This window comes from Anolis carolinensis, unplaced genomic scaffold, assembly GCF_035594765.1.
Source record: "Anolis carolinensis isolate JA03-04 unplaced genomic scaffold, rAnoCar3.1.pri scaffold_9, whole genome shotgun sequence".
Taxonomy (NCBI): domain Eukaryota; kingdom Metazoa; phylum Chordata; class Lepidosauria; order Squamata; family Dactyloidae; genus Anolis; species Anolis carolinensis.
In genome coordinates, this window is record NW_026943820.1 from 27,423,109 (window position 1) to 27,495,197 (window position 72,089).

The window sequence follows — 72,089 nt, forward strand, 5'->3', positions numbered from 1 at the left end:
TTATTTTTTATTGGGTTGCTAGGAGACCAAGTTGGAGGAGCTTAGCCTTCTAACTGGCAGCAATTGGATAAAAGCAATTATTCCTCTCTCTCAAATTAGGACTTTTATTTTTCTTTTCTTTTTGTTGTATCAACCTAGAGGCGTGGATGATGGGTTGTGTCGTCAAATTTCGAGGTTGGGGGGCCTGTAGTTTTGTTGTTTTGTGGGTCGCCGTGATGCCATCACTCTTTTATATATATAGATTATTATTAGTATTATATTGTATAACATTATAATATTATTATCAATATTATATGTATATACAATATATTATATTATTTGAAATAATATAAAAATATTATATTATAAAACTGATGGCCAGGTAAATGACCTTGGAGGGGGCCAGGTAAATGACCCCCGGGCCTTAGTTTGGGGACCCCTGCCTTACAGTGTTGTTAAGGAACAGAAGACAGAAATGCCACCCTCCGGTCATTTCCTTTTATTGGTTTGAATGTGGCGTCCCTTTTGTGCCCCTGTCTCCTTCCTTGGCGCTCACCAGGGCAAGGTTTTCCCTTCCCAAGTGACCAGGATCCCGTGATGCTTCTCGGAGAGGCTGCTTAACACTTCCAGGATGCCGGCCACGCTCTCCTCCACCGTCAGGTCCGCCTGAAACACAGACAGAGAAGAAAGCCATTGGGTCAGCAGAGACAGGGCTCCATCCAATTGACAGAATCACAGACTAATAGAGTTGGAAGAGACTCCATAAGCTATGTAGTCCAACCCCCATCTTTTATGCAGGAAAAGCACAAAGTACCCGTGACAGGTGGCCATCCAAGAAACGAGCTTCCTCCATACTTTGAGGCAGAGAGTTCCACTGTTAAACAGCTCTTCTTACAGTCAGGACGTTCTTATTTATTTATTTACAGCATTTATATTCCGCCCTTCTTTCTCACCCCGAAGGGGACTCAGGGCAGATCACATTACACATATAGGCAAACATTCAATGCCATATAACATAGAACAAAGACAAACAAACATAGGCTCCGAGCGGCCTCGAACTCATGACCTCCTGGTCAGAGTGATTCATTGCAGTGATTCATTGCAGCTGCTCTCCAGCCTGCGCCACAGCCCGAGCCCTACCGAACTCTACCGGGGCCCTGCTTCCTGGCTCCTCCGGAGAAGGCGCTGGCCAATGGGAGCAGGCCGCCTCGAAGCCCTCGGCCCCGCCTTCGCGTTCTCGGGCCTCGAGCTCCATCCAGGTCTTTTTCCTGTCAGAAGCCGCTCCTCCGGGTGTTTTGGACTTCAACTCCCACCCTTCCTGACAGCCTCAGATTGCATTGGACATTATTAGGAAGAACTTTCTGTGAGAACTGTTCAGCAGTGGAACTCCCTGCTTCAGAATCTTATTCTGCCCTTCTCACCCCGAAGGGGACTCAGGGCGGATCACATTACACATATAGGCAAACATTCAATGCCTTTTAACATAGAACAAAGACAAGACAAACATAGGCTCCGAGCGGGCCTCGAACTCATGACCTCCTGGTCAGAGTGATTCATTGCAGCTGGATTCAGCTGGCTTGCTCTCCAGCCTGCGCCACAGCCCGGGCCTTATTTATTATGTATTTATTTACAGTATTTATCTTCCGCTCTTTCTTCTCATCCCAAAGGGGACTCAGGGCGGATCACAATGTACATATACAGTAGAGTCTCACTTATCCAATATTCACTTATCCAATGTTCTGGATTATCCAACGCATTTTTGTAGTCAGTGTTTTCAATACATCGCAATATCTTGGGGCTAAATTCGTAAATACAGTAATTGCTACATAGCATTACTATGTATTGAACTACTTTTTCTGTTAAATTTGTTGTATAACATGATGTTTTGGTGCTTAATTTGTAAAATCATAACTTAATTTGATGTTTAATAGACTTTTCCTTAATCCCTCCTTATTATCCAACATATTCGCTCATCCAACGTTCTGCTGGCCCGTTTATGTTGGATAAGTGAGACTCTACTGTACATGGCAAACATTCAATGCCATTATTTATTTCTTTATTTCTTTATTCATTTATTTACTACATTTATATCTCACCCTTCTCACCACGGAGGGGACTCAGAGTGGCTTACAAATCAAATGTACATACAATGTATTATTACCCTAGCACAATATAAGCATTAAATTACTATATTGTACTATATCATTATATGGTAATATTGTTAGTAATATTACATTTAATATATAAAATATATAATTAATATTATTTTATTATTAGTAGTATAATATTTTATTACATTATAATATTATTATCAATATTATATGTATATACAATATATTATATATTTATAAATTATTATATATTATACAGTAGAGTCTCACTCATCCAAGCTAAACAGGCCGGCAGAAGCTTGGATAAGTGAATATCTTGGATAATAAGGAGAGATTAAGGAAAAGCCTATTAAACATTAAATTAGGTTATGATTTTACAAATTAAGCACCAAAACATCATGTTACACAACAAATTTGACAGAAAAAGTAGTTCAATACACAGTAATGCTATGTAGTAATTACTGTATTTACGAATTTAGCACCAAAATATCAGGATATGTTGAAAACATTGACTACAAAAATGGCTTGGATTATCCAGAAGCTTGGATAAGCGAAGCTTGGATTAGTGAGACTCTACTGTATATATATATGTATGTATGTATGTAAAATTTGAATAGCATTTTGCTATGGCACAGACAAGATGGAACTATTTTCCATTTTTAGACATACAGACACAGACACAGAGGCAATTTAACATTTTCCAGCTTTCAGCTTCATGAGGGCATGCTCGATTCTGGCCACAGGGGGAGCTGCTACTTCATCATCCACTGTGACACCGAGTCATTGATGGAGTACTTCCTCATTCTTCCACACGCTGCTAGATGTTTTTTTTTATGGTGTTGTAAATTAGTTAAATTAGCCTTCCCACATAAAGCGGTACCTAAATTTCCTACTCGACATGCAGCTGTCTTTCGGGTTGCTTAGGTCAACAACGAGCTAGGCTATTTAACTGTCAGGTGCTCAATCCGTTCCAGGCCGGCTTTGAACTCATGGATTTGTATGTAAGGCAGAACAGGGACATTCTTTAAGTGTCACTCCAGCCATATATATATATATTGCTTAGCTTTGGATGACATAGGGAAGGGCAAACACCCCTGTAGTGTTTCTTTTGTTGTATGCGGTCCTGTTCAGAAGACTTCACTTCACTTTCCGTCATAATTGAGTTTTGAAAAATGTGTCTTGTTGTGGTGATTGGAGCTTCATTGGAGACCCTTTTCCGCATGATAATAACAGCTCTTCCAGGAGCGGATTTCCCTTCCTTCCTTCCTTCCTTCCCTCCAAGGGGAAGATTCCTCTCACTTTCTGTTGTCTCAGCCCTGTTCTTAATCATGAGTTGTTTACAAGTCGGATGTTTGTAACCTGGGGACTGCATATATATATATGAGACATTGTATCATAGATTTGTAAGGGACCCCCAAAGGTCATCCACTCCAGCCCTGGTCTAAACAAGAAGTTGCTTGTAAGTCGAACATTTGCAATTCGGGGAATGCATATACATCTATATATATAAAAGAGTGATGGAATCCTGGCGACTGACAAAACAACAAAACTAAACACCCCACAACCTCGAAAATTGACAGCACAACCCCTCATCCACGCCTCTAGGTTGATACAACAAAAAGAAAAGAAAAATAAAGTCCTAATTAGAGGGAGAGGAATAATTGTTTTTATCCAATTGCCGCCAGTTAGAAGGCTAAGCTCTGCCCACTTGGTCTCCTAGCAACCCACTCAGCCCAGAGGACAGGCAAAGTTAGGCCTCACTTAGGCCTCTTCCACACTGCCTATAAAATACAGACACCACCAGACAATGCCACAGCAACGCATGGCCGGGCACAGCTAGTATATTTATATGTATAAGAATCATATAGATTTGGAAGGGACCCCCAAAGGCCATCCACTCCAGCCCTATTCTTAACTAGGAGTCATTTCTATATCAGATGTTTGTAACCATATCCTGACCCACCTGCTCCGTCCCCAAGTCGGTCTTGACCCACCCGGGGTGGATTGCCGTGCAGAGGATGCCCTCCTCCTTGTAGCCCATGGACTGCAGCTTGGTCAGCATGTTCAGCGCTGCCTGGAGAAGGAAAAATGTGAGCATGAAAGGAAGGAAGAAAGCAGGAGCTGTTAGGGATTCCTCTTCGGAAGAGGAAGGGGAGCAGGAAAGTGTTCATGAATCTGAGGGGGAGCTGGAATCTGAGGAGGAGACTTTGCAAGTACCCACATTTCAGGAAAGGCAAAAGGAAACAGAGCAGAGACGTCGTTCAGCTAGAATATCTGCCAGAAATGCAGCTCAGTAATTGGGAACTGCCCTAGCAGCTATGAAGGGACTCAGGGATATAAATCAGAAGCAAGTGCGTCAGCTATTGCTGGTAACAAACTGACTCTAATTCCTAAGCCTTTGCTCCCCTTGTTCCTGCTTCGAGTCTGCATCTGGGAAACTGCTCCTAAGGATTTATTGCTTTTTTTGTCTGAAGTAAGACTGCTCCTTGATTTGGGAATTGATCAGAGTCTTAAGAACTGTGTTTGCCCTAAGACTTCCTTGCTTTCTTTTGCAATACACCACTGAGTGTGCTGTTCTTTATGTTTTGCTGAAGTAAAGCAGTTTTCATTTACTTACCACATTGTTTTGTGGCTGTTCTTGAAAAACAAAACAGGACAGGAGCTTAGAAGACAGGACTTAGGAAAGTTGGCTGCTCTGTGTATCTGAGTCACAACCTGGTCACATATTTGCCCCATAGCTTCCCATGGCCGGGAAAATTTGGCTTCTTTACTGAAAAAGAATGCACCTTGGCATGTGACATTCTTCTTTGTGGCCTCTCTGAGCAACATAAATGGTCCCGACTGAGCACTAGAATCAGCGGCAGTGGGAGACAAGGGCCCCACGTAGATGAATGTTCAGCGGCACCATACTCCCTGGCCTCCCAATGACGAGCCAATGAAGCTGTAGGCTTCAACCTCTAGCCCAACTTATTATTATTATTATTATTATTATTAATTTTATTTTTATACCCCACCCCATCTCCCCGGGGACTCAGGGCGGCTTACATGGAGCTAAGACTGGTCAAAACAGACAATATAAAACTCAACAATAAAACAAGTCATAAAACAAATGAAGTCACATACAATAAACATACTTTGATAAAATCCTGGGTTGGCTCCTAAAAAGAACTGGGCCAGAGAAAGTGCAAGTAATGTCAGATACAATCGGGGAGAGGTAGATACCAGAACTATTGTACTATTAAAGTGCTAGGGAAGGCATACACAAAGAAACTATGGCCGTCTAAAGGAGTAAAATGCAATAAAGATAATTAGGCAACATTGATTGATAGAGATATATGTCCGGGAAAAATCATGCCCAAGACATGTGGAAATTAAAATCACTCAGTGCCTAGAGAGACAGGACCAGAACAAAACCTCCAGTCAAGTGAGACAAATGTCATATCCAAGGTGTCAACACAGAAATAAGCATGCACAGCAATGTGATAAAAGGCCTGACCATGCATTTGATCTCTCTCCTCTGCTGTGACCATCTGAGGGCGAGTAACTGGAAATAATTTGCAGGCTTTTATCATTTAAATTCATTTTAGCTGTTTAAATGTTTATTATGGTTACAATATTTATTTAATAACTTTTTTCATTTTTTGGTTTTGTTATTATGAGTTGTTTTATGTACTGTTTGGTTTGCCTTGTTCACATTATTTTTATGGCACTGAATATTTGCCATTCTTGTTTGGAAACCGCCCTGAGTCCCTTACGGGAGATAGGGCAGGTTATAAATAAAGTTATTAATGTAAACAGTGAACTCCCAAGGGCTCTTGACAGAGATTCAGAGTTCCAGTGCACTTGATTGAAGAAGCACAGAGGCAGGGGAAGAGCAGAAAGGTGCTGCTGCTTCGTAAGTGCATGTCTCAGATCCAACTGTTCAGGATCTAGAGCAGGGGTCCCCAAACTTTTTAAACAGGGAGCCAGTTCATGATCCTTCGGACTATTGGAGGGCCGGACTATAGTTGACCACCGAGCAATAATAATAAATAGTAGTAATAATAATAATAATAATAATAATAATAATAATAATAATAATAATATCAACAACAATAATAATAATAATAATAAAGAGGGTTGGAAGAGACCCTTTGGGCCATTGAGTCCAATCCCTTTCTGCCTTTGTGCACCAAAAGCACAAGCAAAGCACCCCTGACAGATGACCACTCAGCCTCAATGTTAATAATAATAATAATAATAATAATAATAATAATAATAATAATAATAATAATAAGGATTAGAAGAAACCCTTTGGGCCATTGAGTCCAATCCCCTTCTGCCTTTGTGCACTGAAACTACAAGCAAAGCACCCCTGACAGATGACCACCCAGCCTCAATGTTAATACTAATAATAATAATAATAATAATAATAATAATAAAGAGGGTTGGAAGAAACCCTTGGGCCATTTAGTACAATCCCCTTCTGCCTTTGTGCACTGAAAGTACAAGCAAAGCACCCCTGACAGATGACCACCCAGCCTCAATGTTAATAACAACAACAACAACAACAATAAAGAGGGTTGCAAGAGATCCCTTGGGCCATTTAGTCCGACCCCCTTCTGCCTTTGTGCACCAAAAGCCATTAGTATTGCCCCTGACAGATGTCCACCCAGCTTCAATGTTAATAATAATAATAATAAGGGTTGTAAGAGGCCCCTGGGGTCATTTAGCCCAAACCCCTTCTGCCCTTGTGGGGGCCGGATAAATGGCTTTGATGGGCCGCATCCGGCCCCCGGGCCTTAGTTTGGGGACCCCTGATCTAGAGACTGCTGATTCCAGGGGTTGGGTTGAACCCAAGCTGCCTTTTTGGGGACCCCCGACCCAACTGACCTTGCTGCAGCGGTAGGAGATGACTGGGAAGCTGTGGTACATCTCCGGGGTTTTCTCAATGGAAGACAGTATGGTGGACATGTTGATGATGGCCGCCTTGCCACAGCTGAGGGCCTTGTGAGGAGAGGCCTGGGCCGCCCGCTTCAGCAGAGGAAGGAAGGCCTATGAAAGGGGAGAAACGGGCACAGGTTGGGTCATCTTAACAGTTGGGTCGTCTCAACTGTCGGCACGATTTGCAAGGCACTCCCTCTATCAGATTGCAGCCTGACCTTGGTGACCAGCATGGGCCCCACTAGGTTGATATTGTAGACGTCCAGCATGTCTTTGGCGGTGGCCGACTCCAAGGTGCAGGCAGGCATCACCCCGGCATTGTTGATCAGCAGGTTCAGGCCCTGATCCCCCAAGCGGGACTTCGCTTCCTTGGCTGCAGACTGGATGCTGGCTGGGTTGGTGGCTTCTATGGGGAGAGGGAAGGAGGAGGTGCTGTGGTGACACTATTTATTTATTTATTTATTTTACAGTATTTATATTCCGCCCTTCTTTCTCACCCCGAAGGGGACTCAGGGCGGATTACAGTGAACACATAAATGGCAAACATTCAATGCCAACAGACAAACACATTCAGTTTTTTTTAGACAGACACAGAGGCATTTTTTAACATTTTTCCAGCTTCACGATTCCGGCCACAGGGGGAGCTGTTGCTTCACCGTCCATTGGTGGCTGTTCTTCCTCTTCTTTTCCTCGTGAGCAGTTTTTTTTATGGTGTTGTAGATTAGTTAAATTAGCCTCCCGCATAAAGCGTACCTAAATTTTCCCTACTTGACAGATGCAACTGTCTTTCAGGGCTGCTAGGTCAACAGCAAGCCGGGGCTATTTTTTTTTTAATGGTCGGAGGCTTAACCCGACCCGGGCTTCGAACTCATGACCTCTCGGTCAGTAGTGATTTATAGCAGCTGGTTACTAGCCAGCTGCGCCACAGCCCGGCCCCACAGCGCCACAGCCTGAACTAATGCACTCCAGTGAGGGTCCACCTTGCTCTCTCCACACGCTACTGAGACAGACTTGATATAAACAGTTTATTAATAAAAGGGTAGCAAAAAGTAAGGCAAAAAGCAATAAGGAAATCCAATAATCCAAATAGAATTCAATGTCCCAAATACAGAACAATATAATCTCTAAAATCAGGACAGTAAATAAAGAACAACACTCTGAAAACTGGGAAATTCCAGACAGGAAACAATCAGGGCCAGCTAACACCTCCCAACAAAGGATTCCCCTAGGAATCCTTAGAACGACGCCACAGCAACGTGTGGCCGGGCACAGCTAGTAATGAATAAAAAAACCATAAAGTTAAAAACTTGGCATTATGCTAAATTTCCTGTGACCAGAAACTGGCCGCTCGGAGTGCCTCTGATCCTGATGATGATGATAATAATAATGGCAACGATAACACTATGTAACACGATATTTGTTCCTGGGTTATAAATGTCATTTCCTAATTGGGTTGTTACATAGCGTTAGCCTTTTCTTGGCTATCTCCCATTGGGCAGATCCTCTGCATTGAGAGTTTTTCCTTGGCTTCCCCCCCCCCCCCCCCATGCGTCTGCACTGACAAAAATACCAGAAATGGAGGTTGCAAATGCCTCCCAGCAAAGGATGGGTTCAGTCCTTTCCTTGGAGTGAAACACAGAGACAGAAGTATTTTTTCGCCAACCGTCCTGACCTCTGCGTAAGGCATGCGCCCGCATGCGTTTCTCTCAGGGATTAGCCATTCACATCAACAGCCGAGCCATTGCCAACCAACTTGTTGAGCCAGTATTTACTCAAATCTTTTTTTTAAAATGGGTCAAACAAGTAGAGTATAAAGTGGTTATGTTATACTCTAATCCAGGGGTCCCCAAACTAAGGCCCGGGGGCCGGATGCGGCCCTCCGAGGTCATTTACCTGGCCCCCGCCCTCAGTTTTATAAAATAATATATTGTATCTCTATATATTATTGATAATAATATTATAATGTAATACAATATAACACTAATAATAATACCATATAATAATATTAATTATATATTCTATATTACATATAATATTACTAATAATATTACAGTACAGTGGTATAGTTCAATATAGTAATATATAATGCTATTATTGTGCTATGCTAATAATATAATATATTATATGTACATATAATTTGTAAGCCACTCTGAGTCCCCTTTGGGGTGAGAAGGGTGTGATACAAATGTAGTAAATAAATGCAGTAAATAAATAATAAATAAATTTTAGACTTAGGCTCACCCAAAGTCTGAAATGACTTGAAGGCACACAACAACAACAACAACAACAACAACCCTAATTAACTTGACTATCTCATTGGCCAGAAGCAGGACCACACTTCCCATTGAAATCCTGATAAATGTATGTTGGATAACATTGTTTTTATTTTTAAATATTGTATTGTTCTTTCATTGTTCTTGTTGTTCTTGTTGTTGTTTTTGCACTACAAATAAGACATATGCAGTGTGCATCGGAATTTGTTTGTATTTTTTTCAAATGATAATCCGGCCCCTCAACAGTCTGAAGGATTTTAAGCCCTCGGCTTAAAAAGTTTGAGGACCCCTGCTCTAATCTAATCTAATACTCACCTTTTTGGGGGTGTGCGTTAGTTTTACATAATACAGTCATCTCAGCCTTTAGCCAAAGCAAAAGGGGATGCTGCAGAAACAAAGTTTGTGCAGTTTAATAAACTTTCTCCATGTTTTTATGATTGAACCAATTGGGAAATACCATTGATAACCCAAGGACAAAAATCTTGTCATGTAGTTTTATTATTATTATTCTCTTTCTCCGCAAAGCTCTCTTCTTCCCGCAAGGCACTGGCTTCCTTGTCATGCTTTGGAGCAGGGGTCCTCAAACTTTTAAAGCAAAGGGCCAGTCTACAATCCTTCAGACTATGGAGGGGCCGAATTATCATTTGAAAAAAAATACGAACAAATTCCTATGCATACTGCACATGTCTTATTTGTAGTGCAAAACAACAACAACAATGAAAGAATACAATATTTAAAAATAACCAACATAAACCTATCAGGATTTCAATGGAAAGGGTGAGCCTGCTACTGGCCAATGAGATAGTCAAGTTAATTAGGATTGTTGTTGTTGTTGTTGTTGTTGTTGTTGTTGTTGTTGTTGTTGTGTGCCTTCAAGTCATTTCAGAATTTGGGTGAGCCTAAGTCTAAAATTAATTAATTATTTATTTACTTACTACATTTATTTACTACATTTATATCCCACTCTTCTTACCCCGAAGGGGACTCAGAGCAGCTGTATGTATATACAATATATTATATTATTAGCCTAGCAAAATATTAGCATTATACATTACTATATTGAACTATACCACTATACCGTAATACTATATGTAATATATAACATATAATTAATATGATTATATGGTATTATTATTAGTATTATATTGTATAACATTATAATATTTTTATCAATATTATATGTATATACAATATATTATATTATTAAAACTGATATAAAAATATATTATAAAACTGAGGGCGGGGGCCAGGTAAATGACCTTGGAGGGCCGCATCCGGCCCCTGGGCCTTAGTTTGGGGACCCCTGCTTTGGAGCATTGTTTCAAAGCTTGTGTTACGTACCGAGCTTCAGAATCACCAGGTTGGGATGTTTGGATGCCAAGGCCCTCAGCTCCTGCAAGGAAAGCAAAGGTGTGCAGAGAAGTCTGTTATAGGGCCTGAAAATCTCCTAAATGAACCCAAGAGCAATCTTGAGACACACATTTCTTTTAATAACGGTTCACTGCGTATGGTTTTTAACTGTGCTCAACCATGCATGCAAAGCTCAGGGCATTTCATAGAATCCTAGAGTTGGAAGGGACCCCAAAGGTCATCCAGTCCAACCCCCTTCTTTCTGCCCTGCAGGAAAAGCACAATCAAAGTCCTCCCAACAGATGGCCATCCAGTCTCTTAATAATAATAATAATAATAATAATCGAATATTAGATTTGGAAGGGACCCCAAACCTGCCATGCTGAAAAATCACAATAAAAGCAGCAATAACAACAACAACATCACTTTTTCCTGCTCCTTGAGTCCCTATGGGGAAAAGGGTGGGGTAGAAATAATAATAATAATAATAATAATAATAATAATAATTATTATTATTATTATTATTATTATTATTATTATTTTTATTTTTCTTACTCCTTGAGTTCCTATGGGGAAAAGGTGGGGTAGGAATAATAATAATAATAATAATAATTATTATTATTATTATTATTATTATTTTCTTCTTGAGTACCTATGGGGAAAAAGGTGGGGTAGAAATAACAACAACAACAATAATTTTTCTTACTCCTTATGTCTCTATGGGGAAAAGGGTGGGGTAGAAATAATAATAATAATAATAATAATAATAATAATAATATTTTTTACTCCTTGAGACCTATGGGGGTACAAGATGAGGAAGAAATTAAGTTAGTAAGGTAAAAGTAAAGGTAAAGATTTTCCCCTGATGTTAAGTCTAGTCGTGTCCGACTCTGGGGGTTGGTGCTCATATCATTTTCTAGACCAAAGAGCCGGCGTTGTCCATAGACACCTCCAAGATCATGTGGCTGGCATGACTGTATGGAGCGCCGTTAGCTTCCCACCGGAGCGGTACCTATTGATCTACTCACATTTGCATGTTTCGAACTGCTAGGTTGGCAGAAGCTGGGGCTGAGAGTGGGAGTTCACCCTGCTCCCCAGATTCGAACTTTCGACCTTTCAGTCAGCAAGTTCAGCAGCTCAGCGGTTTAACCCGCTGCGCCACCAGAGGCTCCAAAAAATGTGTAGTAGTACTACTACTAATAATAATAGCTTTTCCTTTTGGGCCTTGAGCCCAAACCATTTTGGGAGACTGTTTTGCACAAATGACTATTATTATTGGCAAGGCCATGAATGCTAATCAAGGTGATTAACTACAGTAATTACTGTATTTACAGATTTAGCACCAAAATATCACGATATATTGAAAACAACGACTACAAAAATGGCTTGGATAATCCAGAAACTTGGATAAGCGAGGCTTGGATAAATGAGACTCTACTGTAATTACTGTATTTACGGATTTAGCACCAAAATATCAGAATGTATTGAAAACATTGACTACAAAAATGGCTTGGATAATCCCGAAACTTGGATAAGCAAGGCTTGGATAAGTGAGACTCTACTGTAATTACTGTATTTACGGATTTAGCACCAAAATATCAGAATGTATTGAAAACATTGACTACAAAAATGGCTTGGATAATCCAGAAACTTGGATAAGCGAGGCTTGGATAAATGAGACTCTACTGTAATTACTGTATTTACGGATTTAGCACCAAAATATCACGATATATTGAAAACAACGACTACAGAAATGGCTTGGATAATCCAGAAACTTGGATAAGCGAGGCTTGGATAAGTGAGACTCTAATGTACAACATTCACACCGCCCTCCAACAGACTTCTTACTCCCACCTTGGACATCATTCCACAGGTATATAAATCTCACTTGCCTAGTTTTCAACAGACCTCACACCCTCTGAGGATGCCTGACATAGATGTGAGAGAAACATCAGGAGAGAATGCTGCTAGAACATGGCCTCACAGCCTGGAAAACTCACAGCAACCCACTGACTATTGTTATTATTTTAAGAAGAAAAATATCCTGAGAGAGTGGCCAGAGATGCCAGACTCTCCCGTCCTCTGTTACATAAGAAAACACAGAGAGAAGCCAAGGAAAGAAAGAAGGAAAGAAGGGAGAGGAGGGTCTTCAGTCTGACCTGGGCCCCTGGTCCCTGGGGGTCCCTGCAGGTGGCAAAGAGGGTCTTGGGGGGTCTCTCCTTGCCCAGCAGCTGCTTCACCAGCTCCAGCCCGATGCCCCGGTTGGCCCCCGTCACCAGCACCGACTCCGGCATCCTCCCCTTCTTCTCTTCCTTCACTCAGGCCCCTCTTCTCTTCTTCTTCTTCTTCTTCCTCCTCCTCTGGGCTCCTCCTCTTTGGCTGCTTTTCTTCATTTTTCCCCCTCCCTCCTGACACCGCCTTCAAAGGCAAACAACCCCAGCCAAGGAATGGTAGAAGTCAGAAAGGAGACCCAAAAGGCCACCCAGTCCAAAGTAAGGCACAATCAAAGCCCTCCTGACAGAGGACCATCCAACCTCATAGACATGGAGAAGTAGGACCGCAGAATCAAAGACTCCTAGAGTTCGAAGGGACACCCAAAGGCCATCCAGTCCAACCCCTTTTAGGCCACGTAAGGCACAATCAAAGCCCTCCTGACAGAGGACCATCCAACCTCATAGACATGGAGAAGTAGGACCGCAGAATCAAAGACTCCTAGAGTTCGAAGGGACACCCAAAGGCCATCCAGTCCAACCCCTTTTAGGCAACGTAAGGCACAATCAAAGCCCTCCTGACAGAGGACCATCCAACCTCATAGACATGGAGAAGTAGGACCGCAGAATCAAAGACTCCCAGAGTTCGAAGGGACATCCAAATGCCATCCAATCCAGCCCCATTGTGTCATTCAGGGAGACACAATCAAAGCCCTCCTGACAGAGGACCATCCAACCTCATAGACATGGAGAAGTAGGACCGCAGAATCAAAGACTCCTAGAGTTCAAAGGGACACCCAAAGGTCATCCAGTCCAGCCCCATTGTGTCATTCAGGGAGACACAATCAAAGCCCTCCTGACAGAGGACCATCCAACTTCATAGACGTGGAGAAGTGGGATCGCAGAATCAAAGACTCCCAGAATTCAAAGGGACACCCCAAGGCCATCCAGTCCAACCCCTTTTAGGCAACGTAAGGCACAATCAAAGCCCTCCTGATAGAGGACCATCCAACCTCATAGACATTGAGAAGTCAGACTGCAGAATCAAAGACTCCTAGAGTTCGAAGGGACACCCAAAGGCCATCCAGTCCAGCCCCTTTTATGCAAGGTAAGGCACAATCAAAGCTCTCCTGACAGAGGACCATCCAACCTCCTATGGGCCCACGAGAACCTTAAGATCATCCGGGGAGGCCCTGCTCTCGATCCCACCGGCCTCACAAGCACGGCTGGTGGGGACGAGAGACAGGGCCTTCTCGGTGGCGGCCCCTCGGCTGTGGAACTCCCTCCCCAGTGACATCCGGCAGGCTCCATCCCTTTTGGGGTTCAGGAAGAAGCTGAAGACCTGGCTATGCGCGCAAGCGTTTAATGAATGAACTCAGTTAGCATTGACATGGATCGGATTAAGGCTTTTGCACAAGGTCTGATGGATGATTGGTATATATATTTGGTGTTGCATTGTTTTAAATTTTTATATATTGTATTTTATTATGTTATTTAATTATTTTAACTGTTTTATTCTTATTTTATTGTATTATGATGTACTGGTAGTGATCCTACCAGTTGTGTAAGCCGCCCTGAGTCCCCTCGGGGAGAAGGGCGGGGTAGAAATATTGGAAATAAATAAATAAATAATAACCTCATAGACATGGAGAAGTCGGACTACAGAATCAAAGACTCCTAGAGTTCGAAGGGACACCCAAAGGCCATCCAGTCCAGCCCCATTGTGCCATTCAGGGAGACACAATCAAAGCACTCCTGACAGATGGCCATCAAGCCTCTGCTTCATAATAATAACAATAGTAAAAGGTAAAGGTTTCCCCTGATGTTAAGTCCAGTCGTGTCTGGGGGTTGGTGCTCATCTCCATTTCTAAGACAAATAGTTGTCCGTAGACACCTCCAAGGTCATATGGCTGGCATGACTGCATGGAGCGCCGTTACCTTCCCACCAGTACCTATTGATCTACTCACATTTGCATGTTTTCAAACGGCTAGGTTGGCAGAAGCTGGGGCTAACAGTGGGCGCTCACTCCGCTCCCTGGATTTGAACCTGCGACCTTTCAGTCTGCAAGTTCAGCAGCTCAGTGCTTTCACACACTGAGCCACCAGAGGCTCCAATAATAACAATAACAATAATGCAAATGTGGGTAGATCAATAGGTACTGCCTTTGCGGGAAAGTAACAGCGCTCCATGCAGTCATGCTGGCCACATGACCTTGGAGGTGTCTATGGACAACGCTCTTTGGCTTAGAAATGGAGATGAGCACCAACCCCCAGAGTCGGACACGACTGGATTTAATGTCAAGGGAAGCCTTTACCTTTACCTAGTAGTAATAGTGGAGCCCCCAGAGGCACAAAGTGTTAAAGCTCTGAGCTGCTGAACTTGCAGACCAAAAGGTCGCAGGTTCGAATCCAGGGAGCAGAATGAGCGCCTGCTGTTAGCCCCAGCTTCTGCCAACCTAGCAGTTTGAAAACATGCAAATGTGAGTAGATCAATAGGTACTGCTCCAGCGGGAAGGTAATGGCACTCCATGCAGTCCTGCCAGTGGCCACATGACCTTGGAGGTGTCTATGGGCAACGCTGGCTCTTCAGCCTAGAAATGGAGATGAGCATCAACCCCCAGAGTCAGACATGACTGGACTTAACGTCAGGAGAAAACCTTTACCTTTACCTTTACCTATTATTAGTATTATAGAATCCTAGACTTGGAAGAAGCCGCATGGGCAATCCAATCCAGCTCCTTTTGAACAAGCGGGAAGACACCATCTGATCCCTCCCGACAGGTGGCCATCCAGCACCATCCAAGGGAGCCAAAGAAGACCTTAAGATCATGACTGGGGGGGGGGGGGGCTAGTAGGGTGTATCTAGATGCTGTTTTATGTTTTAATATCTTAATGTTAATGGTTTTAAATTGAATTTATATGTTGATTGGTTTTATTGATTTTATGCTATGTTTTATTTGCTTTGTATAATGAGGCATTGAATTTTTGCTTAAATGTATGTTGTAAGCCGCTCTGAGTCCCCTGGGGGGTGAGAAGAGCGGGATAGAAATGAAGTTAATAATAATAATAATAATAATAATAATAATAATAATAATAATAATAATAATAATTCTGTTTGAAAGCCTCCAAAGAGGAGCTTCCACCAGACTCCAAAGCAGAAAGTTCAACTGGAGTCTCCTTTCCTGTAATTTGAACCCATGGCTCCATTGAGTCCTAGTCTCCAGGGCAGCAGAAAGGCAGCCTCTCCCTCTTCCTTAGGGCATCCTTTCAAATACTTAAACTTGGCAAGTCTTTCTTTAGTATAGCTTGAAGTGCTGCAAGAAGGGGGTTGGACTGGATGAACTTTGGGGTCTTTTCCAACGGTCTGATTCTACTAAAGCTGCCAGAACGAGTCTTGCTGCCGTGCAAAGTCATTCTATCAACATGACCAACCCTTAATACCTGGATTTGCCGGCTTTGAGCTTTGTTCATCAACAAAGGCCTTTGGGAGTGTTCCATTGCATGGCTCACATCCTCAGGCCTTGGCTTTTCATGCTCAGGGGCGTTCCCTGCCTGTGGTGCCATGGCTTTGTCTCCGGGGATTTGGCCTTAATTTGCTGGCATCTGTTGATCCGATGGCACGCCTAGACAGAGACCTCGAACACAGGTGTGTCACGGCTGTGAAGGTGAATATGCCCTGCACACTCTCTCCGCATTATCCCTTTAGGCTGAGCTGAAAGAGTTGGAGAGCTGGGCAGGAACAAAGGCACCACAGAGGTGCCATAATAATAATAATAATAATAATAATAATAATAATAATAATAATAATAATAATAATAATAATAGAATAATAATGATTGAAGTAAAAAATCAGAAACTCATCAAAGCACAGCAAACAAAAAACCAGTACAAGAAAACCGCACTACAAACTAGAGCTGACAGCTGGCACAACAAAACATTGCATGGAAAGTTCCTTGACAAAATTGAAGGAAAAGCTGATAAGGAGAAGACCTGGCTCTGGCTCACGAATGGGACCCTGAAGAAGGAGACACAAGGCCTGATCCTTGCAGCCCAGGAGCAAGACATCAGGACAAAGGCAATTCAGGCCAAGATCAAAAAATCAGCTGATGACCCAAAATGCAGACTGTGCAAGGAAGCTGACGAAACCATGGATCATATCCTCAGCTGCTGTAAGAAAATTGCACAGACAGACTACAAACAGAGGCACAACTATGTGGCCCAAATGATTCATTGGAACTTATGCCTCAAGTACCACCTCCCAGCAGAAAAGAACTGGTGGGATCACAAACCTGCAAAAGTATTGGAAAATGAGCACGCAAAGATACTGTGGGACTTCCAAATCCAGACTGACAAAGTTCTGGAACACAACACACCAGACATCACAGTTGTGGAAAAGAAAAAGGTTTGGATCATTGATGTCGCCATCCCAGGTGACAGTCGCATTGATGAAAAACAACAGGAAAAACTCAGCCGCTCTCAGGACCTCAAGATTGAACTTCAAAGACTCTGGCAGAAACCAGTGCAGGTGGTCCCGGTGGTGATGGGCACACTGGGTGCCGTGCCAAAAGATCTCAGCCGGCATTTGGAAACAATAGACATTGACAAAATTACGATCTGCCAACTGCAAAAGGCCACCCGACTGGGATCTGCGCGCATCATCCGAAAATACATCACACAGTCCTAGACACTTGGGAAGGGTTTGACTTGTGATTTTGTGATATGAAATCCAGTATATCTATCTTGTTTGCTGTGTCATAATAAAATAATAAAAATAATAACAACAACAACAACAATAATAGAGTCTCCCTTATCCAACCTTCGTTTATCCAATGTTCTCTTTTATCCAATGCATTCTGCCTTTTAATAGTCAGTGTTTTTGTAGTCAATGTTTTCAATACATTGCAATGTTTTGGTGCTAAATTCATAAATAAAGTAATTATTACATAATGTTACCATGTACTGAACTGCTTTTTTGTCGATTTATTGTAAAACATGATGTTTTGGTGCTTAATTTGTAATGTCATTTGACATTTAATAGGTTTTTCCTTAATCCCGCCTTATTATCCAACATTTTTGCTCATCCAATGTTCTGCCAGCCCATTTATTTTGGATAAACGAGACTTTACTGTAGTAATAATAATAATGGTAATAATATGATAATAATACAGTCCTCGACCGCATTGGTATTACGTGTCAATCTCATGAGTTGTTCAAAGGGTAAATTGGTCTTTAATTTATGGCAGTGGTAGCTGGAATAATGCATTATGGAATTTTTATCTGTAGGTTTTCCGTAGCTCTTAACTTTCAACCTATTGTCCTTTTTATATACTGTAACATCCAAAAAGTTAATATAGTATGGCTATGGGTTCTGGTGAATTTAATATCATCATGTATTGTGTTAAATCGTGTACTAAGTTGGACTGCTGATTCCAGCTTCCGCCGACCTTTCGGTCAACAAGTTCAACAGAAGTTTAACCAGCTCTGAAGAGCCTTATAACCATGTGAAAGAAGAAAATGTTGGGAATGTGGCAATCACGCATGCTTAGAAATTCTCAAATGTTCCTTTTAAAGTGTTTCAAAAGATAACACGACCTAGTCCTTGGTTCCGTTTTTACTTTTCAGTGTTTTTCCAGAGTTTGTGGATTTGTGGCATATGGCATGCATCACCTTGACAGCATCATCTTTCAAGATTTTACACAGTTCAGCTGGGATCTCCTCGTCTCCTGCTGCCTTGTTATTAGCAATGCTTCTTAAGGCCCATTCAACCTCACTCCTCAGGATCTCTGGTTCTAATTCACTCACTACACCATCAAAGCTATCCCCAATATTATTATATTTCCTATATAGATCTTCTGTATATTCTCACCACCTTCTCTTGATCTCTTCAGCTAGATCTCTTCAGCTGGGATCCCGTCATCTCCTGCTGCCTTGTTATTAGCAATGCTTAAGGCCCATTCAACCTCACTCCTTGGGATGTCTGGTTCTAATTCACTCACCACTCTGTCAAAGCTATCCTCGATATTATTATCTTTCCTATACAGATCTTCTGTATATTCTCGCCACCTTCTCTTGATCTCTTCAGCTAGATCTCTTCAGCTGGGATCCCGTCGTCTCCTGCTGCCCTGTTATTAGCAATGCTTAAGGCCCATTCAACCTCACTCCTTGGGATGTCTGGTTCTAATTCACTCACCACTCTGTCAAAGCTATCCTCGATATTATTATCTTTCCTATACAGATCTTCTGTATATTCTCGCCACCTTCTCTTGATCTCTTCAGCTTGATCTCTTCAGCTGGGATCCCGTCGTCTCCTGCTGCCCTGTTATTAGCAATGCTTCTTAAGGCCCATTCAACCTCACTCCTCAGGATCTCTGGTTCTAAGTCTCTCACCACACCGTCAAAGCTATCCTCGATATTATTATCTTGCCTATACAGGCCAGCACATCTTTGTCTATCTGTGGCCTGATGCATGTGATGATCATAATAATTCATAATAATAATAATGCTATTTCTTCCCCACTGGCTGTCCTGACCCCACCAACCCCCTTCACACCAGAGAAGCCAACAGAAGGGAAAAGAGACCGTTCTTTGCTTTTATTTTGTACAATCAAACACAAAATAAATCCAGTTGCCAGTGAAGTTAAAAAGTACAAAAGGGAGGAGGGAGGGAGCCGCAAAAGGGGAGATAATGCTGACCATAAGGGACGCGGGATGCTTGGCTGCAAGGAGGGAAAAGTCCTATGGAGCAAAAGGAGGGAAGAAGAGGAAGGAAGGTTGGAGGAGGAATAGGAAGGAGAGGAGAAGAAGGAGAAGAAGAGGAAGAAGGATGAGGGGAAGAGGAGGAGGAAAACCAAAGACCCTGACCTTCTTGCCCCGGGAGCCTAGGAAGCATCAGGAAGGCTTGGCAAGTGCCTCTTGGATGAGGCTTGTTGGCCAGGGCTTGCCCTTCCATAGCTGGGTGTTAGAGAAGGTCTGAGTGTGGTGCGGCCTCAGGGTTTTCTTGCCAGCGCAGCATCTCTCCGGCCCAAGCGCAGCCACGGCAAGAGAAGCCCACCCTGCTGCGGATGGTGCTTTCCCAGGAAGGAAGCTCCATGGGCGACAGGGCCAAGGGCTATGGGGCGGCATCGTCATACAACGGGTTACATTGGCAAGGCAAAGCCATCAGGTGACCGACAGAGATGCAACTCAGCTCTTTTTGAGCATGTGCAGAGTTCGGTCTTTTGTTCCCTCGTATCAGTTCCTGTGCCCGGTTGCATTCCTTTTTCCGTAGCGTGCAGTACCCCCTCTCTCATCCTCCCGAAAACCCCACATTTTTCTAACTCTTGACTCCTCTCTGTCTCTGGCTTGGCTGCTTCACAGCACATGCATGCGGGATTTCCCCTCTTGATGGCAATGGGAAAACGGAAGGGAAACCAAGGAAGAGATAGAGACGGGGAGGTTGCAGTGGGGAAGAGAGGGAGAAGCACCAGGCCAAGATCCACATTCGTTGCAGCGAGGTGGAGAGCAGAGTCCAAGGCAGCCCTTTGCACATTCAAAGCCATTCTGAAGATCCCGGCTCAGTTCGGAAATCTGGCTGAGCATGCAAGGTTAAGAGACAGACCTTTCTCCTTCCTTCCTTCCTTCCATCCATCCATTTGGAGAGAAGGTTTGGAAAAAAGGGTCCCACTCAACCTCATGCATGAGACAGATGTAGAGTCCCGCTTATCCAACTTCTGCTAATCCGACACACCGTATTATCCGACGCTTAGAGTTGCCCTCTCTTGCTTGCTCGCTCACTCACTAGGCCAGGTCCTGGTGCTGCCAGATACGGCGTGGTGAGTGAGTGAGTGAGGGAAACTGGGAGTGCGAGTGAAGGAGGGCGACAAAAGCCCTCCCTCCCTTACTCACTCACTCACTTGTTCACTCACCCGGCTGTGTCTTAGTGCTTGTCGTCAGCGCTACTGGGACCCGGCCTGGTGAGTGAGTGAGCGAGCGAGGGAGGGCGGGTGAGTGGAGGAGGGAGGCAAAGGCTTTCCCTTACTCACTCACTCACTCACCAGGCTGGGTCCTGGGGCTGCTATCGTCGCTGCCGGGAGCCGGCCTGGTGAGTGAGTGAGTGAGCAAAGGAGGGAGGACAGGTGAGCGAAGGAGGGTGGCAAAGGCTGTCCCTCCCTCCTTCCCTCCCTCGCTCACTCACTCACTCACCAGGCCGGGTCCTAGTGCTGCTGTTGTCGCTGCTGGGACCCGGCCTGGTGAGTGAGTGAGTGAGCAAAGGAGGGAGGGCGAGCAAAGGAGGGTGGCAAAGGCCCTCCGTTGCTTACTCGCTCACTCACTCACTCACCAGGCCAGGTCCTGGTGCTGCTGTCATTGCTGCTGGGACCCGGCCTGGTGAGTGAGTGAGTGAGTGAGTGAGTGAATGAGGGTGAGCAAGCACACACTCTGTTATCCAACGGTTTTGCTTATCCAACATTCTGCCTGCCAGTTTATATCGGATAAGCGAGACTCTACTGTAGTTGATTTGCTCGACTTTCTTCTCTTACGTTTCAGAGACAATAATGGGAGAGACATGTGAGAGGAAGGAAGGAAGGAGGGAAAGAAGGAAGGAAGGAAGGAAAGAAGGAAGGAAGGAAGGAAGGAAGGAAGGAAGGAAGGAAGGAAGGAAGGAAGGAAGGAAGGAAGGAAGGAAGGAAGGAAGGAAAGAAGGAAGGAAGGAAGGAAGGAAAGAAGGAAGGAAGGAAGGAAGGAAGGAAGGAAGGAAGGAAGGAAGGAAGGAAGGAAGGAAGGAAAGAGACAGCACACCAAGTCCCTGCTGCAAGGAGGTCCTTCAAGTCATCCCCAGGACCCCCACCACCCCGTCCCCAACCCACTCAATTTAGGTTAATTATTCCATAATTAAAAAGGAAGGGACTTTTATCCAATACTGTTTGGCATGATTGCACTTTTGGAGGAGAAAAAAAAGAGCCCTTTGCCCAATCCAATCTTTCAAGAAACAAAAAGGAGTCCACTGGGGCTTCTCCTTCTCCCTCCGGCGAGTGCTATGAATACAAAACAAAGAAGAAAAGATCCCAAAGGAACGTGGTATCCATCTGTCCCGGCGATGGCTCCGTTCGAACCGGCTTCTTTCGGCATCCCACATCATCAGAAAGGGAACGGAGACATCGAACATAAAATCCAGGAGGAAAATCGCAGGAAAGTGGCCGATTCCGCCCTGCCAAACCGCTTCCCGTCACTCTACTTTCAAGGGACAAAGCCAAACAAAACAAGCAAGCAATAAATCTTCTCTGGAGTCCAGCAGCTCTTTTCCTTTCTGGGGGAGAAACAATTTCCACCGTTCATGAGACCCCTGGCCTTGTTTCGGAGCAGATGTGGGGCTCCTTCCACCTTCAACAATGGGAATAATGTGCAAGGAGGGAAAAAGGTGGGTCATCATCCGGATGCCCCCAGTCCCAGGAACGAGAGAAGGAAGGAAGGAAGGAAGGAAGGAAGGAAGGAAGGAAGGAAGGAAGGAAGGAAGGAAGGAAGGAAGGAAGGAAAGAAAGAGAGGGAAGCCACTGGATGCACCACCCCAGTGCCATTGCCATGCCCGCCCCGCTCCCCATAGGGACACTCGGTCTCATAGCAAGGAGGTGGAGTGTCCGTTCCTCACTGAAAGGCTAGCGTCCACCTGGACGTCAAGGTCCATGAGTTTCCATGATCATCTCCTTCCATGATTGTAAAACTCAAGGCAATCCTGTGCCGCTGTCTTGTTTTTCCAAACATGAAAATACAAAAAGGGAACTTTCCTTATCCAAGAAAAGCTGATTGTTGTTGCTGACTTTGCCTTTGAATAAAAAATAAAAGAGGTCTGTTGAGGTTTCAGCTTCACATTCTTTGGGGATTTGTTCGGGAAGCCGGAGGGAGCTTCTCGTTCCCCGGACGATCTCCTTGCTTTCCTGGCACCCTCCTCGGAGAAGATCCGTCTGGTCAGGCGCCTCTTCAATCGGCAAGTGCTCTGCCACATGTCAACTTTCCCGCCATGCGAAGGAGATCCGTCAGAAGTCACCTGTTGCTCTGGGTCGAAGGCGCGGAAGTGGCTCAGTTGCCGCGGTAGACGTCGATCTTGCCGGTCTTCTCCAGGACGCCGACGACGTGGGCTTCAAAGTCGGCGTCGTGCACCCCGGTCTTGCGGAACTCCCCCGCGTAGCGGTTGTTCTCCCAGTAATGGTGCCAGTTGCCCCGGCTGTCGGCCCCAAAGCCAAAGACATTCACCTGCAGCGGAGGAAAGAGCAAGAGGGACCTCCTGAGGATGCGGCAATGGCTCCCGTCCCAAGGAGCCATTCCTTCCAATATATTCTAATGCAAGCATTGGCATTCCCTCCAGATGTTTTGGACTTCAACTCCCACCATTCCTAATAGCTTCAGGCACCTTCCTTTTCCCCCTCAGCCGCTTAAGCTGGGAACCTGTTGTCTCCTGTTGCCTTGTTATTAGCAATGCTTCTTAAGGCCCATTCAACCTCACTCCTCAGGATGTCTGGTTCTAATTCTCTCACCACACCGTCAAAGCTATCCTCGATATTATTATCTTTCCTATACAGATCTTCTGTATATTCTCGCCACCTTCTCTTGATCTCTTCAGCTTGATCTCTTCAGCTGGGATCCCGTTGTCTCCTGCTGCCTTGTTATTAGCAATGCTTCTTAAGGTCCATTCAACCTCACTCCTCAGGATGTCTGGTTCTAATTCACTCACCACACCGTCAAAGCTATCCTCAATATTATTATCTTTCCTCTACAGATCTTCTGTATATTCTCGCCACCTTCTCTTGATCTCTTCAGCTAGATCTCTTCAGCTGAGATCCCATCGTCTCCTGCTGCCTTATTAGCAATGCTTCTTAAGGCCCATTCAACCTCACTCCTCAGGATGTCTGGTTCTAATTCACTCACCACACCGTCAAAGCTATCCTCAATATTATTATCCTTCCTATACAGATCTTCTGTATATTCTCACCACCTTCTCTTGATCTCTTCAGCTTGATCTCTTCAGCTGAGATCCCGTCATCTCCTGCTGCCTTGTTATTAGCAATGCTTCTTAAGGCCCATTCAACCTCACTCCTCAGGATGTCTGGTTCTAATTCACTCACCACACCGTCAAAGCTATCCTCAATATTATTATCCTTCCTATACAGATCTTCTGTATATTCTCACCACCTTCTCTTGATCTCTTCAGCTTGATCTCTTCAGCTGAGATCCCGTCATCTCTTGCTGCCTTATTAGCAATGCTTCTTAAGGCCCATTCAACCTCACTCCTCAGAATCTCTGGTTCTAATTATCAATATCAATATCAATCTCTTTCATATACAAATCTTCTGTGTAGTCTCGCCACCTTCTCTTGATCTCTTCAGCTTCTGTTAGGGCCCTGCCATCTTTGATTTTGATTATGCCCATGAGGGGCTGTAAGGAACTGGATTATATGGAGATACTCCTAGCTTCCTCAAGCCCAGGCCCTCTCTCTAGGTGTTTTGAACTTCCATTATTCCTAACAGTCTCAGGCCCCTTCCTTCCTTTCCTTTCCACTTAAGTGGCTGAAGGGGAAAAGGGCCTGAAGCTGTTACGAAAGGTGGGAGCTGAAATCCAAAACACCTGGAGGGCCCAAGTTTGCTCATGCCTATTCTAATGGTTTTATAGAAATACATTTAGATATGTGTATTTGTGGCATTTTTACAATATTTATGTATTTTGATTATTCTGCCACCTGACTCAGGCCATGAGGAGAGGTGGGTAAGAAATAAAATTACTATTATTATTATGATTATTATAACTGGGAGCCCCGGTGGCGCAGTAGGTTAAACCGCTGAGCTGCTGAACTTGCTGACCGAAAGGTCGGCAGTTTGAATCCGGGGAGCAGGGTGAGCTCCCACTGTTAGCCTCAGCTTCTGCTAACCTAGCAGTTTGAAAACATGCAAATGTGAGTAGATCAGTAAAGTAATGCTCTGGCGGGAAGGTAATGGCGCTCCATGCAGTCATGCCGGCCACATGACTTAGGAGGCGTCTACAGACAACGCTGGCTCTTTGGCTTAGAAATGGAGATGAGCACCAACCCCCAGAGTCGGACACAACTAGACTTTACCTTTACACTATGTAACACAGTTCTTTATTTATTTATTTATTTATTACATGCATTTATACCCCGCCCTTCTCCCCGAGGGGACTCAGAGTGGCTTACATTCTGCCACGAGGGCCAGCAACAAATATACTATAAAACAAAACAATTAAAACATGATAAAATGTATACAAAAATTAAAACGCTGCAAGGCAGCAATATTGCACCATCCTCAGTCATTCAGTACTGCTACAATTACAGATTTGCGACCCGATTACATCAGATCTACTCACATTTGCATGTTTTTGAACTGCTAGTTTGGCAAGAGCTAGGGCTAACAGTGGGAGCTCACCCTGACCCAATTGTTCGAACTGCCAACCTTTAAGTCAGCAGATTCAACCGTTCAGCGGTTTAACCCATTGTGTCACCACGGATATAGTATATATAGAAACAGCTGTGATTGATGGTAGATATACAGGCATCCCTCTGGCTCTTCGTTTATGTGTGTGGGGGGCCCCAGAAATTGAGGATTTGCCTCACTATTTGTTTTCCTGCCCTTTGTATTCTAAGCCAAAACTAAAATTCTGGGACCTATTCTTTATCCCCTCCTAATGAATACGGTGTCAGAAGGGATTTTCTACCTTCTGTCCGACATTAACCCTGCAGTTACTCAAAAGGTGGCCCTTTTTGCCCTGGCTGCTCAGAAAATCCAGGCAAAACTGATCTCCGATGTCGCGGTCAACTGTGCTGGGGATGCTTTTAACTAATAGTGGTTTTTTATATCCAAGGTGTTTACTGCTTGGGTTTTAATAATGCTGTACTTACTTGGTTTTATCTTGTTTTTAATTATGTTGGTGCTAATCCATGACATGTAGTATTTGAAGGGCATATCCTGACATTGATATTTGCAGCATTTTAATGTTTTAATGATTTATATAGGGTTTTAATGGCATGTTTTATATTGTATTTGATGATCTGGCTTTTGTGTATTTGTTTGTTTGTCTTGCATGCGAAAGACCTATTGGTCTAAGCATTAAATAAATTTGGAATTTATAGAAACATAGAATAATGGATGGTTAAGAAATAGAAAACTGGAAGCCCTATCTAATCCTTCCCAAACAATATTCCAACAGAGGCCTCTCTTATAGTAATTTTCACAGCAATGACAACGACAACCAGGCTGACCTCGTCGCAGACGTGCAGCGCGAAGAAGAGCACCAGCATCCCCGTCGAGGGGTAGCGCCCGTGGTGCTCCGTCCAGCGGTCGTGGATGTATTTGAAGAAAGCAGGATTGTAGATCTGGACCTGGAAGACAACATGGGTGGAGGGGAAGGTAATGTGATTATCTGGCAATTATCTTCGAGAGTTCTTGGAGAACGGGAGAAGTCCCAGCAGATTGGAGGAGGGCGAATGTGGTCCCTATCTTCAAGAAGGGAAAAAAGAACGACCCAAACAATTACCGTCCGGTCAGCCTCACATCAATACCAGGCAAAATTCTGGAAAAGATCATTAAGGAAGTGGTCTGCGAACACTTAGAAACAAATGCGGTCATTGCTAATAGTCAACACGGATTTACCAAAAACAAGTCATGCCAGACTAATCTGATCTCTTTTTTCGATAGAGTTACGAGTTGGGTCGATACAGGGAATGCTGTGGATGTAGCGTACCTGGATTTCAGTAAGGCCTTCGACAAAGTCCCCCACGACCTTCTGGCAAGGAAACTAGTAAAATGTGGGCTAGACAAAACTACGGTTAGGTGGATCTGTAATTGGCTAAGCGAACGAACCCAAAGGGTGCTCACCAATGCGTCGTCTTCATCATGGAAAGAAGTGACAAGTGGAGTGCCACAAGCAGGGCTCCGTCCTGGGCCCGGTTCTGTTCAACATCTTTATTAACGACTTAGACGAAGGGTTAGAAGGCACGATCATCAAGTTTGCATTAAGGAGAACTAACACTCCAGAAGACAGGAGCAGAATTCAAAACAATCTTGACAGACTAGAGAGATGATTGGCCGAAACTAACAAAATGAAGTTCAACTGGGACAAATGCAAGATACTTCACTTCGGCAGAAAAAATGGAAATCAAAGATACAGAATGGGGGACGCCTGGCTTGACAGCAGTGTGTGCGAAAAAGACCTTGGAGTCCTCGTGGACAACAAGTTAAACATGAGCCAACAATGTGATGCGGCTGCTAAAAAAGCCAATGGGATTCTGTCCTGCATCAATAGGGATATAGAGTCTAGATCCAGGGAAGTCCTGCTCCCCCTTATTCTATTCTGCCTTGGTCAGACCACACCTGGAATCACACGGTGTCCAATTTTGGGCACCACAGTTGAAGGGAGATGTTGACAAGCTGGAAAGCGTCCAGAGGAAGGCGACTAAAATGATTAAGGGTCTGGAGAACAAGCCCTATGAGGAGCGGCTTAAAGAGCTGGGCATGTTTAGCCTGCAGAAGAGAAGGCTGAGAGGAGACATGATAGCCAGGTACAAATACGTGAAGGGAAGTCATAGGGAGGAGGGAGCAAGCTTGTTTTCTGCTGCCCTGCAGACTAGGACACGGAACAATGGCTTCAAACTACAGGAAAGGAGATTCCACCTGAACATCAGGAAGAACTTCCTCACTGTGAGAAGGGCTGTTCGACAGTGGAACTCTCTCCCCGGGGCCGTGGTGGAGGCTCCTTCTTTGGAGACTTTTAAGCAGAGGCTGGATGGCCATCTGTCGGGGGTGCTTTGAATGCGATTTCCTGCTTCTTAGCAGGGGGTTGGACTAGATGGCCAACTCTACTATTCTATGATTCTATGATTCTATGATTCTATGAATGCAGCCCCTCCCTCCGCAGGGACCCCTCCTTTCCCCTTCTTTAGTATTAGGAGCATCATTGCGGAGGTCTTACCCGCTCCTTGTCCACCCGAAGGAAGGGCTTCACCGGGGCGTAAGTGCTGCGGAGAGGAGAACAGAGAGGGAATGAGGCATCAAAGGAGCAAAGCAGCTTTTATTAAGTACTAGCTTCGGGACCCAGCTGTGGCCAGGTTATTAGAAGAAGGCATTGTTTTGGAATGTTAGGTAAGTTTGGTCCAGATCTGTCATTGGTTGTGTTCAGTGCTGTCTGTATAAGGGTGAACTACAACTCCCAGATTCCCAGGACAATTACCCCCAAATCCTGCGAGTATTCGCACTCCCGCTAATCTCCCCAAACCGCTTGTTCAGTTGCCCAAAGACATACAAGCGTATCTGGCCGGTGGAGAGGGCGCTGGCGATCCAGAGCAGGTCCAGGGCTTTGAAGGGGACCAGGACGAAGCTGACGTTGGCCGGAAGGTTTTTGGCACTTTCGGGGTACATGAAGTGGTGGGTGGTCCGGCTCCCCACGTCCGCCTCGAAGCCCACCGTCGGGGCCTGGTTCATCCTGCAGGGAGGAGAGGCAGGCAAGAAATAAAACTATTATTAGTATTTTTATTTTTATTTTATTATTATTATTATTATTATTTTGAGTATGTGTATACATATCTGAGTATGTATGTATGCTTATAGGTGTATGTGTGTGTATATATGTGTATCCGTATATGTGCATGTATATATGTGTATGAATATATATGTGTGTATATATAGATGTGCATGATGTGTGTATATATATATGTTTATATGTATGTATATATGTGTATGTATATATGTGTATATGTGTATGTATATTTGTATGAATAAGCAGGCCCATCCAAGGAGACAACCTCGCTCCTAGCTACGAAATACCCATATCAACTCATGCACCATCAAATCTCATGTGCACCTCAATTTTCAAAACCCAGAAACCCCCAAAAAGTACTTACTGGCAAATGTAATGCCCAAAACATAAGCAAAAGTGCCCTCTTTCGCAATTTGGCCATTAGAGTTGCTGCCTGCTTAGAGGCCCTTATTATTATTATTATTATTATTATTATTATTAGTCATTAAATAGAGGCTGGTCATCTGTCAGGAGAGTTTTGATTGTGCTTTTCCTCCATGGAAGAAGGGAGTTGGACTGGATGACATGGCCTATGTGATCTCTTCCAATTCTATATTGTTATTATTATTATTATTATTATTATTAATCATTAAGCAGAGACTGGATGGCAATCTGTCAGGAGAGCTTTGATTGTGCTTTTCCTCCATGGAAGAAGGGAGTTGGACTGGATGGCATGGCCCTTGTGATCTCTTCCATTCTATATTATTATTATTATTATTATTATTATTATTATTATTATTATTAATCATTAAGCAGAGGCTGGATGGCATCAGGAAAGTTTTGATTGTGCTTTTCCTCCATGGAAAAAGGGGGTTGGACTGGATGACATGGCCCATACGATCTCTTCCATTCTATATTATTATTATTATTATTATTATTATTATTATTATTAATCATTAAGCAGAGGATGGATGGCCATCTGTCAAGAGAGCTTTAATTGTGCTTTTCCTACCTGATAACAGAAGGGGGTTGGACTAGATGGCCCATGTGGTCCAGTCCACTTCTACAATTCTATAATAATAATAATAATTATTATTATTATCATTATTATTATTATTATTATTATTATTAAGAAGAGGCTGGATCGCCATCTGCTGGGGGTGCTTTGATGGTGCTTTTCCGGCATTGCAGAAGGGTTGGACTCTATGGCTCCTGGAATCCAGGTCTACGATTCTAGTATTATTATAAGTATCATCATCATCATCATCAAGCAGAGGCTGGGTGGCCATCTGTCAGGAGGGCTTTGATGGTGCTTTCCTGCCTGGCAGAGAGAAGGGGGTTGGACTGGATGGCCTTTAGAGCTCCCTTCCGACTCCATGGTCCTACAGCCTCCACCTGGCCCCATTCCGCACCGTACGCACCGCATGACGAAGTCGTGCCCGTTGATCTCCCGTCCGTATCCGGAACCACGTAGGTTCCCCGAGTTCCCGACCACGGCGCAGCGCAGGCACTGCGGAGACGGCCGGGAGCGGTAGGGGTTTTCTCCGGGGATGATCAAGAAGAGTTTGCTCAGGACCTCATTCAGGTTGTGGGACTTGAACTGCGGCTGCAGCATCTGAGGAAGCAAGCATAGCCTCTATCACCACCACCACCATCATCATCATCATCATCACCATGTGTATTTCGACCCCGCATTAATGCTTATATTAAAAGTATTTCCTGACTATCTAATCTACAAGTAAACGAACATTAAAACAGAATTACAAAACACATGAAACTGACAGCTGCTTTGGAAGATTTGCATGCAGCTTTACAGGCGCTCTCCAGCATCAGAGTTTAATTCCAGGTGAAGGTTCAGCACCTTGGAGAGAGGTTCTGCAGGTTTGGTCTTAAGGTGAATTTGTTTGGAAATCGTAACAGGTCTATTTTGGATGACTATGTCTTTTGTGGCCAATTTTGGTGTGATTGGGTTCAGTAGTTTTGTTGTTTACTCCATAGTAAGACGCCACATTACATTTTTATATACAGTAGAGTCTCACTTATCCAACGTTCTGGATTATCCAACACATTTTTGTAATCGATGTTTTCAATAAATCGTGATATTTTGATGCTAAATTTGTAAATACAGTAATTACTACAGTAGAGTCCCACTTATCCAACGTTCTGGATTATCCAACACATTTTGGTAATCGATGTTTTCAATAAATCGTGATATTTTGGTGCTAAATTCGTAAATACAATAATTACTACATAGCATTATTTCTGTCAAATTTGTGATATAACATGATGTTCTGGTGCTTAATTTGTAAAATCATAACCTAATTTGATGTTTAATAGGCTTTTCCTTAATCCCTACTTATTATCAAACATATTTGTTTATCCAACATTCTGCTGGCCCGTTTAGGTTGGATAAGTGAGACTCTACAGTAGAGTCTCGCTTATCCAAGCATCGCTTATCCAAGCCTCTGGATTATCCAATGCATTTTTGTAGTCAATGTTTTCAATATATCGTGATATTTTGGTGCTAAATTCGTAAATACAGTAATTACAACATAACATTACTGCGTATTGAATTACTTTTTCTGTCAAATTTGTTGTATAACGTTATGTTTTGGTGCTTAATTTGTAAAATCATAACCTAATCTGATGTTTAATGGACTTTTCCTTAATCCCTCCTTATTATCCAAGATATTCGCTTATCCAAGCTTCTGCCGGCCCGGTTAGCTTGGATAAGTGAGACTCTGCTGTATATAGATATATAGTCACATACATACACGTATATGTGTGTATGTGTGTTTGATTTTAAGGTTGGACTCTGCATCTTTGCCTGCCTAAGCTCTAAATTCGTTGCAGCCACATCACGTGGCACCGCTCACTCTGCTGCCTAATGAGCTGAATGCTCAACTTTTAGTATCCTGTCTATTTTTGGATGCTCTGCTACATTTTAGGGTAGTTTTTTTCCCCAACAAATACAACTTACGAACAAAGCTGCAGAACCAATTGTGGGGTTGTTGTATGTCTTTTGGGCTGTCTGGCCATGTTCCAGAAGCATTCTCTCCTGACGTTTCACCCACATCTATGGCAGGCATCCTCAGAGGTTGTGGGGCATGGCTAAACTTTCCTTGCCTAGTTTTATCCATGCCTCACAACCTCAGAGGATGCCTGCCATAGATGTGGGCGAAACGTCAGGAGAGAATGCTTCTGGAACACGGCCACACAGCCCGAAAGACATACAACAACCCTGTGATCCCGGCAGAGCCGGCCCTAGGTAATATTCAAGCGTAGGCGAACAGAATTTTGGTGCCCCCCCCCCAAACCAATCACTGAAAAATAAAAGCATCGGATAAGTGAAAATGTTGTAGAAATCAATAGAAAAAGCAGTCCCAACTGCGCCCCTATATGTTTTGCGCCCCAAGCGACCGTTTAATTCGCCTCATTGTTGGACCGGCTCTGGATCCCGGCCATGAAAGCCTTCGACAACACATAGAACCAATTGTGTTTGTAACTTGGGGGCTGCCTATGTAAGACGAGCATCCTTGTGTAAGATGAGCAAATGCAGCCCTTGATGGCCAACGGATGTTCTGCGGAGAGTGAGTGGCTGAGTCCGTAGAGTAGGGAAGGCCACCCCGGCAGCCGTTTGGCCCCCATTTCACCCCCATGAAAGACCTTTCTCCCCTTTCCAAAGGCTTGGGACTGACCATCCACCAGCGCTGGACGTCCAGGGGCAGCTCCATGTTCTCCCGGGTCCAGACGGGGGAGATGCGGGCGTCGTAGCGGCTGCGGAACCACTCGGCGTCCTCGGCACCGACCTGGCAGCGGTGGCAGGAGCAGCTCTTGACGAAGAGGCCCTCCTTGCTGAGCCGATGCATCCCGGCATAACTGGGCACCAGCTTCACCCTGTGTATGCCGCCACTGCCGCTCATGCCGCCCGGGTCCAAATAGGCCACGCTGTGGTGGGAGTAGGTGAAGAGCAGGGACATGGCGAAGGCCAGCAGGAAGGCGGTGGAGAGGAACCAGAAGCGGAGGGAGAACTTCATGGTGGAGGAGCACCTGAGAGACAAGGGAGGGGGGAAAAGAGTCCGGGAGAGGAAGCGTTCCACCTGCAGCTCAGGTACGGAGTGATATATGGATTAAAAAGACATGCATGCATCCACCTTCCCTAAAAAAGCACAGCCTCCCACGAAGAGAGTCCTGGGGAGGAGATGTTCCACGTGCAGCTCAGGTATGGAGCATCAACAGTAATGCCGATGGGTTGCCTTTGCATTACCTGCTAACAGTGATGCCGACGGGTTCCTCTTTGCGTCAACGGCACAAATGTACCCAACACACCAACCAAGGAAATGACAGTCTTTTGCAAACTACAACGGAAACCTTCCCAAATGTATCCGACGCACCAAGCAAGGAAATGACAGTCTTTTGCAAACTCTACAAGGCTGGCCGCAATCCTTCCCGAGCCAAGAAATGTGTTGTCAGAGACCTCTCCTCTCCACAACCGGCCTTTTCGGCACGACGGCGACAACGGCAGGGAAGGGAGGCCTGTCCCCCTTTTCCCCCAAAGGGAGGGCGGCAGAAGGCCACTTGCGGCCCTGTCTCAGAGCCGCGGACCCCCAAGCCATCGCTCGACGGGAGTCCTCGCTTCTGCGGCTTCTCATGGCAGCACCCTGCTTGCAAGAGGGAGGCCTCCTGCTTCCCGTTGCCTAGGAGACAGCTGCGGCGCACATCTGCCGGGCCGGGGAGGGTGGCCCTTTTCCGGGGGTCTCTTCCGGCCCATCCATTGTGCAGGCGAGAAGGCAAGGCCCACTCTCTGCCCTGGGCTGCGCAGAGGAAGCAGCAGCCGTGCAGTGGCAGCAGTGGAAGGAAGCAGCAGTCAGTCTGCAGCCTGGCTCCTCCTCCTCCTCCTCCTCCTTTGGCTTTCACATCATCATCCCTCAGAGAAGGAATTCCTGCAGCCGGGGAGCCCTAAAATGGAAGGAAAAGGGAGAGAGATTGAGAAAGAGGCCAAAAGAAGGGAGGCAAAGGGAGCAGCACCTGGACAAAGAGGGAAAAGGGAAGGGAAGAAGGGAGGAGGGTCTCTGGCGTGGCCGCCCCCCTGCCTTTCTCACCCTCCAGCTGCAGCCCTGAGACCCCTCCTCTCTGGCAGCTGGCAGGAAGGAAGAGCCAAGAGGGAGGGTCTTCCTCCTCCTCCTCTTCTCCCACCGGAAGCAGCACCAAGTGGAGGAAGGGGAGGCCAGGCTGGGCTGGAGGCCAAAGGAAGGAGCCCCGGGCAAGGCAGGCACACGGCAGGAAGCAGGAGGCCACGGTTGATGCGCCAGAGCAAGGGGAATTTTAGTCTGCATCAAGGGGAGTCCCAGTCTGCATTTAAGGGGAATCCCAGTCTGAATCAAAGGAAGTCGCAGTCCAGATCAAAGGAAATACCAGTCCAGATCAAAGGAAATACCAGTCCAGATCAAAGGGAGCCCGAGTCTGCATTAAAGGGGAATCCCAGTCTGCATTAAAGGGAATCCTAGTCTGCATTAAGGGGAATCCCAGTCCAGATCAAGAGGAATCCCAGTTCGGATCAAACGGAATCCCAGTCTGCATCAAAGGAAATCCCTGTCTGGATCAAAGGGAGTCCCAGTCCAGATCAAAGGAAATTCCAGTACAGATCAAAGGGAGCCCCAGTCTGCATTAAGCGGAGTTCCAGTCCGGATACAAAGGAATCCCAGTCCAGATCAAGGGGAATCCCAGACCGCATCAAGGGGAATTCCAGTCCAAATCAAAGGAAGCCCCAGTCTGCATGAAAAGGAATACCAGTTCAGATGATGGGGAATCCCAGTCTGCATTAAGCAGAGTCCCAGTCTGGATCAAGGGGAGTCCCAGCCCAGATCAAAGGAAATCCTAGTCCAGATCAAAAGGAGCCCAGTCTGCATTAATTCCAGTCCAAATGAAGGGGAATCCTAGTCTGCATTAAGCGGCGTTCCAGACCAGATCAAAAGGAATCCCAGTCCAGATGAAGGGGAATCCCAGACCGCATCAAGGGAAATCCCAGTCTGCATTAAAGGGAATCCTAGTCTGGATCAAAGGAAGTCCTGGTCCAGATCAAAGGAAATCCCAGTCCGGATAAAAAGGGAGCCCCAGTCTGCATGAAAGAGAATCCCAGTCCAGATCGAGGAGAGTCCCAGTCTGCATCAAAGGGAATCCCTGTCCGGCTCAAGGGTGCAACAAACAACATGATCACATTCTTTTTCACACTACCATCATCATTGTTACTGTTGCAATTGAGACGCAAGAGGCTAACAAAATAAAATAAAAATTGAAGGACATTTTTCCAGGAATGTTGCAGATTTGTGCACATCATCTCTTGTTGACTCTAAGCCCCATCCTGAAGCAGCAGGCAATGCAAAAAATAAAAAAGGCGGGTCTCATTTGTCAAACAGTAACAGTTTTGCAGAAAGGGTGGAGTGTAAATAAAGCGAATGATAATAAATAATAGTGGCAACAGGCAGAACAAACAAAGTAACTTCCCAGTTCACACGCCTTCTGCTTCCCCTCCCATCCCACATTGGTATCTCGGCTTATACTGGAGTCAATGTTTTCCCAGTTTGTTTGGGTTTTTTTGTGTTAAATTAGGTGCCTCGGCTTATATTCGGGAAAACATTGACTCCAGTATAAGCCGAGAGTGGTAAATTTCAGAAATATTTACATCAAGCTCAAATTTAAGATAAGACTGTCCAACTCTGATCAAATCATTATTCTCATCTTCTTCAATGTAAATGTGCTTATGTATCCTTTTAATAATAATAATAATAGAGTAAAATAATACATGTAATAATAATAATAATAAATACAGGAAAATAATACAGGTAGTAATAAATAGAGTAAAATAATAAATATAATAATAATAAGATCAGAGTGAAATAATAAATGTATTAATAATAATAAAAATAGAGTAAAATAAATGCAATAGTAGCAACAATAACAGAGAAAAGTAATAAATGTAATAATACCAATAATAATAGAGAAAAATAATAAATGTACCATATATTCTCGAATATAAGCTGACCCAACTATAAGCCAACTAGGACCCTCACCCGAATATAAGTCAAAGGGGGCTTTTTCAGTCTTAAAAAAAGGGCTGAAAAACTAGGCTTATACTCGAGTATATACAGTAAGTCAATGCAATTAAATGAGAGATAAAGTCCCTCCAATAGAAGCTCCTGGTTATCACTATAAGGGCATTAAGCTGTGGATGGAGTTAAGCCCATTTCAAATAAAACCATTACAGGATCAAAGTCAAAGCTCTTTGCAGCCAGTTCCTAAAAGCCAGTGTGGGACGGCAAAGGTTTTCCTGCAGTAATGGAGAAACAACGGCTTCAAACGACAGGAAAGGAGATTCCACCTGGACATTAGGAAGAACTTCCACATCGTGAGACAGAGCTGTTCAGCAGTGGAACTCTCTGCCCCAGAGTGTGACGGAGGCTCCTGCTTTGGAGGCTTTTAAACAGAGGCTGGATGGCCATCTGTCAGGAGTGGTTTGAATGCGATTTTCCTGCATCTTGGTAGAATTGGACTGGATGGCCCTTTCAACCTTAGGATTCTATAATTCTAATCTAATAATAAAACTATGTCTTCTTTGCCTGAAGTTTCCAGCCTGCCTCTCGTCAGCCATTGGACAGCGAAAATCTGTTACCTTCTCGCAAAAACGGTACCTATTGATCTATTCACATTTGCATGTTTTCGAACTGCTAGTTTGGCAGAAGCTGGGGCTAACAGTGGGAGCTCACCCTGTTCCCCGGATTCAAACCGCCGAACTTTTGGTCAGCAAATTCAACAGCTCAGCAGTTTAAACCGCTGCACCACCTGCGGGCTCCACACATTACCAAACCGAGGGCTCAAACACTTTCCTAGTAAGTGTTTAATAAACTGGATATATACACACACACACACACACATACACACACACACACACATATACATACACACACACATATAAGCTGTGCCTGGCCACACCTTGCTGTGGCATTGTGAATTGGCCACCTTGATTAGCATTCAATGGCCTTGTAGCTTCAAAGCCTGGCTGATTCCTCTCTGGGGGAATCCTTTGTTGGGAGGTGTTAGCTGACCTTGATGGTTTCCTGTCTGGAATTGGTCTGTTTTCAAAGTGTTGTTCTTTATTTACTGTCCTGATTTTAGAGATTCTATTTGTCTGTTTTATTATATCACAGTAATTTTTATATATGATATTTATAATCTTATATTATCTGCTTAGAATTGGATTATATGAGGCCCCTTCTACACAAGTGTATAAAATCCACACTGAACTGGATTATATGGCAGTGTGGATGCAAGATAATCCAGTTCAAAGCAGATATTGTGCATTATCTGATTTGGCATTTTGGGTTATATAGCTGTGTGGAAGGGACTTGAGTCTACACTGCCATATAATCCAGTTCAAATCAGATAATCTGTATTTTATAGGCAGTGTGGAAGAGGGCTAACTGAAACCTGCCTGTCCCCTGGGTGCCATTGCGGCTGAGGTGGTTGCTATGAAATGAAGGGGCGGGGCCTAAAGGGGGTGGGGCCTGTCCTTCTGACTGGCAGCCAGGAGGAGAACGGCTCTTCCTCAGCCTCTGTAATTTGATCGTTATTTTTCTTGATTTTTATTGAAAGACAGATGTCTTTTGTGGCCAAATTTGGTGTGATTTGGTTCAGTGGTTTTGTTGTTTACTCCATGGGGAAAACGCACATTACATTTATACACACACACACACACACACATATATATACATACATTCCCCTTTAATGGCAGTGACCCTAAGATGGAGGTCCCAGTTGGAGAGGTCTCAGGCCAGTTACTTTGAGACCTTAAACTGGGAAACCAATGCAAGGGAATGATACCTGCCCCAAAAGCTAGTGGTGGGAATCTCTTCTGGAGGCCAATGAGGCTCCAAGTCCTTGCATTGTGCAACTGGAGTTGTGCAAACTCAGACGTTTCTACTTGCCAGACAGACAGATTGAAACTGAGAAAGAGAAAGAGAGAGGGAATGCCCCGAGGAGAAGGCAGGAAGGGCGGCTTCTACTTTGTCGAGACTTGCAATGGTTATAACCGGAGGGAAGGGTTTGGAAATTGGAAAGCAGCAACGGGAATCCCTTTTTGAACATCCCAGCCACGGCCCCACTCCGTGCTGTGTTTCTTGGCCTTCCCTGCAATAAGACAAGCCTCGGCATTTGTGGGTCAACCACAACCCCATCTTTTCCAGCCTGAAACGCCATTCCTTCGGAGGCAGCTGGCAAAAAATACAAGCGACTCCGAAAAAAGAATCAAAACCAGTAATTAAACACTTGGCAGCAGAAAGCGAAGGTGCCTCTTGCAAGGGACTTTCCTGCTTTGCAAGGAGCCTGGGGAAAGAGGAGGAGAAAGAGGGCTCAGGCCCAATATAATATTTATATTATTATTTTATTTTATGACACAGCAAACAAGATAGATATGCTGGATTTCATATCACAAAATCACAAGTCGAACACGTCTCAAGTGTCTAGGACTGGGTGATGTATTTTTGGATGATGCGTGCAGATCTCAGTAGGGTGGTCTTTTGCAGTTGGCAGATCGTAATTTTGTCAATGTCAATTGTTTCCAAATGTTGGCTGAGATCTTTTGGCACGGCACCCATTATTATTATTATTATTATTATTATTATTATTATTATTATTATTATTATTATTATTATTATTATTCTGCAGGTATATATGCACTCCACTTGCTTCATTGTCCAACAGAACCTCTGAGGATGCCATTGGCCACAGATACAGGCGAAATGTTGTGAGAGAATGCTGCTAGAATATGGCCAGACAGCCTGAAAAACTCACAGCAATCCAGTTCTGGGTTGTGTTTTGCCACTAGAGTTGGTGCAGGAACTGGTCAAGAAGCCCTCCTGTAACTTATTATTATTATTATTATTATTATTGTTATTGTTATTGTTATTGTTATTGTTATTATGAAAATTATGACACAGCAAATGAGATATATATGCTGGATTTCGAATCAAAAATCACAAGTCAAACCCTTCCCAAGTGTCTAGGACTGTGTGATGTATTTTCGGATAATGTGCGTAGATCCCAGTCGGGTGGCCTTTTGCAGTTGGCAGATTGTGGTTTTGTCAACGTCTATTGTTTCCAAATGCCGGCTGAGATCTTTTGGCACGGCACCCAGTGTGCCCATCACCACCGGGACCACCTGTACTGGTTTCTGCCAGAGTCTTTGAAGTTCAATCTTGAGGTCCTGATAGCGGCTGAGTTTTTCCTGTTGTTTTTCGTCAATGCGACTGTCACCTGAGATGGCAACATCAATGATCCAAACCTTTTTCTTTTCCATAACTGTGATGTCTGGTGTGTTGTGTTCCAGAACTTTGTCAGTCTGGATTCGAAAGTCCCACAGTATCTTTGCGTGCTCATTTTCCAATACATTTGCAGGTTTGTGATCCCACCAGTTCTTTGCTGCTGGGAGGTGATACTTGAGGCATAAGTTCCAACGAATCATTTGGGCCACATAGTTGTGCCTCTGTTTGTAGTCTGTCTGTGCGATTTTCTTACAGCAGCTGAGGATATGATCAATGGTTTCGTCAGTTTCCTTGCACAGTCTGCATTTTGGGTCATCAGCTGATTTTTCAATCTTGGCCTGAATTGCCTTTGTCCTGATGTCTTGCTCCTGGGCTGCAAGGATCAGGCCTTCTGTCTCCTTCTTCAGGGTCCCATTCGTGAGCCAGAGCCAGGTCTTCTCCTTATCAGATTTTCCTTCAATTTTGTCAAGGAACTTTCCATGCAATGTTTTGTTGTGCCAACGGTCAGCCCTAGTTTGTAGTGCAGTTTTCTTGTACTGGTTTTTTGTCTGCCGTGTTATTATTATTATTCCCAGTTCAAAGGGGGTTCCTGTGAGGTGCGAGCCCCTTGCAAACTGGGAATTGTTGTGCCCGGCGGAGGCCTTTGCAAAGAAGGCAGGCAGGCATCTGCCCTCCGGGAAAGAAACATCTGTTTAACTGGTGGAGGGAGGAAATGACAGACAACAAAGGCCCTTTTCTTCCAGCATAGCTGGACTGGGAAAGCAAACAAAGGCTGTCAAGAGGCCTGGAGAGGATCTCTCAAGCCAGAGCTGAATGGACAAGGAAGAAGAGGAGGAGGAGGAGGAGCCCTGCACTGCTGGCCTTCTCCTGACCCATCTGGGCCCAGAGCTAGTTTTGCCCCAGAGAAACACCCTTAGAACCCATTGGGGTTCTAAGATCAGGCTGCTTGGAAAGATGAACAAAAGGCTGCATGGCCATCTGTTGGGAGTGCTTCGATTGTGCTTTTCCTAAAAGAAGGCAGAAGGGGGTTGGACAGGATGGCCCTTGAGGTCTCTTCCAACTCTATTATTTTTGTTGTTGCAATTATTATTATTATTATTATTATTATTATTATTATTATTATTATTATTATGCAGAGGATGGATGGCCATCTGTTGGGAGTGCTTAAATGGTGTTTTTCCTGCATGAAGGCAGAAGGTGGTTGGACGTGATGTCCATTGAAGTCTCATTCATCTCTGTTATTATTATTATCATTATTATTATTATTATTATTATTATTATTATTATTATTATTATTATTACTAGCTGTGCCCGGCCACGCGTTGCTGTGGCAAAGTGGTGGTGGTATTGGTTAAAAATTGTTGTGTAATTTTTATTTGATGTTATTTGCATTTTTTTATTAATTTTATTGTAAGTTATATTTTTATTTATTATATTTTATTATTTTCTTGTATTATTTTTAGTTATTTTCTGTTATTATAGTATTTTATTGTATTAATTTTTTAGTGTTTTTTATTTATTTATTTTGGGTTGCTAGGAGACCAAGTTGGAAGAGCTTAGCCTTCTAACTGGCAGCAATTGGATAAAAGCAATTATTCCTCTCGCTCTAATTAGGACTTTATTTTTCTTTTCTTTTTGTTGTATCAACCTAGAGGCGTGGATGATGGGTTCTGTTGTCAAATTTCGAAGTTGGGGGGCCTGTAGTTTTGTTGTTTTGTGGGTCACCATGATGCCATCACTCTTTTATATATATAGATTATTATTATTGATGCTGAATGACCATCTGTTGGGTGCTTTGATTGTGCTTTTCCCACATGAGGACAGAAGGGGGTTGGACTGGATGGCCTTTGGAGGTCCCTTCCAACTCTAGGATTCTATTATTATTATCATCATCATCATCATTATTGAAGTTGGGTGGCCATCTGCCAGGGGTGCTTTGATTGTGCTTTTCCTGCATGAGAGCAGAAGGGGGTTGGACTGGATAGCCTTTGGAGGTCCCTTCCAACTCTAGGATTGTATTATTATTATTATCATCATCATCATTATTGAAGTTGGGTGGCCATCTGCCAGGGGTGCTTTGATTGTGCTTTTCCTGCATGAGGGCAGAAGGGGGTTGGACTGGATGGCCTTTGGAGGCCCCTTCCAACTCTAGGATTCTATTATTATTATTATCATCATCATCATTATTGAAGTTGGGTGGCCATCTGCCAGGGGTGCTTTGATTGTGCTTTTCCTGCATGAGGGCAGAAGGGGGTTGGACTGGATGGCCTTTGGAGGTCCCTTCCAACTCTAGGATTCTATTATTATTATTATCATCATCATCATTATTGAAGTTGGGTGGCCATCTGCCAGGGGTGCTTTAATTGTGCTTTTCCTGCATGAGGGCAGAAGGGGGTTGGACTGGATGGCCTTTGGAGGTCCCTTCCAACTCTAGGATTCTATTATTATTATCATCATCATCATTATTGAAGTTGGGTGGCCATCTGCCAGGGGTGCTTTGATTGTGCTTTTCCTGCATGAGAGCAGAAGGGGGTTGGACTGGATGGCCTTTGGAGGTCCCTTCCAACTCTAGGATTCTATTATTATTATTATCATCATCATTATTGAAATTGGGTGGCCATCTGCCAGGGGTGCTTTGATTGTGCTTTTCCTGCATGAGGGCAGAAGGGGGTTGGACTGGATGGCCTTTGGAGGTCCCTTCCAACTCTAGGATTCTATTATTATTATCATCATCATCATTATTGAAGTTGGGTGGCCATCTGCCAGGGGTGCTTTGATTGTGCTTTTCCTGCATGAGGGCAGAAGGGGGTTGGACTGGATGGCCTTTGGAGGTCCCTTCCAACTCTAGGATTCTATTATTATTATTATCATCATCATTATTGAAATTGGGTGGCCATCTGCCAGGGGTGCTTTGATTGTGCTTTTCCTGCATGAGGGCAGAAGGGGGTTGGACTGGATGGCCTTTGGAGGTCCCTTCCAACTCTAGGATTCTATTATTATTATCATCATCATCATTATTGAAGTTGGGTGGCCATCTGCCAGGGGTGCTTTGATTGTGCTTTTCCTGCATGAGGGCAGAAGGGGGTTGGACTGGATGGCCTTTGGAGGTCCCTTCCAACTCTAGGATTCTATTATTATTATCATCATCATCATTATTGGAGTTGGGTGGCCATCTGCCAGGGGTGCTTTGATTGTGCTTTTCCTGCATGAGGGCAGAAGGGGGTTGGACTGGATGGCCTTTGGAGGTCCCTTCCAACTCTAGGATTCTATTATTATTATCATCATCATCATTATTGAAGTTGGGTGGCCATCTGCCAGGGGTGCTTTGATTGTGCTTTTCCTGCATGAGAGCAGAAGGGGGTTGGACTGGATGGCCTTTGGAGGTCCCTTCCAACTCTAGGATTCTATTATTATTATTATCATCATCATTATTGAAATTGGGTGGCCATCTGCCAGGGGTGCTTTGATTGTGCTTTTCCTGCATGAGAGCAGAAGGGGGTTGGACTGGATGGCCTTTGGAGGTCCCTTCCAACTCTAGGATTCTATTATTATTATTATCATCATCATTATTGAAATTGGGTGGCCATCTGCCAGGGGTGCTTTGATTGTGCTTTTCCTGCATGAGGGCAGAAGGGGGTTGGACTGGATGGCCTTTGGAGGTCCCTTCCAACTCTAGGATTCTATTATTATTATTATCATCATCATTATTGAAGTTGGGTGGCCATCTGCCAGGGGTGCTTTGATTGTGCTTTTCCTGCATGAGAGCAGAAGGGGGTTGGACTGGATGGCCTTTGGAGGTCCCTTCCAACTCTAGGATTCTATTATTATTATTATTATCATCATCATTATTGAAATTGGGTGGCCATCTGCCAGGGGTGCTTTGATTGTGCTTTTCCTGCATGAGGGCAGAAGGGGGTTGGACTGGATGGCCTTTGGAGGTCCCTTCCAACTCTAGGATTCTATTATTATCATCATCATCATCATCATTATTGAAGTTGGGTGGCCATCTGCCAGGGGTGCTTTGATTGTGCTTTTCCTGCATGAGGGCAGAAGGGGGTTGGACTGGATGGCCTTTGGAGGTCCCTTCCAACTCTAGGATTCTATTATTATCATCATCATCATCATCATTATTGAAGTTGGGTGGCCATCTGCCAGGGGTGCTTTGATTGTGCTTTTCCTGCATGAGGGCAGAAGGGGGTTGGACTGGATGGCCTTTGGAGGTCCCTTCCAACTCTAGGATTCTATTATTATTATTATCATCATCATTATTGAAATTGGGTGGCCATCTGCCAGGGGTGCTTTGATTGTGCTTTTCCTGCATGAGGGCAGAAGGGGGTTGGACTGGATGGCCTTTGGAGGTCCCTTCCAACTCTAGGATTCTATTATTATTATCATCATCATCATTATTGGAGTTGGGTGGCCATCTGCCAGGGGTGCTTTGATTGTGCTTTTCCTGCATGAGGGCAGAAGGGGGTTGGACTGGATGGCCTTTGGAGGTCCCTTCCGACTCTGTGATTCTAAGTGGGCCTCCCCTCCAAACACACCCAGCCAGCTATTTTAAAGCCAAGTCCTTCTGAGCAAGGCTCTCACTTGGCTGCCTCTGTCCCTTTTCTTTCTTTCTTTCTTTCTTTCTTTCTTTCTTTCTTTCTTTCTTTCTTTCTTTCTCTCTCTCTCTTTCCCTGCAGAGCGTGGGAGGCACAGAGCAGGGACTGTGTATTGCCCTGAATGTATGGGGCGCATCCACGGCTGCACTTGAAGCTAAGACGATGACGAAGGCGATGAGTCTCGAACGATGCTCTGCATTAAACCCCATGAACCAATGCCTCCATCGCAGGCCTTCCAAGCTAATTTTAGACGGTTATGAAAGACGTTTCCCGGGAGGTTGAAGAACCCTTGGCTGCTCAAATACCGCTGAGTGATCGTGTTCCCTTGGAAGCGCCTTCTTTGCAGGCTTTTAAGTAGAGGCTGGGTGGCCATCTGCCAGGGGTGCTTTGATTGTGCTTTTCATACCTGTCCGTAGACACCTCCAAGGTCATGTGGCCAGCATGACGACACAGAGCACCATTACCTTCCCACTGGAACAGTACCTATTGATCTACTCACATTTGTATGTTTTCGAACTGCTAAGTTGGCAGAAGCTGGGGCTAACAGTGGGAACTCACTCCACTCCCTGGATTTAAACCACCAACCTTTCAATCAGCAAGTTCAGCAGCTCAGCTGTTTAACCTGCTGCGCCACCAGGGACTCCTAAAATGGGGTATAAATAATAATAATAATAATAATAATAATAATAATAATAATAATAACAACAACAACAACTAAGGTCAAGGGTTAAAGAAGTAAAAAATGGAGACCCTGGAGCAAGGGAGGGTAGCATGGGCTTTATGGAATATAATAATAATAATAATAATAATAATAATAATAATAATAATAATAGTCACTTGGGAAGTGTTCAACTTGTGATTTTGTGATATGAAATCCAGCATATATATCGTTTGCTGTGTCAAACTATGTCTTTGTGTCAATAATAATAATAATAATAATAGTAATAATAATAATAGGCTTTTCAACAGAGGCTGGATGGCCATCTGTTGGGACTGTTTTGATTGTGCTTTTTCTGCACGCAACGGGGGTTGGACTATAGTTGGAACATTGGGTCTATTCCAACTATGGGATTCTATAGCACTAATAATAATAATAATAATAATAATAATAATAATAATAATAATAATAAGCTTTTAAATAGAGGCTAGATGGCCAACTGGCAGGACTGCTTTGATTGTGCTTTTCCTGCATAATAGCAGAAAGGATTGGATTAGATGATTCTATGATCATGATTAATCATGGACTTGATGGCCATGGCCCCTGGCGTCCCTTCCGAGTCTAGAATTTAATAATAATAATAATAATAATAATAATAATAATAATAATAATAATAATAATAAGCTTTTAAACAGAGGCTGGGTGGCCATCTGTTGTATGGAAGAAGGGGATTGGACTAGATGATCCTATGATGATGATGATGATGATGATGATGATGATGAAGAAGAAGAAGAATATTATTATTAAGTAGGGGCTATATGACCATCTGTTGGGAGGGCTTTGATTGTGCTTTGCCTTTATGGAAGAGGGTTGGACTAGATGGCCCATGGGAGTCCCTTCCAATTCTAGGATTTTAAGGGAACATGAATAAATGATGCCAAGGGGCCAATGGCTACCTCCAAAACCTGGAGACATTGCCCATCATACTTGGGCAATTCTGAGTTGGATTTCAATCAGGTTCTGAATTAAAACCAAATTGTGATGAGTTTCCATACTGTGCCATGCACATTTCTATGCTGGAATCAGGCTATTGTTGTTTTTCTTAAAATGTGTGATGGGGCCCACAACCAAAGGAGGGAAAATAAGGAGTTTTTGGACATGTTTCCCTATCACAAAAGTCCTTTCTTATCAGGCTAAGCATGAGAACGGAATGATAAGAAAGGACTTCTGTGATAGGAAGAACTGCTTCAAACTGACCGATGGACTCAAAAGCAGAGAGTCCAATGGGCAGGAAAAAGCAGGGTTTTTGCACCCGTTGTAATAACCGGGAAATAAAGTTTCTACAGTAGAGTCTCACTCATCCAACGTTCGCTTATCCAATGTTTTGGATTATCCAACGCAGTCTGCCTCCTGCCCTGTGGATGGAGCGTATCTGGATTTTAGTAAGGCCTGCAACAAGGTCCGACATGATCTTCTGGCAAACAAACCAGTCAAATGTGGGCTAGACAAAACTACGGTTAGGTGGATCTGTAATTGCTTAAGCGAACGAGCCCAAAGGGTGATTCTCCCCAATGCGTCTTCTTCATCTTGGAAAGAAGTCACGAGTGGAGTGCCTCAGGATTGCGTCCTGGGCCCAGTTCTGTTCAGGATCTTTATTAACGACTTAGACCAGGGGTCCCCAAACTTTTTAAACAGGGGGCCAGTTCACAATCCTTCAGACCGTTGGAGGGCCGGACTATAGTTAGCCACTGAGCAATAATAATTAATAATAATAGAAATAATAATAAAAAGAGGGTTGGAAGAGACCCTTTGGGCCATTGAGTCCAATCCCCTTCTGCCTTTGTGCACCGAAAACACAAGCAAAGCACCCCTGACAGATGGCCACCCAGCCTCAATATTAATAATAATAATAACAGCAATAATAATAAAAAAGAGGGTTGGAAGAGACCCCTTGGGCCATTAAGTCCAACCCCCTTTTGCCTCTGGCACTAAAAGCACAAGTAAAGCACCGCTGACAGATGGCCACCCAGCTTCAATGTTAATAATAATAATAATAATAATAATAATAATAATAATAATAATAAGGAGAGTTGGAAGAGACCTCTTGGGCCAGAGTCCAACCCCCTTCTGCCTCTGTGCACCAAAAGCACAAGCAAAGCACCGCTGACAGATGGCCACCCAGCTTCAATGTTAATAATAATAATAATAATAATAATAATAATAATAATAAGGAGAGTTGGAAGAGACCTCTTGGGCCATTAAGTCCAACCCCCTTTTGCCTCTGGCACCAAAAGCACAAGCAAAGCACCGCTGACAGATGGCCACCCAGCTTCAATGTTAATAATAATAATAATAATAATAATAATAATAATAATAATAATAATAAGGAGAGTTGGAAGAGACCTCTTGGGCCAGAGTCCAACCCTCTTCTGCCTCTGGCACCAAAAGCACAAGCAAAGCACCGCTGACAGATGGCCACCCAGCTTCAATGTTAATAATAATAATAATAATAATAATAATAATAATAATAATAATAAGGAGAGTTGGAAGAGACCTCTTGGGCCAGAGTCCAACCCCCTTCTGCCTCTGTGCACCAAAAGCACAAGCAAAGCACCGCTGACAGATGGCCACCCAGCTTCAATGTTAATAATAATAATAATAATAATAATAATAATAATAATAATAATAAGGAGAGTTGGAAGAGACCTCTTGGGCCAGAGTCCAACCCTCTTCTGCCTCTGGCACCAAAAGCACAAGCAAAGCACCGCTGACAGATGGCCACCCAGCTTCAATGTTAATAATAATAATAATAATAATAATAATAATAATAATAATAAGGAGAGTTGGAAGAGACCTCTTGGGCCAGAGTCCAACCCCCTTCTGCCTCTGTGCACCAAAAGCACAAGCAAAGCACCGCTGACAGATGGCCACCCAGCTTCAATGTTAATAATAATAATAATAATAATAATAATAATAATAATAAGGAGAGTTGGAAGAGACCTCTTGGGCCAGAGTCCAACCCTCTTCTGCCTCTGGCACCAAAAGCACAAGCAAAGCACCGCTGACAGATGGCCACCCAGCTTCAATGTTAATAATAATAATAATAATAATAATAATAATAATAATAATAAGGAGAGTTGGAAGAGACCTCTTGGGCCAGAGTCCAACCCTCTTCTGCCTCTGTGCACCAAAAGCACAAGCAAAGCACCCCTGACAGATGGCCACCCAGCCATAATAATAATAATAATAATAATAATAATAATAATCATAATAAGAATAATAATGGTTGTAAGAGAAGAAGAGACCCCTTGGGTCATTTAGCCCAACCCCCTTATGACCTTGTGCCGTGGTGGCCGGATAAATGGCTTCGATGGGCCGCATCCGGCCCCCGGGCCTTAGTTTGGGGACCCCTGACTTAGACGAAGGGTTAGAAGGCACGATCATCAAGTTTGCAGATGACACCAAATAGAGAGGGCTAGCCAATAATCCAGAAGACAAGAGCAGAATTCAAAACGATCTTAACAAATTAATAGTTCTCAGTGTCTCTGCCACAGTTTTTAAGGTTGGCTTAAAGCCCATCTTTCAATCTCTTTTCCTGTCCACCGACATTTCCATTCTTGAATTAGGAGTAGAGTAACTGCTTTGTGAGACATCCGGCATTCGGACACACAAACACACACAGAGCCCGGAAAGTTGTCCCCCTTCGAGATCCCCTTGACTTAGGAACAAAGGGTGGGAAAGACTCTCCTCTCGATTAATAGGACTTTATTGTCATGGTGCATCGTGCCACGAAATTACATGCCATGCCCAATGCGCACTGTACATGCATATGTAGACTTGCAAAACAAAAGCATCCCTCCTTCTAATCACATCCTCATGACTATGGCACAGCCGCAATATTAATGTCACATCAGTATATAGTTCAGTGTAGTCACAGCTCTGGTTTCCTTACCTGCAGATGGTCTTCCTTCCTTCCTTTCTCCTTCCCTTCTTTCTTTCTTTCCTTCTTTCCTTGGTGCGATAATGCAGAAGGGAAGGAAGGCTCAGGGAGGGAGGGAGGGGGCGGGTCCTCCCTTAAAGCCTCTTACTCAAGCCTTCCTCCAATAGCTTTGCCTGCAAATAGACCCAATCTCCCAGGTGAAGAGGTCAAGCCAAAGCAGGACGGATGGGATGGATCGCATTGGCCTCTTGAGCCGCCGCATCACGCTCTGGGCTCACTTGCGGTCTACTAAGGCCTCGTCCACACCGTCAAAGGATGCAGATTCGGATAATTTTATTATCACAGTCACAGACCAGGAGTTTCAAGCACTAAGAGTTGTGTGTTTTCCAGGCTGTATGGCCATGTTCCAGAAGCATTCTCTCCTGACGTTTCGCCCACATCTATGGCAGGCATCCTCAGAGGTTGTGAGGTATCATCCATGTATCATGACCGAAAGATTGGCAGTTCAAATCTGGGTAGCTGGGTTAACCTGCTGTTAGCCCCAGCTTCTGCCAAACCAGCAGTTCGAAAATATCCAAATGTGAGTAGATCAATAGGTACTGCTCCGACGGGAAGGTAACGGCGCTCCATGCAGCCATGCTGGCCAAATTACTTTGGAGGTGTCTATGGACAAAGCCGGCTCTTTGGCTTAGAAATGGAGATGAGCACCAACCCCCAGAGTCAGACACGACTGGACTTAATATCAGGGAAAAACATTATTATTATTATTATTATTATTATTATTATTATTATTATTATTATTATTGTGTTGTCGAAGGCTTTCATGGCCGGATTCACAGGGTTGTTGTGTGCTTTCCGGGCTGTATGGCCATGTTCCAGAAGCATTCTCTCCTGACGTTTCGCCCACATCTACGGCAGGCATCCTCAGAGGTTGTGAGGTACCTGTACTGCAAGAGTTTGTCTTCCCTAATTCTTCTAATATTGGATGGCTTTAGTATACTCAGGAATTCAATTGTGTCTCTTTCGTAGTAAGTCTATACCTCTGAGGATGCCTGCCATAGATGTGGGCGAAACGTCAGGAGAGAATGCTTCTGGAACAAGGCCATACAGTCCGGAAAACACACAACAACCCTGTGATTCCAGCCATGAAAGCCTTCAACAATATACCTCACAACCTCTGAGGATGCCTGCCATAGATGTGGGCGAAACGTCAGGAGAGAATGCTTTCGTAACATGGCCATACAGCCCGGAAAACACACAACAACCCTGTGATTCCGGCCATGAAAGCCTTCAACAATATACCTCACAACCTCTGAGGATGTCTGCCATAGATGTGGGCGAAACATCAGGAGAGAATGCTTCTGGAACAGTTGACATCACTGGCCAAATAATAATAATAATAATAATAATCATCATCATCATCATCATCATCATCTGCACGCATCATCCGAAAATACATCACACAGTCCTAGACACTTGGGAAGTGTTCGACTTGTGGTTTTGTGAAACGAAATCCAGCATATATATCTTGTTTGCTGTGTCATACAACGTCGTTGTGTTGATAATAATAATAACAACAACAACAACAACAATACACTTTATTTATATTCAGCTTTGTCTCCCTGGAGAGACTCAGAGCGAATTACAGTACAGATAGAGTCTCACTTATCCAACATAAATGGGCTGGCAGAATGTTGGATAAGCGAAAATTTTGGATAATAAGGAGGGATTAAGGAAAAGCCCATTAAATGTCAGATTACGTTATGATTTTACAAATTAAGCACCAAAGCATCATGTTTTACAACAAATTGACAGAAAAAGCAGTTCAATACATGGTTATGTTATGTAGTAATTACTGTATTTACGAATTTAGCACCAAAACATTTCAATGTATTGAAAACATTGACTACAAAAACATTGACTACTAAAAGACAGATTGCGTTGGATAATACAGAACATTGGATAAGTGAAGGTTTGATAAGTGAGACTCTACTGTATAAGGCAAGCATTCAATGCCTTTTGATACAACGAACAACAACATACAATACACAGATATAATAAAGGTAAATATAATCAACTTAAGGTAAAGGTTTTCCCCTCTAAAATGCCCAGGAAGCTAAAATATAATTATAAAATGCAGGTCCTAAGCTTCTGTCACCTTAGGTAAAGGTAAATTTTGTGTATTGTTGTGTATTGGCATTGAATTCTGCCAGTTTTGTAAGCTGCCCTGAATCCCTTCGGGTGAGAAGAGCGGGATAGAAATAATGGAAATAAATAAATAAATAAATAAATAAAAATTGTCAATAAATAAATAAAAATAGAGTCAGTTGTGTCTGACTCTAGGGATTGGTGTTCATCTCCATTTCTAAGCCAAAGAGCCGGTGTTGTCTGTAGACACCTCCAAGGCCACGTGGCCACTGGCATGACTGTGTGGAGCACCGTTACCTTCCCGCCGGAGCAGTACCTATCAATCTACTCACATTTGCATGTTTTCTACCTGCCTACATATTGTAATGAACCTTTGGTAGCTCCTGTAAATTTATGCTGATGTTGATGTTTCATGTGTCATGTTCTATGTCAGGTATAATTTACTTGATAGGCTATGTTATTATTTAATTTTAGTCGTCATGTTACAATGTGCTTGTTACCTTCCCGCCAGAGCAGTACCTATCAATCTACTCACATTTGCATGTTTTCTAACTGCTTACATATTGTAATGAACCTTTGGTGGCTCCTGTAAATTTATGTTGATGTTTCATGTTCTATGTTAGGTATAATTTACTTGATAGGCTATGTTATTATTTAATTTTAGTCGTCATGTTACAATGTGCTCTTATAAGTTTAGGTTATTTTGCGTTATTATGGTTGTATTTATTGCTTTATTAAGGCATTGAATGTTTGCTTTTTTGTTTGTTGGAATTCGCCCTGAGTCCCCTCGGGGAGATAGGATGGAATATAAATAAATCATTATTATTATTATTTTATTATGACACAGCAAACAAGATAGATATGCTGGATTTCGTATCACAAAATCACAAATCGAACACTTCCCAAGTGTCTAGGACTGTGTGATGTATTTTCGGATGATGCGTGCAGATCCCAGTAGGGTGGCCTTTTGCAGTTGGCAGATTGTAATTTATATACAAGTATATATCGGCAGGTTTTTGAGTAATTATATTGGACTACTGCCGATTTCTGAGCCTGAATATATTGCACAAGATTTCCCTAGCCTAAAATGATACATTTTAATATATGGGTTTATGGTTCCCGTCCCCTTGATCTGGTCATGTAAGTGTGATTTATTGTTAGAATTGTATTATTTTACTTTGTTTAATAATGTGTATTATGTTGTTATGTAATGTTTGTGTTGCTTTTATGACTGTAAACCGCCCTGAGTCCCATCCGGGAGATAGGGCGGTATATAAATAAAATTTTTATTATTATTATTATTATTATTATTATTATTATTATTATATTGTATAATATGTACTTACAATATATAAGTATATATATTGTATATACTTATAATATTGATAATAATATAATATTAATTATATATTATATATTAAATGTAATATTACTAATAATATTGCCATATAATGATATAGTACAATATAGTAATTTAATGCTTATATTGTGCCATGCTAATAATATATTGTATGTACATTTGATTTGTAAGCCACTCTGAGTCCCCTCCGGGGTGAGAAGAGCAGGATATAAATGTAATAAATAAACTACAACTCCCAAATGACAAAATTAATTCCACCCCAACTCCACTAGTATTCAAATTTGGGCATCTCTTCCAAATCTATGATTCTATGCAATTATTATTATTATAAAGCAGTGGCTAGATGGCCATCTGTCAGGAAGGCTTTGATTGTGTCCTCCTGCCTGGCAGAAAGAATGGGGTTGGATTACATGGCCTTTAGAGATCCCTTCCCACTCTGTATGATCCTATGAACACTGTTTACAAACTGCATCCAGTGACAGATTCCCTCACTTCTTTCTCCTGAGCCCCATTGCAGCCCAAAGAAAGCCAAGCCACGTGGGAAAGCAACAAAAGGCGACCTGTCCCTTTAAAAAAGAAATATCCTCATCTCCATATACTAATGAGCAAAGGTAAGCGTTTCTCTCTGGTCCGCAGCGCAGTGCCTCCTGGGAAGCCGAGTGCCGGTGGCTCCTCCCACTTGCTTACTCCGCTTTACTCAAGAAGGCCAGGGACTGCATTTCCCGGCATGCAAAGCGGAATAACCCGGGCGCTGCGGCCTTAAAGGGCCAGCACAGGCGGAAGTGGCTCCAAAGCTCAGCAAGGAGGTAACGCTTTACCAAAGTGGGGGCGTGGGTGGGTTCCTGTTTTGGAATTAATCTGAATTAATCTGGATTATAGCGCAGTGTTTCCTTGGTGTCTTTTAGAGCAGACATTGCTAAAAGGTTCAGGTTCCTGTCTCAGCTCACAAGTTCATGATTCAAGTTCCCTGTGTTTGCCTATGTTCCTGAAAGAATTTTATTTATTTACGGTATTTATATTCCGCCCTTCTCACCCCGAAAGGGACTCAGGGCGGATCACAATGCACATATACATGGCAAACATTCAATGCCATTATTAGACATACAAACATATAGACAGACACAGAGGCAATTTAACATTTTCCAGCTTCCGGCTTCATGAGGGTGTGCTTGATTCCGGCCACAGGGGGAACTTGTGACACCGAGTCCTTGATGGTAGTACTTCTTCATTCCTTTCCGCACACTGCTGGCAGTTTTTATTAGCCTCCCCGCATAAAGCGGTATCTAAACTTTTCGATGGTGAAGTGCGTTAAAGCGCTGAGCTGCTGAACTTACAGACCGAAAGGTCCCAGGTTCAAATCCCCGGAGTGGCTTGAGCACCCACTGTTAGCTCCAGCTCCTGCCAACCTAGCAGTTCGAAAACATGCCAATGTGAGTAGATCAATAGGTACTGCTCCGGCGGGAAGGTAACGGCGCTCCATGCAGTCATGCCTATGGCCACATGACCTTGGAGGTGTCTACAGACAACGCCGGCTCTTCGGCTTAGAAATGGAGATGAGCACTAACCCCCAGAGTCAGACATGACTGGACTTAATGTCAGGGGAAACCTTTACCTTTACTTAAACTTTTCAACTCAACAGATGAAACTGTTTTTTGAGCTGTTTTTCCTTGGAAAAAGTTCCTGCTTTCATGCTTCTGGATGTATGCCTGTGATCTTGACTTCATGTACATTGCCATTTATGAACTACTGCGATTTTATAGCTCCTTTTCTACTGCCCTTTTGGAAAATGACATTTTTTCCTTGCTTTTCGTAATAAACTGTTGTAGTTAGTACTACTGGACTCTGGTGTGGCGCTGGGTGAAAAAGTGCAACACCTTCTTCCTTTGGACTCCTTCCAGCTTAGAGTCAATATCTCTCTTGAATTGCTTTGCCCAGAATGGGACACAGTCTTATTCCAGGTGAAGAGGTCTGACCAAAGCAGAATAGAGATGCACCTTGACTTTCCTTCTCTAGACCAGGCATGGGCAAATTTTGGCCATCCAGGTGTTTTGGACTCCAACTCCCACAATTCCTTACAGCCAGTGGAACTTGGTCCAAAAAAACCTGGAGGGCCCAAATTTGCCCATGCCTGATCTAGACTCTGTTTTCTTTCTGATTTCATTTGTTTCTGTCGCACCACAGGTTAGCTTCACCTTGCTATATACCCCAAACTGCACACAGGTTAAAGTCTTTTAGTTTATTAGAAAATAGAAGATAAAAAAGTTCTTTAAAAGCAAAAGTAAAGTTCCAAAAGTTCATTACAAAATAAAGCCTTAGAGAATAATCCAAGAAATCACAAGGCATAAACAAAAGTCCCATTAGAGCATGACAAAGTCCCAGGATCATGAACATATAGTCTGCAAGATAATCCAGGAAAACGAGAGCTTGCTTCTTGATTGAACGAAAGTTGCTTTGACAAAGGTTTGTCTCCAAAGACATTGGTTTAATACCCTTTGCAAATCATGAAAGCATTTCTCTGGCCTCTAACCTCCCTCTTGTTTGCGATTCTCACACTCCTCCGAACCCTGAATTCCAAACTGTCAGCTCGATCTAGGGAACCTGTTTCAACAAGGTCAGACTGCTCATTAGTTTGCTGAGCTGATGAAGGTGTATTGGGAAAATATAATACTTGTATTGGAAACTATATATTGAATGTAATCATATTAGAAATAGGAATAGGAAAATATGTAATCACCAGCAGATTGTGTGCATATAGCCCCAAAAATACACTCTGCCTAGCGAATAACCGTCTCCTCATAAGCAGAGACCAAAGTTCACCCTAAGTGCCAGAGACATATGTCAAGTGTCAACAAGAATAGATAAAGCTCCATGCTAATGGACAAAAGACAAATTAAGGCTTTTGGGATGTCAAGATAAGACCTGGCACCATGTAGGAGTGCTAATGGCTCCCTAAAAGCTAGGATAAGGGGGAAATCCTCAATTAATGGGAACCCCTGAAAACCTAGATAGGAATTCCTTAGATAAGGCCTAATGGAGGGTCAGAGGTCTTGAAAGTAGCCTATATTTTAGGAAAATGCAAAAGTAGCTTTTAGTAAAGTTCAAAGTAAGACTTTTTTTGACTCTAATTGGTGATGGATAATGCCTATATGACGTATGTAGATGGAGGGGAAATGGTATAAAAGAACCTGTGTTTCTTTGTTCTGTACCTTCGCTTTCCTGATTACAGGAGAAGGTCCTTCTTATTGCTTATTTCTCTCTGGCCACTGAGAATAAACGTCTTTTTCTACAGCAACCGGAACTCTCTTTGTCTCATTACCTCAAACCTTTGTCTGCCATTTCAGAGCCTCATTATTAGACTGAGAACTGTCCTCCTTTTCCAAGTCCATTTGTACCTGGCTAGTTTCAGTACCATCAACATTGTTCCTTGCTGTGGGAAAATGAACTAGCACTCCCTGTTCCTCATCTTCTACAACAGGGACATTTTGAACCTGACTGTGAACCTGAATCCCATCATCCTCATCAGAGTCGATCTGAGGTTCCAGCTGAGTCACAACAGTTTCTGCTTTAGTGTCATATCTTACATTTGTTGATACTCATTGTGTTAGTTTTGGCCAATCAGCTTCTTAATCTGTTGAGGTCATTTTGCATCTGGATCCTGTCCTCTGGAGTATTAGCTCTCCCTCCTAATTTCGTCCCATCTGCAAACTTGAAAAGAAGGACACCCAAATGGCTGGGGGATTGTGTGTCCCTTTCTCAGCATGGTTGCCTGCTTTTCCTTCCTTCTTTCCAGGCCCAGGCACAGATGGACAGATGAACAGATGGCGGCCGAAGGGGTCGACTGGACAGTGGTGGCCCTCACCTGCCAGCACAAGGACAGTGCCTCCGCCTTCCAGAAAGGTTTTTGTAATATATATAGTTTCTTTGTTTGGGTCAAACAAGTAAACATAGCCACTTTTCCTCCTGAAGGAGTTTAGAAGATAATATAGGTGACGTATAGTGTATATATATCTTAACAATTTCACAAAAAAGAGATCACAAATTTAATATGTAGCTTGGGTCACAGCGAATGTATATTTAGGCGTGTCGGCCCAATCTTTATTGCCGCTTTTCCTTTCCAGTTTCAAGGTGAAAAACTGTTTCTTATTCCACCCCATTTTTTGCTCTAATAATTCCTCTATTTCCCCCTTTATTTTCCCTATAGAATGCTTGTACCTTGACACAGTCCCAGCACATAGGAATAAATATTCCAGTTTCTCCACATTCATGCCAACAGAATTTAGATGTCCTTTTGGTAATGTGTGGAGCCCCCGGTGGTACAGCAGATTAAACTCCTGAGCTGCAGAACTTGTGGACTGAAAGGTTGGAGATTTGAATCTGGGAGTGGAGTGAGCTCCTGCTATTAGCCCCAGCTTTTGCCAACCTAGCAGTTCGAAAACATGAAAATGTGAGTAGATCAATAGGTACCGTTTCTGCAGGAAGGTAACGGTGTTCCATGTAGTCATGCTGGCCACATGTCCTAGGAGGTGTCTACTGACAACGCCGGCTCTTCGCCTTAGAAATGGAGATGAGCAACAACCCCCAGAATTGGACACGACTAAACTTCATGTCGGGAAATGTTAATTTTTCCCTTTGGTAATGTGTGCTGACTGCTGGGGGGGTCCTATATCATTTTGTCAATATTTTCCGTTTTATTTCTTTGATCTTTAAATGTCTACATTTTTATTGAATTTATCCACTGTTCTAAGTCCTTCTGATTACAGTTTATTTCCTCTTTCCATACTTCTAACAGGGTGGGCTTCAAATGATACTGGTTATCTATTAATTAGTTATATATGCACCCCTTAATTCCTTTCCCTTTCTTAGTTTTCCATTGTAATATTTGATCTAAATCTGTCTCAGGAACTTCCGCCTTCCAGAAAGGTGAGCCTGGACACGTTGGCATTTGGAAGCAGTTTCCTCATTTATTATTATGATTAATACCACAATCGATTGCCTTTCCCACTCATGAGCGATAAGGCGGAACATGCCCAAAGGGCAACAGTCATCACATGCCAAAGGTCCATGTTAGTAGAGTTACAAACAAGAGGGGTTCTATAGTTTTGGTCTTAAGTTGCAATCTTATGTAAACAGAACAAAGACAGGGATTTAATATGCTGCCATCAGCATTGCTTCAGGGTAGGTTTGCAGGCATTCCTTACCATGATTGAGTTTGGAGGAAGTAGAAACTGCCAGGCTTAAAAATAGTATAATATAATATAAATATAATATAATATATCATAATATAGTACAATAATATAATAAAATATGCTGCAGGATGCCCCTCCCGGAAAAACAAAGTTTGTGCAGTTTAATAAACTTTCTCCATGTTTTTAATGATAGAACCAATTAGGAAATAACATTTATAACCCAGGAACAAAAATCGGGTTACACAGTGAAATATATTATCATTATATCATAATAATATAATATAATATAATAATAGTAATCTATATATATAAAAGGGTAATGAAATTTTGGCCTAGGACAAAACAACAAAACTACACATCCCAGAAACACTAAACTTGGCAGCACAACCCCTCATCCATGCCTCTACGTTCATACAACAGAAAGAAAAGAAAAATAAAGTCCTAATTAGAGGGAGAGGAATAATTATTTTTATCCAGTTGCTGCCAGTTAGAAGGCTAAGCTCCGCCCATTTGGTCTCCTAGCAACTCACTCAGCCCAGGGGACAGACAGACTTAGGCCTCACTTAGGCCTCTTCCACACTGCCTATAAAATACAGATTATCTGATTTTAACTGGATTACAGTATATGGCAGTGTAGACTCAAGGCCCTTCCACACAGCTATATAACCCATTTATAATTTTATATTATCTGCTTTGAACTGGATTATCTGGACTCCACACTGCCATATAATCCACTTCAGTGTGCATTTTATACAGCTGTGTAGAAGGGGCCTCATATAATCCAGTTCTAAGCAGATAATATAAGATTATAAATATAATATGTAATAATTACTGTGATATAATAATACAGAACAATATAATCTCTAAAATCAGGACAGTAAATAAAGAGCAACACTCTGAAAGCATAAGCCACAGCAACGCGTGGCCGGGCAAAGCTAGTATAATATAATGTGCTATAGCAGGATGTCTTTCCCATACATAGGAAATGACATTGATAACCCAGGAACAAAAAATTGTTACATAGTGTAATATTTTAACCATCTCACTTTAATATCTATATCCATAGTTTCTAATTAAGTGTCATAGATGAAACTGGTTCTGTATCAGGCCTGGGCCAACTTTGGTCCTACTGGCTGTTAGGAATAGTGGAAGTCCAAAACACCTGGAGGGAGGGCCGAAGTTGGCCCATGCCTGTTCTATATCCTGGACTTTCTGATTTTCATGTTTTGCATTTCTGGGTTTAATATTAACTCTGATTTTAATGTTGTTCTTTACTCCTTGTCTGTGACCATAACAATACAATGCCTACAGAACTGGAGGTGCGCCGCGCCAGAGGCTTCCTGGGCCAGAACCCCATTCTGCTGACCGTTGAAGATCCCAAAGTCCAGGTGGGCAGCGGAGGGGCCACCCTCAATGCCCTACTTGTGGCAGCTGAACATCTGAGCGCACGAGCTGGGCACACGGTGAGATGGCACACCACCCACACTTCATTAGCATTGTTGTTGTTATCAGGCTCCTTTATATTTATAACATGAAGTTATGGACAAGAGTGGTTCTATACCTTTATTCTTAGATTTTGAAGGGACCCCCAAAGGTACTGCAAATCCCATCATACGTGATCCATCCTCCTCCTATTGACATCAGGACATGAAGTGGGTAATGGGGTGTCTGTGTGCCAAATATGGTCCAGGTCCGTTATTCGTGTGGGTTGCAGTGATCTGATTTGTGTGAAGGTACTTCAAATCCCATCATCCGTGGTTTGGCCTCCCCTAACTGCACCATGGGCATGTGTGTCTATGTGCGAGGTTTGGTTCTGATCTTTCATTAGTTCAAATCGCAGGGTCTGTGGGAAGTGAAGTGATTGGAAATACTATATATCTCATCATCCGTGGTTCTCCCTCTCCCAAACTCATAATTAAAACACGTGCGTATTGGCATGCCACGTTGTGTCAAAATTTCACATTATTTGACCAACTACTTTTCGAGTTCTGTGTGCACAAACATACGCAGGCTGTATAGATACAGATATATAGAGATAGAGATATATATGATAGGTATAGTATCATAGATACTATATAATAATATATAATACTCATATTATGCTATACTAATCATATAATATATTGCACATGCATATAATATTGATAATAATATTATAATGTAATGCATAATAATAATAATAATACACTATTATAATTATATATTTATATTACATGTAATATTACTAATAATATAATACAGTGGTATAGTACAATATAGTAATATATAATGCTTATATTGTGCAATGCTAATAATATAATATATTGTATATACATATAATACTGATAATAATATTCTAATGTAATACAATATAATAATAATACACTATTATAATTGTATATTATATATTACATGCAACATTACTAATAATATCGCAATATAGTGGTATAGTACAATATAGTAATATTTAATGCTTATATTATGCTATGCTAATACAGTAGAGTCTCACTTATCCAAGCTAAACGGGCCGGCAGAAGCTTGGATAAGCGAATATCTTGGATATTAAGGATGGATTAAGGAAAAGCCTATTAAACATCAAATTAGGTTATGATTTTACAAATTAAGCACCAAAACATCATGTTATACAACAAATTTTACAGAAAAAGTAGTTCAATAAGCAGTTATGTTATGTTGTAATTACTGTATTTATGAATTTAGCACCAAAATATCATGATCTATTGAAAACATTGACGACAAAAATGGCTTGGATAATCCAGAAGTTTGGATAAGCGAGGCTTGGATAAGTGAGACTCTACTGTATATTGTATATACATATAATATTGATAATAATATTATAATGTAATACAATATAATAATAATACACTATTATAATTCTATATTTATATTACATGTAATATTACTAATAATATTGTAGTAGAGTAGTATAGTACAATATAGTAATAAATAATGCTCATATTGTGCTATACTCATAATATAATATATTGTATGTACATATAACTTGTAAGCCACCCTGAGTCACTTTCGGGGTGAGAAGGGCAGGATATAAATGTTGCTAATAAATAATAATAAATAGATTTGGAAGGGAACCCCAAAGGCCATTCAGTCTCAGCCCCATTCTTAACCAGGAGTCATTTGTAACTCAGGGAGTACCTGAATTTGCCCTATTTTGATGGTTATTTCTGACGTCATTTAACACCGATGTTCTTGGTTGCTGTGTGTCAAGTCCAGGAAAGGGCTTGTGTCTCTTGTCCGGAGGCAGGGATGGGAGCCCTTTGGACATTGTGGGACTGCACAATGTTCATGGCGGACTCTCATCCTTGTTCCTCCTTCTCTGTTCTGCTTCCTTCCAGGTGGTCACCTCCGATGTCTTGCAAAACGCTTGGATCCTCATCCTGCACATGGTGAGTGAGCTGGGGCTTGTTTGGGGGTCTTGGGAGGGGGCTGCCACTCTTATTTATCATCAAGTCTCAACACATTCAACACAGTTTGTGCCACAAAAATAAAGTTTCTGGACTAGAAAAACTACATTCAAAGTAAGGCTGGTACAATTAAACAGCAAACCAGGAACAGGACATTTTTTTCAAATATTTTATTATTTAATTTAATTATTTACAGCATTTATATTCCGCCCTTCTTTCTCACCCCGAAGGGGACTCAGGGCAGATCACATTACACATATAGGCAAACATTCAATGCCTTTTAACATAGAACAAAGACAGACAAACATAGGCTCTGAGCGGGCCTCGAACTCATGACCTCCTGGTCAGAGTGATTCATTGCAGCTGGTTGCAGCTGGCTGCTGGCTGCTCTCCAGCCTGCGCCACAGCCCGGGCCTAATATTGTTACATAGTGTTATCATACAACTCATAAAGACAATAACTTCCTCCTATATCAGTGGTTCTCAACCTGTGGGTCCCCAGATGTTTTGGTCTTCAACTCCCAGAAATCCTAACAGCTAGTAAACTGGCTGGGATTTCTGGGAGTTGTGGGCCAAACACACCTGGTGACCCACAGGTTGAGAACCACTGCCCTATATGATCTCCATACCTTGCCTTTCCCACTACATTGCCAGGGTCGGGACTTTTCCTTCGACGACTGCAGCCGGGCCTTTACCTGCCTGCCTTTGGAGGACCCTTCTGCCCCGGTGGAGGCCCTCACCTGCAACCTGGACAACCTCCTGGCCACCTTGACATGCCAGGTGAGTGGGGTAGGATCCCAGTTCCAGGCTGATCTTTGCTGAGTCAACTGTGTTGTGGATTGTAGATGATAAATGGAAGCTCTTACGTGTTCCTGTGAGCCCAGAGTCAGCCTGCAGATCAGTGACTGTGCCGTCGTGCCTGGGGCTGTACTCTTAGTGAAAGAGGCATGGACATGACATCTTTCCCCAGGGGATTGCTTCTTGCCCTCCTTTAGGGAAACTGGAACTCCCAAGGACCAAAACACTGTAGATAACTCAAAAACTGGGTTTATTGTTCACAAAGGGGGTAAAAGAAAATATACATTACAGTCATTGATTGTTTAAGTCCGTGGAGCTTTTCCAGATCCCTCTTTCTCTGGCTGTGAATGCCGGAGCAAACTCAGCCTCAGTCCAATGACCTATATCTGAAGACAGAGTCTTCCTCTGTTGCCAAAGGACTGATGTGAAGGCGCTTGAGACTCCTCAACGTTGTTCAGGTTGGCCCTGAACATGAAGTGTGAGTCCCAAGGGTAAGAACCTCAGAATTGATGCTGAGAGGTAACTTTTCAAGGGCTTTTAGTGCCAAGTCTCTCTCTCACATCCATCCGATAGAGAGCTTGCTGGTGGAATGAAAGGAAGAAACACAGTCCTACTCCAGGAAGAGGTGGAGCCAAACAATTTAGCTGAGTGAGCAATATAACAGGTACAGACAACATTGATTGACAGATATAAATAACTAATCCAACTACATTTACAGGGTAAAGGCAAAATCAGGAATGACACAATTCAAATCTTGCAACTTACAGATCCACATATAGATGGCGCCACTCGCGCCGTCACAATGACCCACCACTCAGCTTTGCAGAACGAATAACTCAGGAACTTTACTGATTCAAATAGATCAACAGAACAATGGTATTTACAAAAATCCCTATGATTGCTTACAGAAATCAGTAGTCATAAGCAGTCTTTTCTCAGTCCATAAATCTGTTTCAGTGAAGAATACAGTCCTCGTTCTTCATCCTCCTTTCCCAGCAGCAAACAAGGCATCAGAAATAGCAAGGCCTCTTTGAGTACACAGCCATCTTGTCAGTGTGAGCAGACACACACTCACACTGAACGAAACCTGTTCAAGCCAGTTCTCTAGCAGCAGAACAGAAAAAGTATAAAATCAAATTCCCAGGTCTTTGCAGGCTCAGCCAATTGGTTTCAGGAATTGTTTAGGAAGAGCCTGAAAACCTGGCTCTTTACACAGGCTTTTGAATAAGTACCGCCAATGTGTATATTAAACTCTTGCACTAGCAGTTACTTTTGATCGGTTGCACCCGCATGGTTAATTTTTTTTTGATATAGCTTTAGGGTTCACCCCCATTTTAAGGTTCTCCCCCATGATCTTATAGCACTTTAACTTCCTCCATGTTTACAAGTCTCACTTAGCACACTTTTGCCCAGTTCATTTTATGATTTCATTATTGTGTTTTAACTTGTGTTCTATTAATGGTTGTGATTTTATTTTATGTCTTTTTAATTTATATTTGCCCTTTTTTTGGGATATGACGTATTGTGTGTCTGTTTTGTATTTGTAAGCCGCCCTGAGTCCCCCTGGGGAGATGGAGGCGGGGTATAAAAATAAAATTATTATTATTATTATTATTATTATTATTATTCATGCACTTAATTTTCCAGTTAACACACACATCACAGTGTCTTTGCAAAACTTGACAAACTGTTGGAAAAGGGACATTACAAATACATTTGGTGACCAGGGCATCTTGGTCGAGGTTCAAAGTCATCTATAGTTCATCCAAGAGGAAGACCCTTCTTGTCCTGAGCCTTTTGCTCCCTTTGGAAAGGGTCGCTGAGCTGGTTTGTGTAGGTATACAACAGGTATGGACCACAGCTGGTAGGCTGTTAGGAATTGTGGAGGTCGAAGTCCAGAAGACCTGGAGGGCCGAAGTTTGCCCATGCATGCAGTCAGACTTCTGCATGCAATGACTTGCACAGAGAATGCACGTACTTACTTTATAGCCAATATAACCATATATATACCATATAGATATCAAAGCCTAGAGTACATACCTTATAGCTCAGAGTACTTACCATCAGCATAACTAGTACATACCATAGCTTGTATATGCCATCATAGCTTGTACTTTACTATCTATATATATAAAAGAGTGATGGCATCACGGCGACCCACAAAACAACAAAACTACAGGCCCCCCAACCTCGAAATTTGACAACACAACCCATCATCCACACCTCTAGGTTGATACAACAAAAAGAAAAGAAAAATAAAGTCCTAATTAGAGAGAGAGGAATAATTGCTTTTATCCAATTGCTGCCAGTTAGAAGGCTAAGCTCCTCCAACTTGGTCTCCTAGCAACCCAATCAAAAATAATAAAAACACTAAAAAATTAATACAATAAAATGCTATAAAACAGAAAATAACTAAAAATAATACAAGAAAATAATAAAATATAATAAATAAAAATATAACTTACAATAAAATTAATAAAAATGCAAATAACGTCAAATAAAAATTACACAACAATTTTTAACCAATACCACCACCACTTTGCCACAGCAACGCGTGGCCGGGCACAGCTATTATAGTGATAAAAGCCTTGAGTATTTACCATTATAGTTTAGTATTTTACCATTATAATTTGACATGACACCAAAATAGCACCATATCATTATAGTTTGGAGTATTTTACCTCAACCGTTATAGTATAGTGTACTTCATTATAGTTTTGTGCTTTGCCATCTTAATTCTGTATTGTATTAATAACCAAGTGACTTACCACAATTATAGTCAAGTATTTTACCTCATTATACAAATAATAGTCAAGTGTTTATTTCCAATGTAACTAAGTTCAATCAACAAACTTCGTCTCTGTAATAATACTATTTTGATTCGCCTTTCAAGAATCCTGACTGAAGTTAACTTTGCCTTTGTTTCAGTAAATTTATTTTGGTTAACTTTATCCAGTCTCAAGAGTATTTTGTTTAAGAACAGAAGTACATCAGAGGGTAAACCGATAGCCACCGGGTAGCCAGGCATATAGTTTTTCTTTAATCCTGGCCTCCAATAATCTCTCTCTTTCTCTCTCTCTTTTCCCAGATCTGCAAGGGCTCCCCACCCGGCGTCTGGGTTTGCAGCACCGACATGCTGCTCACGGTGCCTTCGGTGCCCAGTAAGTCTGCCTAGGGAAGTGGGACAAACAGCCAAGGAGGAAGATCTGGAACCAGCCTTGATAGGGCTTAATCAGGGTTTAACCTGGATTTTAATCTGTCCCTGTTTGCGGCCCCTTTATTGACAATCAGGCCATCAAGAGGGAGCATCAACGTCTTAGTGGGACAGGAAGCAGATCATATACAAACACATACACAGATATACAGACACATGTACAGATATACACATAAAACCTTCAGGAAAGATTTAAAAACATGGCTCTTCCGGTGTGCTTTCGGAGAGTAAATGTTCTATGCTACTCCCCCCCGATATTTATCCTCTAGACTGGTTCACTATCTGATGTCCCGTCCCTCGAGGTTTTATTCTGATCCCTTTCTCACCCAGAGTTTTAATTTTTAATCTAGCTTTTAAATGTAGTATTCATGCGGCCCGCTCGTGTTATATTGCTGTTTTGATCTTATGTTGTACTGTTTATTTTATGTAATGTATTATTTAATTGTATTATGTTATGGTTTACTGTATTGTCTTGGGCATGGCCCCATGTAAGCCGCCCCGAGTCCCCATTGGGGAGATGGTGGCGGGGTATAAATAAAGTTTTATTATTATATTATATTATAAAACATGCTGGAGAGATAAAGCAGGGTAGAAATAAATATAATGATAATAATTATTATTTTATTATGACACAGCAAACAAGATAGATATGCTGGATTTCATATCACAAAATCACAAGTTGAACACTTCCCAAGTGTCTAGGACTGTGTGATGTATTTTTGGATGATGCGCGCAGATCCCAGCAGGGTGGCCTTTTGCAGCTGGCAGATTATGATTTTGTCAATATCTATTGTTTACAAATGCCGGCTGAGATCTTTTGGCATGGCACCCAATGTGCCCATTCTTTTAATTTGCCTTTGTTTTGTATTGTTATATTGTGTGTTGAGGCCTTGGCCTTTGTAAGCCGCATCGAGTCCTTCGGGAGATGCTAGCGGGGTATAAATAAAGTTTAATAATAATAATAATAATAATAATAATAATAATAACTACTGGGACCACCTGCTCTGGTTTCTGCCATAGTCTTTGCAGTTCAATCTTGAGGTCCTGATAGCGGCTGAGTTTTTCCTGTTGTTTTTCGTCAATGCGACTGTCACCTGGGATGGCGACATCAATAATCCAAACCTTTTTCTTTTCCACAACTGTGATGTCTGGTGTGTTGTGTTCCAGAACTTTGTCAGTCTGGATTCGGAAGTCCCACAGTATCTTTGCGTGCTCATTTTCCAATACTTTTGCAGGTTTGTGATCCCACCAGTTCAGTTATTATTATTATTATTATTATTATTATTATTATTATTACACATACACTTACATATATATCCATACACACACACACACACATGTACGCACACACATATACTGTACTCATATATTCACAGATATACAAACACATATAGTGGAGGAGGGAGTGATCATGGGGGAGGCAGCAGGGCAATCTACCTGCATGGGGTCAAGCCTTGAATATGGAACGCCTTCTTTTTCCTTTCGCAGAGATTGACTGGCACGGCTTCACAGGTGCCAGGGTTGTTGCGATGCCCGGCAGCTTCTCCTACGCCAAGCAGCACGGTGTCTACCTGGCGGACGGGCAGGTAAAGCAGACGCTCGCCCTCTTGCCCTTCTCACCTCTGCTGCCTTGGGAAAGCCCACCCACACATTTCTTGCCAGCTTGTATACTGATGCTTTTATCTCAAGCCTCTTTGAGTCTCCTGTGGGAGAGAGAAAGCAGAGCATAAAAACATAATCATGATAACAATAATAACAATGTTCGTGGATGTCTGGACAATTCCAGAGTTGTTTTGGACTTCAACTCCCACACTTCCTAACAGCCAGAAGACTCTTAGGAATTGTGGGAGTTGAAGTCCAGGCTTGTTTAGTTAACAACGGGTTTTGGGAAGAAAAGGATGCCAAGTACGCATTGCAAAGGCACCGGCTGATCTGTAACTGAGATGAATCCCATGCGAAATTAGGCCCGGGCTGTGGCGCAGGCGGGAGAGCAAGCCAGCTGCAATTAACTGCAATGAATCACTCGGACCAGGAGGTCATGAGTTCGAGGCCCGCTCGGAGCCTATGTTTGTCTTGTCTTTGTTCTATGTTAAAAGGCATTGAATGTTTGCCTATATGTGTAATGTGATCCGCCCTGAGTCCCCTTCAGGGTGAGAAAGAAGGGCGGAATATAAATGCTGTAAATAAATAAAATAAATAAATAAATAAATAAATAAATAAACGGAATATAAATGCTGTAAATAAAATAAATAAATAAATAAATAAATAAACACCTAGACCAGTGGTTCCCAAACTTATTTGGCCTACTGCCCCCTTTCCAGGAAAAAATATTACTCAGCGCCCCATGGAAATTAATTTTAAATTTTAATAGCAATTAAACAGAAAGATATATGTGTTAATGTTTCTACCTTTTTCATAAAATATAGTAAAGAAAGGTGTAAATTAGAAACATTGAAATTATGAAACTATTTTTTGAACTCAGAATAGAAAGGTAATACAAAAAAAGTTAAAACATTCGAGCCATTATCTATAGAAAAAATCAAATTTTATGGAAGTATTTTTAATTAATTTTTTTTTGTAATTTTTTGAAATATTTTTGTAAAAAACAAACTAAAATAAATACTATTAGTTAGTTAACTTTAAGTAAAGGTAAAGGTTTTCCCCTGACGTTAAGTTCAGTTGTGACCGACTCTGGGGGTTGGTGCTCATCTCCATTTCTAAGCCGAAGAGCCGGCGTTGTCCGTAGACACCTCCAAGGTCATGTGGGATGACTACATGGAGCGGCGTTACCTTCCCGCCGGAGCAGTACCTATTGATGCACTCACATTTGCATGTTTTCGAACTTCTGGGTTGGCAGAAGCTGGGGCTAACAGTGGGGGCTCTCTCCGCTGCCCCAATTCAAACCTGTGGCCTTTCGGTCCAGAAGTTCAGCAGCTCAGCCTCGGCCACAATGGCACCAGGGTACAGCCAGGATTCAGGCTTTTGAGGCTGCAAGGCTATTCACTACTATTCTACCTGGCCAACAAAGCATTCCCATAAGCCATAGCAACGCGTGGCCGAGTACAGCTAGTATAATATATAAATAAATAAATCAACCTATAGTTTCCCCATGATTGCAAATGAGGCCCAAGTGGGACTGACTACCGCCCAAGGCGCTCCAGCTCACCATTGTTGCCTCTGCAGGGGTTTGTGCAAGACATCATCTACCAAGGCTCCGAAGACCAGATCCAGCGGTGTGTGGGCTCCGATGGGAAGGTCCCACTGGTGAGTGGGGGGTCGCAAAGGGTCTGCAGACCCCAAGGGCGTTGCTGATGGGGGAATCCACTGGTAATGCATTCTCTTCTTCCTTCTTTCTGGGCCTCGATGGTGGCGCTCAGGTGTCCGGCATTGTCTTCTTCTCCTCCGAAGCGGCAGAGCAGCTCCTGGCCACCCACGTCATCCCCCCGCTCAATGCCTGCACCTACCTGGGCCTGGACTCAGGGGCCCCTCCAATCCAGGTGAGCCAGCCGTGCACCAGCACCCGCCCCATAGGGACATGAGGCCCTCCATTCTCATCCCTGGCTGCCTATTTCACCACTTGACTGGAGGGATGGTTTGGCACTAGGAGGAATGTCTTTGTGTCTAGACCAGGCATGGCCCAACTTCGCCCCCCCCCTCCAGGTGTTTTGGACTTCAACTCCCACAATTTCTATGTGGGATTCCTATGCACACTGTGTTTTTGTTTCTTCTTTTTATTGCTAATATGGTCAGTGGACTAATCCAAGTACTAACCAGGACTGACCCTGCTTAGCTTCCGAGATCAGATGAGATCAGGCTTGTTCAAGGTAGTACAGCCGTAGTCCAGTGCACTAATCAATAAACAAATCTATCTATCTATCTATCTATCTATCTATCTATCTATGCACACTGGGCATGTCTTATTAGTAGTGCAAAAGAGAATACAGGAAACCCCCAAGTTACAAACAAGACAGGTTCTGTAGGTTTGTTCTTAAGTTGAATTTATTTGTAAGTTGGAAGAGCCCCGGGTGATGTAGCAGATTAAACCACTGAGCTGCTGAACTTGCTGACCAAAAGGTTGGCAGTTCCAATCCGGGGAGCGGAGTGAGCTCCCGCTATTAGCCCCAGCTTCTGACAACCTAGCAGTTTGAAAAAATGCAAATGTGAGTAGATCAATAGGTACCACTTCTGCAGGAAGGTAAGGGCTCTCCATGAAGTCATGCCAGCCACATGACTTAGGAGGTGTCTATGGACAACGCTGGCTCCTGGGCTTAGAAATGGAGATGAGCACTAACCCCCATATATATGTATACACACACACACACACACACTAGCTTCCTGTCCTTGTAATACAGTAGAGTCTCACTTATCCAAGACTCGCTTATCCAAGGTTCTAGATTATCCAATGCATTTTTGTAGTCAATGTTTTCAACATATCATGATATTTTGGTGCTAAATTTATAAATACAGTAATTACAGCATAACATTACTGCGTTTTTAACTACTTTTTCTGTCAATTTTGTTGTATAACATGATGTTTTGGTGCTTAATTTGTCAAATCATAGCCTAATTTGATGTTTAATAGGCTTTTCCTTAATCTCTCCTTATTATCCAAGATATTTGCTTATCCAAGGTTCTGCCACCCGTTTAGCTTGGATAAGTGAGACTCTACTGTAATTGGATTTTGAAAAAAAATTGCTTGTTGTGGAAACTAAGATTGGTAATAATTATTATTTTTATTATTATTATTATTTTATTTTTGTACCCCGCCTCCATCTCCCCGAAGAGACTCGGGGCGGCTAACATGGGGCCAAGCCTAGGCAGTACAATAAAACAAAATAAAATACATATATGACACACATCCTCAGCAGATAAAAACGCAACAAAGTAAAACCCAATATACACAGTAGCAAGGCAAAACAATAAAATAGTAACAATAACATAATAAAATATAGAAGAAAACAAAACAGGAATTAAACAAAAGCGAACTGGGCCATGGTGCAAGGAGTGAAATTATAAACCCAAGGGGTGAGGTAGATAAATAAAGTGCTGCATTTAGTGAAGAACTTGGGTTGGGATAATGATGAAGTAATTCTCAACTAAAGGGACGGAATAAAGTGCATCAGATAAATAATTGACACAGAGATGGGACCTGTCATGGGGGTTGTTGTTGTTGTTGTGTGTCTTCAAGGCATTTCAGACTCGGCGTGGTCTTATATCTAAAGTTTAGGGCGGCTCCTAGGTACCTTCTCTGTCTCACCCTTTTTCTCTCTCCAACCAGCTCTCCCTCTTCTTCGACATCCTTCTCTCCATGGCCCGCGGAGTGAGCGAGGAGGCTTTCGTGAATGGACTCGGTCCTCGGACCGGTGGCAGTGGAGACAACACCCAGAGCGAGGCAGCTCTCTGGAGCGCCCGGGCCGTGCTGTGGAAGACCCTGCACACCATGCCCCTGATCATGGGTAACATTGTTACCGATTTATATATCTATGTATCTCATGTTTTTTGTGTATTGTTGCACTATTGAGTGCTTTTTGTGAGCCGCCCCAAATCCCTTCGGGGAGATGGTGGCGGGATACAAATCAAGTTTTATTATTATTTTATTATCCCTATATATAAACATGTAATGTGCATTTTACTATGGAGGAAACAACAAAACCACTGAAGCAAATCACACCAAATTTGGCCACAAAAGACATAGTCATCCAAAATATGTCTTTTAAACAAACCAAAAAAAAAAACCATATAAAAATAAAGTCAAAATTAGAGGACCAGGAAAAGCTGTTTTTTTCCCTAGCTGCCAGTTAGAAAGGTAGGCCCTGCCCATTTTGTCTCCTAGCAATCCACTCAGCCACAATGGAGGCCTCTTCCACACTGCCTATAAAATACAGATTATCTGATTTGAACTGGATTATATGGCAGTGTAGACTCAAGCCCCTACGACACACCGATACAGGGTGTTTGAAAAAAATTCCCGTTCCCATTTAAATTAAATGGGAACTAGGGAGTTCTTTTTCCAACACCCTGTATAACCTAGAATGCCAAGGCAGGATATTCCACAGTATCTGCTTTGAACTGGATTATCTTGAGTCCACACTGCCATATAATCCAGTTCAATGTGGATTTTATACAGCTGTATAGGAGGGGCCTCATATAATCCAGTTCTAAGCAGATAATATAAGATTATAAAGATAATATATAATAGTTACTGTGGTATAATAATACAGAACAATCTAATCTCTAAAATCAGGAAAGTGAATAAAGAGCAACATTCTGAAAAAAGGGGAATTCCAGAAAGGAAACAACCAGGGCCAGCTAACACCTCCCAACAAAGGATTCCCCCAGGCGGGAAGCAGCCAGGCTTTGAAACGGCAAGGCTAGTAAGTGGTAATCCAGGTGACTAATTACAGCATTCATACTTGCTGCACTGAGACTATTCATTGCTATTCAACCTGGCCAACCAAGAATTCCACAAGGTAGAAAGCAGCCAGGCTTGCAAGCTGCAAGGGTATTCAGTGCTGTTCAACCTGGCCAACCAAGATTTCCCCTAGATAGAAAACCCTCAGGTTTTGAAGCCATGAAGCTACTCCGTCCCATTCAACCTGCCCAAAGAAGGATGCCCCTATATACAAAACGGCCAGGCTTTGAAGCAGTGAGGCTATTCATTGCAATTCTAGCAGCCCAAAAAAAAATTCCCCTATAATGCAAGTACCCAGCCTTCCAAGCAGCAAGCCTATTCCATTGTATTCCAGCTCACCAAACAAGGATTCGCTTAAGAAGAAAACGGCCAGGCTTTGAGGCTGCAAGGCTATTTACTACTATTCCAACTGGCCAACAAATGATTCCTATAAGCCACAGCAACACGTGGCTGGGCAAAGATAGTTATTTATATAATCCCCGTGTCTCTCCTCATTTTTCTGCAGCCTACGTCCCTGACGGCAGCTACGACTACATGACTTCTTCTGCCAGCGACCACATCCTCCACCTCACGACTTCCGTCGGAAACGCCCACGGTGGCTCTTTCAGCAAAGTAGCTCATTCCCATGTGGAGGTGAGTCCCTGGGGCCGGGTCTTTTTTTGCTTTGCATTTATTTATCTCCCACTTGTGTCTATTGATATCAATGATGTGTGCATAACACCAGAAGATTAGTCCCTTGTATATTCAAAAAAGAACAACACAAGTTGAAGAAATGCAAGAAGAAGAAACTTAAATGAAAGTTGAAGAAACTTAAAATTTACTCTTGTGCAGCAGAGTTCATGGGGAAAAAAACGACAACTTCAACGCAAACTTTCTAGAAGTAATACAGTCACAGTTCCTCTGGAGTATCAAACTCATGTATGGTCCTTGCATTTAGTTCATGCAATGCTTTCCATCAGAAAATATGTCTTCTCCCAATCTTCTCACTTCTTGTTCATGAAAATGAGCATGGCATGACAATCTTGCCAGCGTCAAATAGACTGCAAGCCAAGCAAGCTCAGAGGCAAATACTCAGTAAGCCCAAAATCATACAACAAACACTACCCAATTAGACCCCTTCAGGAGTGGCCCAAAACTTGTTGAGCTTAAATAATAATAATAATAATAATAATAATAATAATAATAATAATAATAATAATAATAATAATAATCAGGACCTCAAGATTGAACTTCAAAGACTCTGGCAGAAACCAGTGCAGGTGGTCCCGGTGGTAATGGGCACATTGGGTGCCGTGCCGAAAGATCTCAGCTGGCATTTGGAAACTATAGACATTGACAAAATTACGATCTGCCAACTGCAAAAGGCCACCCTACTGGGATCTGCGCGCATCATCCGAAAATACATCACACAGTCCTAGACACTTGGGAAGTGTTCGACTTGTGATTTTGTGATACGAAATCCAGCATATCTATCTTGTTTGCTGTGTCATACAATAAAATAATAATTTATTATTATTATTATTATTGAGCTTAATTACCCCAGTTACTCAGTCTGTGGATTGTAATTAACTAGGGTGAGTCTTTTTCTGTTAACACACACCTGGTAGTGATCCCAGAAGAACAGGAGCCCATTCCATCCCTGTGCCGAACCATCATTCAGATAGAGTTTAAGTCCAGAACGCCTGGAGGGCCAAAGTTTG

General features: G+C 42.8%; 3 protein-coding genes across 4 annotated transcripts in view; 1 reads left to right on the forward strand and 2 right to left on the reverse strand.

Annotated features, from left to right (window-relative positions):
* Positions 1 to 463: 463 nt before the first annotated feature.
* LOC100561086 (C-signal) lies at positions 464 to 12,990 on the reverse strand. The gene is made up of 6 exons (XM_003229878.4): positions 12,796 to 12,990; positions 10,628 to 10,679; positions 7,232 to 7,419; positions 6,963 to 7,124; positions 4,054 to 4,164; positions 464 to 645 (listed from the first exon to the last, which is right to left on the reverse strand). The coding sequence occupies exons 1-6, from the start codon at positions 12,928 to 12,930 to the stop codon at positions 532 to 534; spliced, it is 762 nt and encodes a 253-aa protein (XP_003229926.1). The 5' UTR covers positions 12,931 to 12,990; the 3' UTR covers positions 464 to 531.
* Positions 12,991 to 19,422: 6,432 nt separating this feature from the next.
* st3gal2 (ST3 beta-galactoside alpha-2,3-sialyltransferase 2) lies at positions 19,423 to 32,372 on the reverse strand. The gene is made up of 6 exons (XM_062961518.1): positions 32,034 to 32,372; positions 29,757 to 29,950; positions 28,123 to 28,302; positions 27,793 to 27,838; positions 26,084 to 26,203; positions 19,423 to 23,070 (listed from the first exon to the last, which is right to left on the reverse strand). Exons 1-6 carry the CDS (start codon positions 32,370 to 32,372, stop codon positions 22,897 to 22,899), a joined length of 1,053 nt encoding a protein of 350 aa, XP_062817588.1. The 3' UTR covers positions 19,423 to 22,896.
* Positions 32,373 to 52,033: 19,661 nt separating this feature from the next.
* Positions 52,034 to 72,089, forward strand: part of fcsk (fucose kinase) — a 35,165-nt gene continuing 15,109 nt past the window's right edge. For both annotated transcript variants that reach the window (XM_062961676.1, XM_062961677.1), the window contains exons 1-11: positions 52,034 to 52,167; positions 55,152 to 55,258; positions 57,859 to 58,010; positions 59,898 to 59,948; positions 60,620 to 60,745; positions 63,852 to 63,924; positions 65,466 to 65,563; positions 67,161 to 67,241; positions 67,355 to 67,474; positions 69,256 to 69,433; positions 70,895 to 71,022. In XM_062961676.1, the coding sequence (XP_062817746.1) occupies positions 55,180 to 55,258; positions 57,859 to 58,010; positions 59,898 to 59,948; positions 60,620 to 60,745; positions 63,852 to 63,924; positions 65,466 to 65,563; positions 67,161 to 67,241; positions 67,355 to 67,474; positions 69,256 to 69,433; positions 70,895 to 71,022 (1,086 nt within the window). In that variant the 5' untranslated portion in view covers positions 52,034 to 52,167; positions 55,152 to 55,179. The remainder of the gene's footprint in view (positions 52,168 to 55,151; positions 55,259 to 57,858; positions 58,011 to 59,897; positions 59,949 to 60,619; positions 60,746 to 63,851; positions 63,925 to 65,465; positions 65,564 to 67,160; positions 67,242 to 67,354; positions 67,475 to 69,255; positions 69,434 to 70,894; positions 71,023 to 72,089) is intronic.

What these genes read in the sequence shown, in the direction of transcription:
- LOC100561086 (XM_003229878.4), bottom strand. Translation starts at nt 12,930, where the DNA reads ATGCCGGAGTCGGTGCTGGTGACGGGGGCCAACCGGGGCATCGGGCTG. An exon ending in CCTGGTGATTCTGAAGCTCG is followed by an intron (nt 7,420 to 10,627) that starts GTACGTAACACA and finishes CTCTCCCCATAG; the next exon opens with AAGCCACCAACCCAGCCAGC. An exon ending in CCGACTTGGGGACGGAGCAG is followed by an intron (nt 646 to 4,053) that starts GTGGGTCAGGAT and finishes TCTGTGTTTCAG; the next exon opens with GCGGACCTGACGGTGGAGGA.
- st3gal2 (XM_062961518.1), bottom strand. Translation starts at nt 32,372, where the DNA reads ATGAAGTTCTCCCTCCGCTTCTGGTTCCTCTCCACCGCCTTCCTGCTG. An exon ending in GGGCACGACTTCGTCATGCG is followed by an intron (nt 28,303 to 29,756) that starts GTGCGTACGGTG and finishes TCCTCCCTGCAG; the next exon opens with GATGAACCAGGCCCCGACGG. An exon ending in CGCTGCACGTCTGCGACGAG is followed by an intron (nt 23,071 to 26,083) that starts GTCAGCCTGGTT and finishes CCTCCGCTGCAG; the next exon opens with GTGAATGTCTTTGGCTTTGG.